General features: G+C 41.2%; 2 protein-coding genes across 5 annotated transcripts; both read right to left on the reverse strand.

The window, feature by feature from the left end:
- Positions 1 to 4,071: 4,071 nt before the first annotated feature.
- LOC115264641 (UPF0488 protein CG14286) lies at positions 4,072 to 5,007 on the reverse strand. The gene is made up of 3 exons (XM_029868544.2): positions 4,883 to 5,007; positions 4,569 to 4,816; positions 4,072 to 4,512 (listed from the first exon to the last, which is right to left on the reverse strand). Exons 2-3 carry the CDS (start codon positions 4,810 to 4,812, stop codon positions 4,124 to 4,126), a joined length of 633 nt encoding a protein of 210 aa, XP_029724404.1. The 5' UTR covers positions 4,813 to 4,816; positions 4,883 to 5,007; the 3' UTR covers positions 4,072 to 4,123.
- A 14,007-nt stretch (positions 5,008 to 19,014) lies between these two features.
- On the reverse strand, positions 19,015 to 43,024 carry LOC109412636 (SET domain-containing protein SmydA-8-like). Of its 4 annotated transcripts, none has more exons than XM_029868542.2 (5): positions 42,689 to 42,858; positions 34,811 to 34,859; positions 21,015 to 21,172; positions 20,802 to 20,942; positions 19,015 to 20,404 (listed from the first exon to the last, which is right to left on the reverse strand). In XM_029868542.2, the coding sequence occupies exons 2-5, from the start codon at positions 34,832 to 34,834 to the stop codon at positions 19,132 to 19,134; spliced, it is 1,596 nt and encodes a 531-aa protein (XP_029724402.1). In that variant the 5' UTR covers positions 34,835 to 34,859; positions 42,689 to 42,858; the 3' UTR covers positions 19,015 to 19,131. The 4 variants fall into 4 exon arrangements, with proteins under 4 accessions (XP_029724402.1, XP_029724403.1, XP_062715775.1 ...); XM_029868543.2 differs by having other exon boundaries at positions 42,716 to 42,852; XM_062859791.1 differs by lacking the exon at positions 42,689 to 42,858 and adding an exon at positions 42,463 to 42,680.
- Positions 43,025 to 72,089: the final 29,065 nt, after the last annotated feature.

Raw genomic sequence — 72,089 nt, forward strand, 5'->3', positions numbered from 1 at the left:
TTAACCCCATACTCTGGTCTTTAACTACTTTAATTACACAGAAAAAGGAAAAAAAAAGAAAAAGAGAAAGATAATAGTAACACAAAGTAATACAAACACAGACAAATAATAATACACACAATTTAGTAATACAAAATCAAATATTTAATCGTATAAATAAGTATATTTTAAGTATATTTTAAAAAAAGAAGAAGTAAAATAGAACGAACAAAAAGTAATAATAATAAAAAAGCGAGACTTAACTTTTGCAATGTGTTACTGGCCAAGGTAGGGGCTTTTTACCCTTGCCTCCCCTTACGACTCTGCTTATATGTGGTGTTAGCACGCCACCGACGTTGTGAATGTGATCATCTCACCAAAACTATAGTGCACACAAGTAAATCCATTTGCGGCTGAGGCCGCCCACTGATAATTTACTGAATGCCGTAGGTTGTGAAGCATAGAAATAGTAGTCACACCACTGTTATCTACTGTAATTAAACACATACGGTTCTGGTATTTGTTTATATTACAATAACCTCACTTTATTTATTGGAGGGAAACAACTTGCATGCAAGGCTTCATGCAATAAATTGATACGCGCACTGCTATCGTTTATTTGTTTTCTCCCGGACAACCGATCATCACTGGGAGCTAAAACCGAACACTTTTCATTAATTTATTCACTGCAATCCACCGTCTTACACACAAAAAATATGCTTTTGCACTTCAAAAACACATGCGCTAATCGCTCTTCAATTATAAAAACACTTTTCACGATGATTTTAATAATTTAATAGAGCCGATATTAATCGCACTTTCGGTGTAAGCGGCAGTGTTGCCAGGTACCGATTTGCAATGCTTTACACAACTGCACTACATGAGCTTTTTCTCGACATCGTAAACAACTTTGTGTAAAAGAGTCACAGTGGACTTTCCATATTGGTAAGCATGTTGGTTCACATGACGAGGCACATTAGCCAGATGAACATCACGGATGTGACGATCGACAATGCGTTCTAAGCATTTCAGAAGAAAAGAGGTCAAGCTGAAAGGTCTGAAACTCTTTGCTTCTTCATACGACGCACGACCCACTTTCGGGAAAAAAATTAACAGTAATATCCCGGCAGGATTTGGGAATATACCTTGAAGAAAAACTGCAAACAAGTAGTTGTTTCAAAACATGTTTGAAATAATCAAATACCTTCTCAAGCAACATAGGATATATCCCATCTGCTCCAGGAGATTTGAAAGGAGCAAAGCTATTTAGTGCTCATTCAATCGATTATTAAGCTATGATACTTCGAGAAGAAGCTAAAGAATCATAACTACAAGAAAAGACATCAGGTTCATCCGAAGATGTAATATCCACACATCCGGGGAAGTGTGTACTGAATAAATATTCCAAAACTTCCTCATCAGAGGAAGGGAAATCACCATTTGGCAAACGAAGTTCGTTCACTTGAAAATCCTTAGATTTCGCAAGGATTTTGTTCATCCGACTGAGCTTCGCCAGATCAGAGTTCTACCAAGGGGTTTCTCTTGCATGGCTAGTTTCCATTTCGTACGTACTGTGCAAAAAGATAGGACAAGTAATGGTCAAGTAATGATTCCGCTTCAAAATTACTTGAGCAGGTTCGCAGATGGCAAGTAAGGAAAAAAGTGTAACACTCGTAACGCCTCCCGTGCGAATCAAATGGAGCTGTCACTTTTCCTTGCGGAAAAATAATCCGCGCTATTATTTATTGCCCGTTGCGAAGATTTATAGATTCCGACGCAAATAAATGCTAAGGCCAATTTACAGCGTAGGTGCATTATAAATGTTTGTTTACAATACAAAACTTTCACCAAATGTGTACTTAACAACGCAGCGTGAAATATTCACCAGGACGCGGTCTGTTTTTATATCTGTGGGCCCACGCAATAAAAATCCACGCAACTAATTTTCGCGCAGGAGTCTAAACAGGTGGAATATTCCGTAAGGAAAAGTAACGTTTCTCCCCATACTGGATCAGTTGTCAAAATTACTTGCGGAAAAAGGTGGAATTTTACTTGAGCGCTCTACTTGGCAACAAGAAACTAAGCTGTAATCTTCACAGACCGCAGAGGGCAAGCTTCTTCAAAAGCTTCCATCATGAAGGTCGTTATAACGGCATCATCTAAATCCCTTGGAGTGTCAATGGAAGGTGAGTATCCATGAAATTTGGCCAAACATTCGATCGCTTTATTGTGTGGTACAACCATGGGTGCAACTGAGTAGTGCTTGCCCGCTTACGTGCTAGATGTTACACATCATTGTATAGAGATAAGTGACATTTGATCACATGAACATTAGCGCGAGTTTTTCCTCACACAAAATTGCACGCTAATTCAATGGCTATTTAAATTGCATATGCATATATTACCCAATCAAATTGGGTAAAACGGGTAAATAATGATAAAACTAACATCCGGGGTAGGAGTGCAAATGTTTTCCTCGCACTTTCACAACTACATCTACAAAAAAGGCACTCATACATTTGAACGTGATTACCACTATAGTTTGAAGAAGTTGTATGGTAATTTTCCAATTGTTGCACGGCTAAAAACTCGCCAATTGTTGCACACTCCATGTTATTCTTATAAGGTGTGCACAAATTGGCGAATTTTTAGCCGTGCAACAATTGGAAAATTACCCTACTATAGACCTGAATCTGCAGGTTTTGTTATGTGCCACATGCTTATATTTTTGAAGCTAACGCATTGTCAATGAAAAAAATAATGATGCCAATGAGTCTCGACATTTAAGAATGATCAATATAACAAATAAATACACGATACAGTATTTATAACATAATGACCATCATAACTAATGACGGAACATAACTAAAAAAAACACTTTTCAATAACCGAAAGACTAAACGACAGATGTGGCAGAATAACCCAAGTAAGCGAGCTGAATAACAGTTTCTTAAGCTAAAGGTTGGGAAATCCACATATTAAGACAAAAAACTTTACTCGAAGTTTGAAAATAACGACAAATAACTATCGACAAAAAATACCTAACGTATTTTATAATACCACGTAAATTGGACATTGCTACAAATACCAATTTTCACCTTCCGGGTCAGTTTGAAAAAGCGTCTTCTGGCATGTTCAGAGATTTCAACGCTGTTCAGCGCCTGAAAAAAGAAATAGTCATTCGTGGACTCAAAGGGTTAGGCCGGATTATGAGATATGCATTAACCATAATTGTACGTATTACTTACAAATGTTTCTTATTATATTTCACAGCGAAAGATTCAAAGTAACCACCCAATACATGCATCCAGTAGTGTACAATTCGAAAGCTGCACTAACAGCCCGTAAGGTACTGGACAAGTTGGGCAGTTTTTATTTGGAAAAATATTTTTAAATGGCTCCCATCAGAATTATCTCAAAATAATTCAATCATTTAGGCGGTAGGCATCATAAAATTGTTAACAATCAAATAAAAACTGCCACCTTTGTCCTTAGAAAATTTATAATTCGATTGAATCTATCGTAATTTTATGACTTCCCTCCAAAAGAAAACCAGTCAGACACTTCACAGAGAGCACTATACCTTTTAATTTCTTTTTCTCTAGTTGAGCATTAGCTAGTGGTACATATTTGATCGGCAACAACATTTCAAAAGTACGTAACTGTATTTGGAATCGATTGGACACATTTCACGCAATTGAAGGCCACTTCATTTCGAAAAGTATGAAGTTTCTTGCATCGACGTGTCAAGGTGTTCTGAAATTAGTCTATGGTGTTACAGTTTCGCCTGTTGAGATGTCGTAGCCGATTTCGGTTTGGCTTTATCTAGAAGACATGGATGTTAAACACTCGAAATCAATCAAATATAGTTTAGTGAAGTTCTGGTATAATGCGAAGCAGAGATAAAGTGAATATCAGTTTAAGCTAAAGTTAAACCTAATAGATCACCCACAATTGACTGGAAGTACAATAGAATTTATAAACTTGCACTGCATGGAACAAATTAAACACTGCTACGGGATGAACGCAGGCATACACAATAAATTACTGTAATATTAAATATCGGATGTTGAATAAAAATAGTTCTCGACATGTGTTTTACTGTGTAGTTTTTTTTTTATTTCCTAATCCTAAATGCACATTCCTACTCCTCTACGGTAAAGTTAAACCTAAACGAGTTATCCGATGGTGGGATCACCCTAACCTTGAGTTCTTTACGCCTAACGACGGGTTCCTCCGGCTGGTTTGCTTCTGGTTCGACATCTGGTGCATCCTCCAGCTGGATATTTGCGAAGTTGAATCGAAAATCTTTATTGTCTTCGTTGAGGATAGCGGCCTTCTTGACGAAATGGTATTTGGCTTTCTTTTTCGGAGCGTCAAATCTTATGCTTTCCGCGTTCAATGCCAGTGTTTTCTCTTCCTCTGCCATTTTTGTGCGATAATCGCCGAAAGCCGAGCGCATTATTTGGCGTTTTTTGATCAACGGTTGATTCGCTGACTTGAGAGTGTTGATTAGTTTCATAGTGTCTTCCGCTAGAAAGATAAATTGCATTCATTGTACAGTTAGAATCGATCAATTGAATACGTACTTTTTTTTTTATTCTCTCTCATGTGTGGCGCACTGAGGGAGTTCTCTAGTTGCTGGATGCACCAGTAAAGTTCTAGTTCGAACTGTCGATCTGCCTCCGGAGCTGGATTGCTGCTGGAGGATTGCGGCGACGAAGTACTGCCAGCCGAACCGGATGGTGATTGACTTGCAGTTGATTGTGCCACTTTGGGAATGGTTTTCAATTTTCCCGTGCTCTTGTGCAATCTAGCTTTTGGGGGAGGCATTTTGCTGCAATTAGAAAAGAACACACAGAATAATAGTATTTTGAAACCACTGAGCTATGATTAATCCTACTTGAATGTCTAGATACAAAATTCTGTATGAGGTTGATGGAGTCTGACCTGGAACGAGCCAAACAAACGTGCCGAGCCAACAGCCTCGGTGAGTTTACGAACCTCAATCATCATCAACAATCATTAGCAAAACGTTTTGAACGTCATCATTAATCAACGATGATTAGCACACGCTTATTTGCATACATTGAAAAGTGGGTAATGATGTTTTTGTGCACGGAGCCGCCAAACTACCCACATTTGAATTCATTTGGACGCAATCCATGTTTTTTTTCATTTAACCCCATTGTACCCTAAATTTCCAAATTTCATAGGATGCAGAGATATTACTGATTGGCTCTTCATCAATATTAACTCATATCATGCATAGAAGTTTCAAGTTAAAGTTGTTTTAATTTAAAAGCAATAAAAAATAAGTTTATAGGGGAGTTTGGGTAAACTAAGCTCTAAAACTATATGATGCCGTCACCTCCCGTCTATGGGGCTATGCGCAAACAACATTAAGGATATTTTTGGAGTATATAAGCAATGGCTCATCGTTTGGAAATGTTTGGAATCGGTGGTATAAGGATGGGAACTACTCATATTTGAATGCGGGAAAACTTAAATATAACCAATAATTTGAGATCAAACTCGCCAAAAATGGTTTCTTTGGGAATAAACCATGTGTGTTCGATCATTTATTTAGTTATTGTCATGTAAAAAATCATAAATAAAAATATAAAATGAATTTCTACCTTGAAAATATACCATTGCCTAATTGACCCCACAACACCCTAAAATTCCAACATTTTAATAACTTTTTGTATGTAACGTTACTCAATGGGAGTGGGGCGACGGTATCCCAGCGAAATAATCATTCAAATCATAACAAGTGCCGTAAAATAACAGAAATTCACAAATTTTAGGGGGAACTGGGGTAAAACGGGCGCTATGACTCGCTTCAGAGAAGTTGCCCGTACATGAATCATCCACAAACCAATTCTTGAGTAAATTTGCTTTCGATTAAGCCATTGATGCTCACATAGTGTCTTGTATTAAGGAAGTTATTAATTTTTTCCACCTTTGGGCTTGATTTTGCCCAATGTGCATCGGTCGGTCCAGTCGAACCAATCCCAAGGCGTTTGGGACGGAGCGTCTTTACGGATCTGGCACGAACCCGATTCCCGTCAAGGTTCCGTCGCAATCTGTGGATGATACAGCTCCAAAGAGCTTAAAAGAAAAGGCCCGTAGTTTCTTTGTTCTTTTTCCTAGTGGAACAATGGAAATGCTTTGTAGTGCACACGCGGTAGCTAACACCCGTACACTAGTTTAACCTTCACCCTATTCAAGCTTACAGCTTTCTAAAAAACGCATGCCAAGTATATATATACACCACTTTCACTACAATTTAGTATTCTAATTATCACGCCGCGCACTATTGGCTTCTTTGGCGGTCACAGCTGGAAAGACTAATAATTTGATAATTTGCCTGTCTCAAGTCCGAATCGAACCGGAGTTTGATACTCGATCGTTTCGTGACAGTTGGCACCACTCCCACATTGGTTCAAACCGCTGTCAATGAGCCATTTTACGAGACATTTCGGATCAGCTGATCGCTCATTTCATGAATGAAAATTTGACAGGAGGTTGCGCCCAAGCCCATGAGTGTTAATACATATCAATATCAACACTGTTGTCGTTTCGTAAAATAGACTATAAGTAGCAGGTGTGAGTGTTGAATGGTAGGTACATTCTTGGAGGTGCATCACACAACTCAGTGGAGAGCTAGGTATCAACTGGTAGGAAATGAATTGTAAATATGTTATACCTAGATTGAATAAGGGGAGGGGCTGAGCTGGTAGCGATATCAGTCAGTGCCTGGGTTTGGAGAACAAAGCCTCGTCTGTGTTTTTATTTTCAACAGGTTATGGGTCCATAGTGACGCCTTGGGCCCTGTAGCATAATCGGGCTAATAATATTAGCTACAAGTTATAAGTTACAAGTACTAATATTACAAGTGCTAATAATTTGTGTTGCATATTGGCTCAATTTTCCACTAATATTATTAGCACTTGTCAGAGAAAATTGGTAGAGAAGCGAAGAGTGAACAGCCCCCTGAACGGCAAAACTTTTTCTGTTTTGATTTCATTGCTCGGATGCTCGGATGGCAACTGTCGCAAAGCAGATTAATCCACCCATCGATGGTAGTGCCTATCGCGCATACCGCATTTGAAAACTTTTTATACTGTTGTTGTTTTAACTAGGAATTATCAAACTGATGTTCCAAAATGGAACAATTTTCATTAGTTCAAGAAATCAATGTTGTTTGCACTGTTATCCATAATATTTGGAAACTGTTTGGAATTTGTTTGAAATGAGTGCAATACTTAACTTCACTTTCGCGGCAATCGTCAAGGTTTGTTGATTTTGTTCATTATAATGAACAATTCAATCCTATAGGATACCAGTTTGACGGTTCGATTTTTGGCTTCACACTATTCGCTTCTCTACCTATTTTCTCTGTGTTTGGTTGCTTCGACAAGTGATAACAGAGATCAATGTTACAACCCAAACTCGGACGAGCATACAATATGAAGTCGTTGAAACGATATTGATATAGCGCATTTAGTTCACCACTGGACTATCGCACTAGTTTTCGCGAGTGCGAAAACGCTAATAAAAGTGCGCGATTGCATCAAATCAACTCGGTGTCTTCAGAGCACTTGTTCTCTATAGATTGAAGAAATAGTGCGCCGAAGACATCAACCTGATTTGATGCAATCGCGCACTTTTATTTACGTTTTCGCACTTATAATGTCGCAGTTCGCAGTCCAGTAGTGAACTTAATGGGGTATAAAAAGAAGTTCAAATTTTACGCAGTTCACTATATAAAGCTATCTGACCCAATTTTAAACCGTTAACTTACCTCCGTGTATCCATCGTAAGACGTCACGTGGTCTACGGACGGTCACTGTGAATATACCACATCGTGTCAGTCAACATTGGTGTGTATCAGAATTGATCCATTGAAATAAAACGTAGGAAATCGATTTTTTAAATGATTTACATAGTTTTAATGATTTTGGACCATCCTAACAGCAAAAATACACAATTATAGTTAATTTCAATACCAATACATGATTTATACTTAGAAATAAAAGTATACACGGAATCACTATTATTTATGCATTTTGATTATTTATTTATTCGTCGTCAATCATATGTAGACCATTTGTTACAACTATGTTTTCTTAACCTAACATTATTTTTTTTAGTAACGAATTACATTCAATTGTCTCTTAAGCTTAGCTTTCGACATACCGAAGTCAATGGACTCACATTGTTCATTATATAACCTCATCATTTGATTTATAGGTCCAAACATGGCATAATTAGTACGATAGTGATTAGTAGAAAAAATGCTGCGATTCCGTAATTGACGAGTAGGTGCATAAAAATTCAATTTTGATAAAATTTCCTGTGAATCAACTCGGTTGGATACGACGTCATTTATAAATGAAATCATGGCGAATTTTCGACGTTCTTTTAATGTTTGGATATCCAACAGCTTGCACCGTGCTTCATATGGTGGCAGAGGCTGCCCACATCTCCAACCTAGTTTGCGAAGAGCGAATAATAAAAACTGTTTTTGAACAGATTCTATTCGGCTGACGTGATTATCTGAAAATGGCGACCATACTATACAACAATATTCTAGTATTGAACGAACATAGGAAATATATAATGTTTTTATTGTGTATGGGTCGTGGAAATTATAACTAAAACGTTTTATGAACCCAAGCATCTTATTGGCCTTGTTAATGATTGTATTATAATGATCTATAAATGTCACTTTAGAATCTACTAGTACACCAAGGTCTCTTATTCTTTCACATTTTTGTACTGGTTGACCTACCAACAAAACTGTTGTGTTTGGCGTGTTTAACTTCCTGCTAATGGAAATGGAGTTACATTTTTTTACATTAAGTTTCAATAGGCTTTTCTGACACCATGTGTAAAATACATTTATTTCATTTTGGAATAACCTAAAATCTTTATTGTTTCTTATTTCGAAGTACAGTTTCATGTCGTCAGCATATATGAGAATATTAGTCTTACTAAGTATAAAAGAAACATCATTGACATACAAGATAAACAAAAGTGGGCCTAAATGAGATCCTTGAGGAACTCCTGAAGTTACATGCAGAGATGTCCATATCCTCAGTGTAGGAAAGAGAAATAGAAAATACACCACTCACGCTGTGTATCTCAACAGGAGCCCGTCTCTTATATGTGGATCCACCACTGCGATTCGGATGCGCGCAAGCTTGGTGGGTAGAAATAAATCTCTTAGCTCCCTGAGCACTAGGCCACACAACAGTGCGACGAGAGCGATTTAAAATTTTCTCCGGTGAAAGTGTAAAAAATCACCCGGGCGCGCGCTCTAGTGAGGTTTTTGCGCCAGAGTGCGCGCTGCGGTGAAACACCGGAGAGTTCTCGCCCCGGCGACACCATGGTGATGATTCGGTGACTGCTGGGTGAAAACACGGGAGAGCGCCGGAGAGCGATGCGCGCGAAAGAGTGAGCCACACTCGATCCAAGCCGAACGAGCAAGAGCACGCACTAGCGCTTGGTCTACCCACCACCCAAAACAAGAGAAACTGGCTTCTTGGTGTGGTGAAAAATGTTCCTATCCCCAGTGTGGTCGATAAACTGACGCCGCAGTGAATCGCTACGGTGAAATGCCATCTCTGGTTACATGTATTAAACATTTTGTATCCGCATCTCTCTCACTCTCTTTCTGTTTTCATGCTATCCGCTGCTTCGTCTGGGTTGACGAATCACTTCACGCAAAAGTTGTCCATTCAGGCGGCCATTTTGGATTCCAACAAGTATGTTCTTAAATAACAGATTGCGAGGAAGAATCAACTTACCTCCATATGAAAGTTTTTGTAAAATTTTGAGAACTCTTTGTCACATTATGACATAAATATTAAAAAAAAAAACCAACTTTGAGTAAAATAAATATAAGAAAATTACTCTGAGATTTTTTTTTCGTCAGATTTCAGCAAGCTCTGGTAATAATAGAAACATTATCAGGGTCCATCGTAGAATCCGGCTTTGTGAATGCCATTACATCTTATACTGATCTTGATACTGCTACAAACTTCAATATTCTGAAAGATATTTAATATATTTTTACTAAAATTCTATTGGAAACTGAAGTGTTTAAGCAAAAGTTTCATTCTCATCTTTGGAGTTCTAAAATTTCTTTCAGTTTAAGCCATTATCTTGACCAGCATAGCCCTGAAAAGTTTTTGAAAACAATGTATTATCGCCGGATTTCAAATTTTGGCCCGTTGACTGGTATGGAGTGTCACATGAGGCCCGTAGCCTTAAAAGGTTGTGCAGTCCTGCCTTAAGGTTGAAGGATTCGTCATTGATATAATCGTCATCATTGAAAATTCCAAAGCAGTTTTCCCGTCCAAAACTGAATATTTCGCAGTGAAAATGTATTCACTGTATTGTAGGTGGAGAATGAAGTACAGTGAATACATTTTTAAAGTGAAATTTTCAGTTTTGAACGGGAAAACTGCTTTTGAATTTTCAATGATGACGATTATATCAATGACGAATCCTTCAACCTTAACTGCAAGCACGAAAAACCAGAAGTTGCCAATATTCATTGGGAAATCAAAGGATTTCCCGTGGGTTTGGCGGCAAAGCAACTATAGAAGAATGTTTTATGCAGACATATCTTGACACCATTCACCTATAAGGACTGTTCAATTTATAAAACTGACAACTTTACAAGGCTATGAAAAGAAGACGCGTAGTTCAAATTTAACCACCCTTGCTTCGTTGTTCAGTACATCATCTTTCATTATAGCAATGATTTTTGAATCGAATAAAAATAGTTTTATTTCATAGAAAATTGGCCAGTTGTTAAATAAGGTGAATTTGACGATTGCTGAAAATTGAAAATATATATAAAATTACTGTTCACATATGGTATATCGTTTTTAATATCAGAAAGTATGTGCCATGCTGCAACAGATTCTTCCAAATATCAATGCAACCGAATGCAAATTTTACATAACAATGATGTTGGAAATAAAAAAATTACATCCGATTGTTACTAAATAAGGTATACAATAGCATAGGACCAACTTTGTTGAAATTAAATAATAACAAGATTCGCTAGAGTCGAAAATCTGCATCAATGGAACAAAAATTATGCAATTTTTTACTATGACCATCTTTATGGATTCAATTTATGATGAAGAATGCAATTAAAGTATTTTTTTCTTCTGCATCATTCAAAAAGCAATATTCTACTACCCTGGACAAATTTTTAGCCGAATCCGTTGTGCTATTGCATCAAAGGACTTAAATAAATATTTTTTTTTAAATAATTTCTTTGTAAATAAGGCATCTCACTATATCAAGCTGGAGGCTGCTGGGTACATTATTACTAACCAACTATTGTGCTTTACCTTTAGTAGAATAGTATAAAATTCCAATACATTAAAAACTTCATGAAAATAAGCATGTTTAGTATGTGGAAAATTATGTCGAATTTTGAGAAATGGGTTTTTATTGATGTATTACGAAAACCGCTTCAGTTACACAATAAAGAACATTTTGCTTAATGTTCTATTTTTCCTACATTTGAGAATAGCTATAAAAAGTTATACAAAAAACTGATAATGATTTTATTGAAAAACAAAAAAGATATCGCACAAGCAAGTTGTCCGTTTTATAAATTGAACAGTAGGCCGTCCCTTATTTTGCAAAATTTAGAAATGTTATTAGTTCGTTAGTGGAAAATGATCGTTTTAGCTAAAAAATGATCGGGTCAAAATTTGAAGTCCGTATCTCAAGGCTAAGTGGTCCCTCAAGGGGCCTAAAGTTGTCAAAAATTGTATGGGACCAAAAAAACATGAAATTTTTTCGACAAAAAAAATACGCTATTTTACTAAAACCGATGATTTTAGGACCCTGAAGGGCCAAAAATGTGCTTAGATTTGCGAAATCTCTACTCGTTTTTGAGTTATTGAACAAAATAAGGTAAGTTTCCTTCGGAATCTAAAAAATATGGTCAAAAATGCTGATTTTTCGGTTGTTTTTTGTCAATATCTTGGAAACGAGTAGAGATATCGCAAATCTAAGCACATTTTTGGCCCTTTAGGGTCCTAAAATAACCGGTTTTAGTAGAATAGCATATTTTTTTTGTCAAAAAAAAATTCATGTTTTTTTGGTTCCATACAATTTTTGACAACTTTAGGACCACTTAGCCTTGAGATACGGACTTCAAATTTTGACACGATCATTTTTTAGCTAAAACGATCATTTTCCACTAACGAACTTATAACATTTCTAAATTTTGCAAAATATGGGACGGCCTATTGAACAGTCCTTAGTAAATGATGGAAGCCCCCAAGCCATCCGACACAGTCAAGCTCAGCCGCTTTTCTCCCAGTGTTGATTGTTCCGGCCGTCCAAGTCGTTCCGTTCCTGTGCTCGGAATCGGCGAGGGGGGCTTCCAGCTTGCTCGCTCAGGCAAGTACCAAAAACAATAGAGTTTTTGATGAAAAAAGGGGGCGATATATTTTATCCGCCGCCCCTGCTCAACTGACAGAAGAGCTTCAGCGGAAGCGAAGAGAAAACCACCACTGTATCTTTTTCATTCCACGAGAGAATTTCAATAAAGTACGTCGTGTTATTTCACTCGCTTTCATTCCGCCACGCGTTCCGAAAGTACTATCGGGATTTCGGTCTTTTCGGGATTGTCCGCTTTGTGCCCTGTGTCCTCTGCTGGCTCCAACAGTTTTTTCGTCCGCTGAATCCCGTTCAATTTCCAGCATAAGTGATGGCATCACGCAAGTCATATCTGCTTGCTTCCAAAGTTCATCTGAATGCCCGACGAACAGTACTATCAACTGCGAACGTCCAGATCAACCCTTATCACCGGCAACGGAACGCTCACCACAAAGCATGATGGAAGCCCTTAAGCCATTCGACACAGTCGAGCCCAGCCGTTTTTTTTTTCAAGTGCTGATTGTTCCGGCCGTCCAAGTCGTTCCGTTCCTGTGTTCGAAATCGGCGAGGAGGGCTTCCAGCTTGCTCACTCAGGCAAGTACCCAAATAATAGAGTTCCTTCGTCCGCTGAATCCCATCCAATTCCCAGCACAAATGATGACAATGCACACGCCATGTCTACTCACTTCCATCTTCCAACTGAATGCCCTGCGAACGGTACTATCAGCAGCGTCAGCAAACGTCTTCACTCTTCAGTCGTCAACAACGGAACGCACACCACGAAGCATGATGGAAGCCCCCAAGCCACCCGACACAGTCGAGTTCAGCCGCTTTTATTCATCCGCTGATTGTTCCGGCCATCCAAGTCGTTCCGTTCCTGTGTTCGGAATCGGTGAGGGGGGCTTCCAGCGTGCTCGCTCAGGCAAGTACACAAATATTTAATAGAGCCTTTTTGTGCGCTGAATCCTGTTCAATTCGCAGCTTGGATGTTTGTGATATGCCATCATCACGGGCTGCAAACCGGCAGCTTGACCCATCTGAGGATCGTATTTGGGCGTATTATCAGAATGTTAGGGGACTCCGAACCAAAATTGAATGGCAAAGCGTTTTCCTAGTTCCGTTGTGAACGTTGAACATGGTGGTCAACTCGAACAAGTCTGCGTTTCAGCGTTTCAACGTTCCGTTGTGAACGTTGAACATGGTGGTCAACTCGAACAAGTCTGCGTTTCAGCGACTATTAAGGGCAGTAGACTCTATCTGGCTTCTGTATATCTCCCGCCTGACCGTAGTCGGGACAGTAGAACCATGGCACTACATATCGCATCCATTAGAGAGTTGTGTGAAAGATCCGACAGAGTTTTGGTATGTGGTGACTACAATCAATCACGGTTGGATTGGTTGGCCGCTGATTGTTCGGTGAGCGTAGCCGAATCATCATCACTCAATGCTGCTAGTACGGTTCTTCTGGATGGAATGGATTTCCTCAATCTCTCTCAACGTAACGCAGTTCGGAACGAACTCGGCCGCACTCTGGATTTGGTATTCTACAGCGTGGAAAACGACATGGAAATCGACGAGTCTGCGGTTTCACTCTTGCCTATCGACAGTCACCATCCTCCTTTGGTTTTGTCACTGTCTTCGACTCTAGCACAACCAGCACAAATTGAGCGGAACTTCGAAGTCTGGCCTCTTGACTTCCGTAAGATTGACTTCGCGATGTTCTCGCAATTCCTCTCTAACCGAGACTGGGACGATGTTCTTCAATGCACTGACGTGACGACATGACCATGCGGTTTTGTGGGATTATCAAGGATTGGCTGGAATCGAATGTTCCACGTAAAAGGCGCCGTTTTTCTCCGGCGTGGAGTACTTCGTTGCTTCGTAGACTGAAACGGGATAGAAATTCGGCTCAGAAAAAACTACGGAACAATAAAACAGTCGACAATAAGCGGAACTTCAAACATGCGAGTACAGTCTATTGTAGACTCAACAGTTCATTGTATAAATCGCATGTTCTCAGAGTGCAGTGGAACTTGCGGCGCAACCCAAGCAGCTTCTGGAGTTTCGTGAACAGCAAAAGGAAAAACTCTAGTACTCCTTCTAATGTGCGACTCGGTGATAGAGAGGCAACCAGTACTGCGGAAGCATGTGAGTTATTTGCAGAACACTTCGCATCAGTCTTCGAACAGAGTGGAACTAGCGAGCAGGAAGCGCAGTCTGCAGCAAGTGATGTACCGCAGGACTCCATAAATCTGACTACGTTTGTGGTATCCGAAGAGATGATAATTGCTGCATCGAGGAAGCTGAAAAACTCCTTCACACCTGGTCCGGATTGTATTCCTTCCGCGATACTTCGGCACTGCGCTGCTGCTTTGGCTAAACCTCTTGCGGTGATATTCACTCGGTCTTTCAACCAGGGTAAATTTCCAACTTTGTGGAAGCAGTCGCATATGTTTCCCGTATTCAAATCCGGTGATCGTCGAGATGTTCATAACTATCGAGGAATAACAAGTCTTTCTGCAGCTTCTAAGCTTTTTGAGATAATCATTAGTCAAGCTGTATTAGCCTGCTCTAGAGGTTACATCTCCTCAGATCAACACGGTTTTATGCCTGGCAGATCGGTAGTTTCTAATTTGTTGGACTTTACACAAACTTGCATAACTGCAATGGAGCAAAACGTACAGGTTGATGTCATATATACTGACCTCAAAGCAGCTTTTGACAAAATTGATCACAAAATTCTCTTGTGCAAGCTCTCTCGTCTGGGAGCATCGTCGACAGTTAAAGCCTGGTTGCAGTCATACCTGTCTGATAGAACTCTACGCGTTCAACTTGATTCCTGTGTTTCGGAGCCGTTTTCCAGTACATCAGGTGTGCCTCAGGGGAGCAATTTGGGTCCCTTGCTCTTCATTCTGTTTTTCAATGATGTTGCTGCCTTATTGGGAGCAAGATGTAAACTTGCGTATGCAGATGACCTGAAGCTTTATATTGTTGTATCAACTCTGGAGGATTGTCATCAATTGCAACGTTTATTGGACCTGTTCGTCGAGTGGTGTTGCCGGAACAAGCTAACTATCAGTATTTCAAAATGTGTGGTAATGACGTTTCATCGTATCAAGAACCCAATCATATTTGACTACAACATTGATGGCGTCTCGCTGCAGAGGGTTGACAGGGTCAAAGATCTGGGCGTCATTCTTGATCCAAAGCTGGACTTCCGTCTACACTATCAAGAGATAATTTCTAAAGCGAATCAACAACTTGGATTTATTTCAAAAATTGCAAAGGATTTTACTGGCCCGCATTGCCTAAAGTCGCTTTACTGCTCGCTTGTACGGCCAATACTTGAGAATGCATCTGTTATCTGGTGTTCTGTTATCTGGCGAGATCCGATGAATTTGTCACCATGTTTGGACAGATGCCTACAGATGCCTACTATTGGATTTAGATTCTTTGGAGCGTAGGAGGACGATACAACAGGCAACATTTGTATAGCAAAGCTCCTGAATGGTGAAGTAGATTGCCCGGAAATACTTGCGCAATTGGACTTCCGAGTTCCTCAAAGGTGGTTACGGAATTCTTCGTTGCTGCAAATCAGGTACCGTAATCCGGGGTCAAATTAATCACTTTAAAACAACTTTTGCAGATAACATTAGTGCCAATTTAAATGTTACCAAAAGAATTTCTGTAAAATCAGTACCCAGTGGATCTCCATGAAACCATGTGACATAATTTTGTTCAACATATTTAAACTTTTAGTAAAATTACTTCAAAAATTTAAAAATTTAAAATGCCACTTTGGGGCGAAATTGATCAGTATACAATTAAGCATCGGTTAAAAAGAAAAATGTCCTTCTTCACTCAACTTTGCTCTTCTAAACCCGAATAAAGCGTCAAAACTCTTACAACTAGTGAATTTGGCACTTAAAATGCAAAATTAAATTTTTAAATGTTTCCCCTTAATGCCTAAAAGTAGGCAATTTACTTTGAAGTTAGCGATTTCTGTTACAATAAATGACTTTTTCGTCAAAAAAGAACTTTTTTTTAACTTATTCATATTCAGAATAGCTTCATAACTTTCCAACGAAGGCTCCACAAAAATGTTAAAACAAAAAAAATACGGGAAGTCCTAAGCGCAATCGATTGTGTAGAAGCAATCATTTCAGCTAAGTGAGAAATATATTGCAAATTCCTAAAAAAAGGCAAAACTTTTTTTTAATCAAATAACATTCTTAACTCATCTGTAGGCATCTATGAACTAGATGAGGTAAAAAGTTTGAAATTATTGCGACGCTTAGAAGTTCCTGGTATGCAATTACAATGTAGTACCCAAATGATCAATTTGACCCCGATTTACGGTACCATCGTACTGCCTATGGTTACCATGCGCCACTGACAGCGATGATTAGGGCGTTTTTGGAGGTAGAATCCGTGTTTGAGTTTGGCAGAAGTTCAAACCAGCTACGCAAAATGCTCTCCGAAGAAAAAGTTGAAGATGTAATTTTTAATTCGTTAAGTTTTATTGTATTGTTTCTTGTTTTTTTACCAACTTAAAAAGAAAAAAAAAAGACAATTACACATTTACACAAAAGACAATTACACATTTAGTCAAGAAAAAAATGAAAAAAACTACAGCAAGTGAACGCCATCTACGTGGATTTCTCGAAAGCCTTTGACCCACACCCTCGCTGTCGAGAAACTGAAGCGTTATGGCTTTCCAGCATGGTTCACCAATTGGATTCATTCGTATGTATCTGACGGATTGTAGCACCGTTTCCTATCGCCTCTGGCGTACCGCAGGGTAGTCACTTAGAACCGCTTCTTTTTGTGCTCTTCGCTCTTGACATCTACACTGTGATCAAATCAGCTAAAATAATGTACGCTGACGATCTGAAGTTCGTCCGTCTTGTGAGTTGTGACATCGCTCGTGGACTGCTGTGTGCTGCAAATAGATATTGATGCCTTGTTGGACTGGTGCAAGAAGAACGGTATGGAAGTTAACATCTCGAAATGCAACGTAATAACTTTTTCACAACTGCGCTCGCCGACTAATTTTCAGTACAAGGTGGGTACTACCACGATAGAGAGAGAGTCGCAGCTGTCAAGGATCTTGGCGTCAATGTGAGTCAAAATGAATTATTACTAAAACCTATGCCTAAATACAAAATTATTTTAGCTTAAAGCTGATCTTACCAAATTACCGGTGTTGATTATTATTGCTGTAAGAGCTCCAACCAATCTGTCGCAACAGGTGTCAAGATATGTTTGCATCAAACATTCTTCTAGAAGCTTGGCCGCCAAACCCACAAAAAATCTTTTGATTTCCCAATGCAAATTGGCAACTTCCGGTTTTTCGTGCTTGGTGATTTTATTACCAGCCAAGTGTTTCCAACGAGTTCGAGGCACACATGGAGGCGCATGGCATGGATGGTTGTTGATGTCTACGCTATCCATGTTAGGGGTCATTCAAATGTGGTGACCATCGGTTTGAGTGGGGGGGGGAGGGGGTGACACTCCATTTATTGAGTAAAAGCCGGACATGGGGGGGGATGGTAAAGGGAGTTGAAAATGCCCGAAACCCCAAGGCAGATGGCCTTTTTGCACCACTACCGTTTTACGAACCAGTTTTTAAAATCTTTAAAAATCGATGGATATGCAATAGTTTAGTAAATATTTTTGCAGAAGTATCGAGCAAATATTGTGTAGTTGTTGTTACCACTTTGAAAGCCTAACAATTGAAGCTAATTATTATAGAAAACGATGAATGTTTGAAAAATGGCATCTTACCACACTTTCCCCTACTTATTCTATTCAAAAATAAACATCTCATTTTTGTATTTAACCCTTCAACACAGACAAACAGACGTAAGACTATGATAATTGCCATCGTACATCGATTTAACGGTTTATTTGAAAATTTGATGGTTGATCAACTGCCCATCCGCGGCGCTCGCATCGTTTTTGTTCGAGTTTGACGTTTGCTCACTACTGCCACCTAGTTGATGATAGGCCAAATTCAGTCCTTTTAGAATTGGGCAAACTTACGTCTATCTGTCTGTGCCTTCAGCACGCGCGCCGTTGTAAAAAGTACAACACTACCAAAAAACCTCGCTCGTCGTGCATAGGCAATTGCGCCACTTGGGCGGTGGCTTCTATATTCGTCTGTTTTCCACTATAACTCAGTTAAATTTGAATCAATTGACACAACTTTTGGAATGTGGTGAGATAGGTATAGTATCTACCCGTGTACAACATTTCAAGTCAATTGGTTCAAAATTGACTGAGTTATAGTGGAAACAGACGAATATATAAGCCACCGCCCAAGTGGCGCGATACCCTATACAGCGCGAGTGCGGTGCAATTTCAGCTGCTTGATGGCGCGCGTCCTGAAAAGTTAAAGATAAACGTCTTGAAATCCCGCATCAATAGTGTATCAGAGCTTCAGACGCACAAATCTGGTTACGCGCTGGTTACGAAGAGATTTGTGCGCTCGAAATCGTGAGTAGGTGCCAAAGTCAGCCATTGAGGCGGCCATTTTGGGATTCTAACAAATCTGTCCTTAATAGCGCATTGTTTGTAATGTGAATGTGAAATTATATACACATACACTCAAGTTGTGAAAATATTTTATTTCTTGATGAGTTTTATTCCAAAAGTTATCACATTATTTTCGAACATGTAATTTTTTAAATAAAAATGTCATACTATCATTAACTTAGTCTGGAACTAAGCTTGCATATTTTGCAAGGCATCACGTGCGGCTAGTGCCATTTCGTACTCCTGCGAACCGGGTGGCTCAAAGGAAAGAATTTGGGAACTATGCTTGAGTAAATGTATCACTTCCGTTAGCATCCGCTTCAGTTGGTTGGCGTTCATTTGGCCCGCTTCCGACTGGTATTTTATCTGGACCATGATCGGTGCGTGCAACTCATACATTATGACTCCTCTCAGGCGGCTTAGTCCTGGTTCGTATACATCCACCACGGATAATAAGTCGCGGCAGATTTTTTCTTTCTGTTTAATCTGCTGCAAGCTCATTTCGGATATCAGATAACCAGATATTTTACCGTACAACTGGCACAGAGAGTGCTTGGTCGATAGAAGCAGGTAATGGTTGTGATGTAGAACGTTCTGATATTTGGCATTGAATTGCTCGTACAAATCGATGCTGTTACCATCGATGGCGTCTAGTTCTTTGAAAAGTCTGTCCAAAAGTTGCACAATGATTTTAGCCGGTATGGTGTGTGCGCAGGATTTGCATTTCCAATCCGCGTCTTGGTCCAAAGGGTTGGTTGTAAGGATGAAGCCTTTGGGGCATTTGGTGCATTTAAGAGAGCTGCAATTTGTGGAAAACTCGGTTGGATCGGAGCAGCGTTTACATTGGCACCAGAAAAATTTGCTTTCGAATAAATGCTGCCTTCGCTTGAGTGTGCCTTGTAGGGTATACGAATAGGAAAGTGTAATTGGATCGCCTGCCTTCAGGTCATTGGTCAGCCTTATCGATAGAACGTGAGTTTTAGGATCGTCAGTGTGGGTGGTGTTCGGGGTGCAATCGTGCATGATATAGAAGGCTTCCGGGTACAGCGCCCTTGCATGGACATCGTCCTGCCCAATCTGAAACGAGTTGACCTCAATGATACCGCACACCGAATGAATCTCGCCTTCGGAGAACTCGTCGAACTTCCACTCGTCGCGAATCCGCCTGACAATCATTTCTTGATTGCGTTTCCAAAGCGAAGAAATTTTCTGCCGCAGTTCATTGAGCGGTTCCATCTCTAGCAAAGTTGCATATCTTTCCGGGTTGGTCGTTTTCAAAAGCAGACAGCGGAGAGCGAAAATTGCTTCATACATCAGCTTTATCTGTTCGGCCGAGCTTGTTTCGAAAAGTTGCGCCACTTTATGCGTTTTGAGGGGATTGCATTCCAGTGTTTTGTGAGCACCACCGGCGGTGAGGCCACTACAAGTCGGCGAGCAAATGCGCCATCCACAACCGACACATCTGGAACAGTGAAAAATAGATCTCTTTTAGAATTTATTATAATTTTGATATCGGAAAGTAAATAATGAAGCTCATCAAGTGAAATTAAATCTTAGGACATTTTTCATTTGACTTTATAGCAAAATCATTGCATATATCTTATATTAAACATACAAATTTTGTTTTGATTTGATTGGATTTACTTTGAATTTGGACTGGATTTGGATTGGATTCAGAATGAATTTGAATTGGATTTGGGTTGGATTTGGATTGGATTTGGCTTGCATTTGGATTGGATTTTGATTGGATTTGGATTAGATTGGAATGGATTTGGATTGGATTGGATTTGGATTTGGATTTGGATTGGATTGGATTGGATTTGGATTTCGATTGGATTTGGATTGTCCAGGTAACTTACTTTATAACTTTCGAACCTTTTTCGAATCGTTTGTAACAGCCGAGGCAAACTGGATCACTAGCCGCCCAGGGGCCCATCGCCAGTGGCTCAACCTGTATGATTTTTTCTCCTGCTTTGAGGTTCCGCGCCGCCACCAAATACCTGCATCGATAGAAAATGAGTTTACAAATAACGGAGACCCTATTTTTGTGGGTAATTGGGTCTACTACATACCGACCCCAAACATCAGAGTATCGCACGATGTATGGTTTATTATTATTTTCCTCAGTGGCTGGAGCCGGTGGACCTTCTTTGTTGGTTGATTCTCCTGTTTCATCTTCACCATCACTGGAAACATGCTGTCTGTTTTGGTTTTTATGTTTCCGATGTTTCTGAAAATGATGAATAGATTATTTAAATGACTATCAATATTTAATCCTTGCGTTAAACTCGATGAAAATATATTCCGTACACAAGAGACTGCTGACTTTTTCATTTAAATATATAGAAACTTTAGTTATACCCGAGAGGTTCAGTGTATGTATTATAAAACAATATCTTTTTGATATCACCGATTATCCCGATGTATCAAATTGTATATCGCCCTGTTCTCGGTAGTCCCTTATGGTTCCAGTGCCGAATGGAAATTAAAATTATTCTGACTGTCTTTTTTTCTCTCATAACTGAAACAATATCATATATTGTATTCCAACTTGGGAATTTCACGCGTAGATGAGCGATAATTATCACCCAAACGTTATTCGAGATTGTTCGCTTCGCTGTGCGTCTGTGTGACGAGAATAAATTGTTTTGTGGGTTACTTTCGAAAAATTATTTGCATATGCTTTTGCACGCTCGCGTGTGGAGGCTCAATTCGTTGCTCAATTGAATGTTTATTATACGTATTATATATTGTACAGCATTCCGGACCATGCTGAATGCAGATAATTAATTTTCAAATTTCAGTTCTGGCGTTTACTAAAATGTTGTTTTAAAGTGTTTAAATAGATATCGTTATTTGTTTGTTTTTTTTTTCAATGGCAGGCTTGGTGGTCTAGTGGCTACCGTTTCTGATTCGTATGCAGAATGTACTGGATTCACTACCTGGCCCGTCCCTTCAAATCTTTTTTTGTGTCTTTATATTTACTTTCTCTTTATCTTCACCACATACAGGGGGTGGCCAAAATGTTTGGGATAGGCAACTTTTTTTCTCTCACAAAAACGTTCAACATGCTGTAACATTTCATAAAGTGCATCAAAAATTCTAAAATTTTGACTTTTGGTAAACCTAATATATGTGCATCATTGGTATAAATTTGAGCTCAATTGGTTAATCTTTCGCGATGCTAGACCCGTTCTCGTAAAACACTATTTTTAAGACAACTAATTTTTGAACTGTCATATCCCGGAAATCAATGAACCGAATAGGATGCAATCAGTGAAGTACTAGATTGAAAGTAGTGAGCTGGATTTTTGTATGGTGAGATGATCAAATCTGCATTTCTGCAAAGAAATGGTGCAAACAGTATGGGGTTATATGAATTCTTGACTAATTTGATGCTGTTTGAGCAAAAGTTTGATAACTGTGTTGTTGAAGTTGCAAGAAATAATTAATACAACAACACAGTCACTCAAACTTTTGCTCAAACAGCATCAAATTAGGCAAGATAACATAGAAACCTGGGGGTGGAAGCTCAGGTAAAATATTATCTCCTGGGCGCCCATTAAAAATACCACCCCCGGCGAAGACTGGCGTTCGAGCCTAGCTATTTAGCACTGTAGTTGGAGGAAATGCCAATGCAGAACCCGTAGCTTCCGGGAAGGTAAGCCCAGCTCCCTGGGTTAGTGGGTTGGTGTCAGGCCCTGCGAGCCAGCCGTAAAAAAGACTAGCACCGGAAAATCAACAAGAGAAGAATGCGAACCGATACCAATGGCGACGACCACAGCGACGAAAAGGGACTTGCGATTGGAAGCTCGGTACGTGGAACTGCAGATCTCTCAACTTCATCGGGAGCACCCGCATACTCGCCGATATACTGAAGGACCGCGGGTTCGGAATCGTAGCGCTGCAGGAGGTGTGTTGGACAGGATCTATGGTGCGAACGTTTAGAGGTAATCATACCATCTACCAGAGTTGCGGCAACACACGTGAGCTGGGAACAGCTTTTATAGTGATGGGCGACATGCAGAGGCGCGTGATCGGTTGGTGGCCGATCGACGAAAAAATGTGCAGGTTGAGGATCAAGGGCCGATTCTTCAACATTAGCATAATAAACGTGCACAGCCCTCACTCCGGAAGCACTGATGATGACAAAGACGCATTTTAAGCGCAGCTCGAACGCGAGTACGACCGCTGCCCAAACCACGACGTCAAGATCATCATAGGGGATCTAAACGCTCAGGTAGGCCAGGAGGAGGAATTCAGACCGACGATTGGAAAGTTCAGCGCCCACCAGCTGACGAACGAAAATGGCCTACATCTCATCGATTTCGCCGCCTCCAAGAACATGGCCATTCGTAGCACCTTCTTCCAGCACAGCCTCCCGTATCGTTACACCTGGAGATCACCACAACAAACGGAATCGCAAATCGACCACGTTCTGATTGATGGACGGCACTTCTCCGATATTATCGACGTCAGGACCTATCGTGGCGCTAATATCGACTCTGATCACTACCTGGTGATGGTTAAACTGCGCCCAAAACTCTCCGTTATTAACAATGTACAACACCGGCGGCCGCCCCGGTACGATCTAGAGCGACTGAAGCAACCGGATGTCGCCACCGCATACGCGCAGAATCTCGAGGCAGCGTTGCCGGACGAGGGTGTGCTCGATGTGGCCCCTCTAGAGGACTGCTGGAGTACAGTCAAAGCAGTCATCAACAACGCAGCCGAGAGCACTATCGGGTACGTAGAACGGAGTCGACGAAACGATTGGTTCGACGAGGAGTGCAGAGTGGTTCTGGAGGAGAAGGATGCAGCGCGGGCGGTAATGCTGCAGCATGAAACCCGACAGAATGTGGAGCGATACAGACAGAGGCGGAAGCAGCAGACCCGTCTCTTCCGGGAGAAAAAGCGCCGCCTGGAAGAAGCGGAGTGCGAGGAAATGGAACTGCTGTGCCGTTCACAGGAAACACGCAAGTTCTACCAGAAGCTCAACGCATCCTGCAAAGGCTACGTGCCGCAAGCCGAAATCTGCAGGGATAAGGACGGGAGCCTCCTGACGGACGGACGTGAGGTGATCGAAAGGTGGAAGCAGCACTTCGACGAGCACCTGAATGGCGAAGAGAATGTAGGCACGGAGGACCAAGGCAGCGGAGGAAATGACTATGTTGGTGTAGCAGAGAACGGGAACGAACCAACTCCCACGCTGAGGGAAGTTGAGGATGCCATCCACCAGCTCAAAAACAACAAAGCGGCTGGTAAGGACGGTATCGCAGCAGAACTCATCAAGATGGGCCCGGAAAAGTTGGCCACCTGTCTGCATCAGTTAGTAGTCAAGATCTGGGAAACCGAACAGCTACCGGAGGAGCGGAAGGAAATGATAATCTGTCCCATCCACAAGAAAGGCGACAAGTTAATGTGTGAGAACTTTCGAGCGATCACCATTTTGAATGCCGCCTACAAAGTGCTATCCCTGATCATCTTCCGTCGTCTTTCACCTAAAGTAAATGAGTTCGTGGGAAGTTACCAAGCCGGTTTCATCGACGGCCGGTCGACAACGGACCAGATCTTCACCGTACGGCAAATCCTCCAGAAATGCCGTGAATACCAGGTCCCAACGCATCACTTGTTCATCGACTTCAAAGCGGCATACGACAGTATCGACCACAGAGCTATGGAAAATTATGAACGAGAACAGCTCTCCCGGGAAGCTGACTAGAATGATAAGAGCAACGATGGACGGTGTGCAGAACAGCGTAAGGATTTCGGGTGAACTATCCAGTTCATTTGAATCCCGACGGGGACTACGACAAGGTGATGGACTTTCCTGCCTACTATTCAACATCGCCCTGGAAGGTGTTATGCAACGAGCCGGGCTCAACAGCCGGGGTACGATCTTCACGAAATCCAGCCAATTTGTCTGTTTTGCGGATGACATGGATACCCGAGCAGGAGAAAATAGCTGAAGAATAACTTTCTCAGGTATGGAAAACCGAATACCTACAACCTGAATGAGGTATTAAGTAGCCCTGCATAAGAGGTAAAATACCTAAAATAATAACTGGTATGTATTCTGTGCATAACGCGTGAATAATGACATCAGGTATGGCAATATCTAAATAATAATCGGCGATTTTTTCATACAAATGGCGATTTTTCCATAATTTAATAATACCTCAAGCAGTCCTCAACACCAAACCAATAACTCGTTGAGGTATTTCATCAATACCTACAAAATACCAAAATAAGTTATTTTCAATACCTGGATAACCGACCAATACCTTGTCTTGGTATGATACCTGACTTTGGTATGCTCCAGTTATGTGGCAGTTATTCATTCCTGCTCGGGTATTATTGCTAGAACATTTGGAACGGTGGCAGAACAGTACACCCGCCTGAAACGTGAAGCAGCAAAGGTCGGTGTTCGCGCCCTCCGGATGCGAAGGAAAACGATCTCGAAGTATGTTGGTCACAAACTCAACTAAAAATATATTTACGTTAATTAACTATCACTAAGCAAATACATATGAACTACTTACAATCTAGTTTTCCCATTCGGCTACAAACACTCCAACATATATTTATGAACTAATAGGACAATCTAAATAGGTGATGTACAAGTTACTAACAACATTCAATTAAACGCGATTCACTTCTTACAATGAGCAACAGTAGTGGATGAAACACACCTACTGTGCGGGACGACTACTCGACGATGACAACTCTACAATTTCACAAGATTACACAGAATTACACATCACGTTATTTAGTTATTAAAACAAACATACAATTGGAAAATAAACTAGTCAACGCAAAGTACAAACTATTTACTTCCACTTTCCATTGCTATGGAGATAAACACCATCTTCTACTAGAGCCTAATGTCTTTTCTAAACAACACTAGTCGTTGGTACTTCTTCTCCTGCTCACTATTTTGCTCTTTTATGCTGCCGTGATGGATGACAACAAAACGGAGCGCGTTCACTGCTTCTTCTCCGACGACGACGACGACGACGGTCGCTCGTTGACCCTTTCATGGCCGGTGGTAACATCCCCCCACCCGTAAACCCTGTGGCTGAAATCCTCGGGTGCAGTACGGGGTTTACTCCTTCTAGACCAACTCCAGAACTGCTATCTTGTCCACCGGTCGTAGATCGACAGTCCATTTCACCGGGTTGACAGACACCCCTCCGCTAATATATCACTGCTCCGCAGTGTTCCGTGGTCGAGCAGACACGCATTCATTTCTCGTCTCATTAATCTCTCCTTCAGAGACGCGATGAGAGTAGCCGTTGACTCCTACATTGTTTCTCGTACCCTATGGTCTCGATTCATCCGAACGTCTAGACCGCGCATCCGCATTACGGCCGTATTGCAGCTTTCTACTCTGCGAGTAATCTTCTTCAAAATATCACGAGCTCGCTAATCTTCGTCCAGACGGATTGGAGATACCCCAGTCTCTTTAAGCTGATAATGCAGCTTCATAACTTCGTCCAGTTTCATCTGCCTGGCTGCATTCCTCGCACACACAACGATGATGTGCCAATAAATGTACATTTCATACGACGTTCGAACGCGGGCCATACACCGTCCAACCAAGCTTGCAGAGAACAGCAACTGGCTCACCGGAATTCCCAATTCGTGAATCTAGAGGAGCGATCAGGTGTAGATTATCAATCCCCAACAACACCTTCGGCACGACTTTGTCGTACTGGGCAATATCGATGTGCTCGAGATGTTTAAACTCCTGGATCAGCTTTGCAGGTTCCATTGTTTGTGCAGGAAGGTCTAACCTGTGCACCGTGTGGGCTTCCAAGAGCTGGTATCGATTCAGCGAGTCTTGAGCGGATATCTCAAGTAGCACCTTCTTGGATTGGTGTTCTGTACGTTGCACGCCGTTCGTCCAGTTCATCTGCAACGGTACCACCGGTCCATCTGCACCCAGCTTCGCCGCCAATTCACTGTCCACCATGGTAATTGATGATCCTTCGTCGATCAGTGCAAGCGTGCTGACACTCCTTCTGCCGTTATAAGCCTCACCGGAACTATTCTGAATAACACCGCTCGTTCCGAACGACAATGACTGTTACACTGCGCTTGAACTCGTTCCAGTCGTTTCAGACCTCTATGGAGGAGAGAGTTGTGGCTTTCTTGACAACCTTCCACATTGCACCGCATCCTTATACGACACAACCGCTTGCCGTGATCGTACAAGCAAAGTGGGCAGAGATTTAATCGCTTCACTGTCTCCCACCGCTTTTCTACATTCTGCTTCAGTAACTCCTGACAATGCCTTCCAAAATGTCCAGCTTTCTGGCAAACTGAACAAATCAGCTCACGCCGCCGCGTCTGTAGCGGCAAGATTTGCTCGGTTTTCCTTGTCGCATTCTTCTGTCTAGGCTGACAGCTTCTTCCATCTGTAGAAAGAACGAACGATTTTGTCTTCAACCTTTCCCTTTTCTTGGAAGCCTCACTCTCTTCTGCCTTCTCATAAGTTGCTTCCAGCGCCTTTTCCACCAGACACTCCATAAAAGCGCCGAACGTCTCCAAATCCACTGAATCGGCTCGCCGTTTGTATTCTACCCACTCCATGGCATAATACGAAGGCAGTTTCTGCACCAAAGTCTGCATTAGGATCGGGTTCTTAAGATGATCGACCAATCCCGCCGCTTTCAGATGCTGCGTGAACTCCTCGACGGCGCTTCCGAATTCGATCACCGACTCCAAGCTCTCCGAGCTCGGTCCGTCCAATTGCTGGATTCGCTTCGCCAACCTTGTGGATAGGATCTCCGGGTTCCCGAATCTCTTTTTCAGTTTCTCGATGATCAACGGCACGTTCTCTGGAAGAAGCAAACGATTGCGGATTATATCGAGCGCTTTTCCATCCAACGCCTCCTGCAGGCGGATCAGGTTCTCAGCGTTGGTAAATCCACAAGATTGGTTTGCCTGTTCATAGGCGCTTATGAATATCGGCCACTCTTCAGCGGCTCCACTGAACCGCGGCAGACTCCTTGGGAACACCTGTCTCGATGCAATCTGTAAACGTGTTGGCCCTGGCGCGGGCTGATCCGTTCCTGCGCTTCGCTCACCACCAGAAAACGAATCGTGTCTCAAAGACCGTGAGTTTATTCCGCTCTCGAACGACGGTCGTGGCAGATTGACGCTGGGAACCACTGGAATTTCCGCTGGACGCCTACTCGTGGTCAGTTTCAAGGCTGATCTTTGGGATTTTGGCAGCCTGACACTGTTACACCGTTGTTCCGATGCTCCCATTCTCTCCGAAAATGGATCTCGTGACCGTTCTCTTTGAACTCCCACTTCTGCAGTGTCTCCCAAGTCCGGAAAATCATCGACGAGCACGAAATCCTCATCTCTGCCATCCGCACCAATGATCTGTCGCAGCTCCATCCGTTTTTGCAAAACTTTATCTTGACGAGCGATCCGCCTCCGCTCGAGCTCCAGAATTTTCCGTTGGTTTTCCTCCTCGAGTTCTTCCAGTCGGTTCCACTCTTCAAGCTCATGTAGCTCTCTCAACGCTCGGGTTCTCGTCGACTCCGCCGACGATACACTGACACTTTTCTTCACCTTTTCACCACTGCGAGTAGTGTTTTCCACCGGAACAGATTCGGAACGCCTGACGCGGTTACAATAACGACCGACCGCTTCTGACAGAGCGCGTAACAACTCATTGTCATCATCAACTTCTTCTTCTTCTTCATCCTCAGTTATGCACTTATCGACTACTTTTGTCTGTCCCTGATTCCCTACTCGGCAATTAATTTCTTCAGTGCCATCTTCATCATCGTACTGAGCTGGGTCCCTAGTCATTCGTCCTTTTGACGGTTGGCCTGACTTACCGATCTCCGCCCTATTACCCCTTGTACGACTGGGATGTCGGAATACCACCGGAGAGATGGCGGTGTTACCTGGGGCACCTAACGAAGCCCGGATGGATCGGTCTTCACCGAGACAAGTTCTGCCGTGAATCGCATATCAGTCCCATTTGCATAGGAAATCCAGCAAAGATGGGACTGATATGCGATTCACGGCAGAGTTCCACAGTACCATACTGCCTCGGCAACACTGTCGTCGACGCCCACGCATTCAAAGTGGTACCATTCGTGGCACTTCTCGCACAGAACGCTGGCATCGAATTCCTCCCCTTCGTCGCAACACGGGTAGGTCGACATGATAGTAGATTTTGAGCATGTTCGCGCCCTCCGGATGCGAAGGAAAACGATCTCGAAGTATGTTGGTCACAAACTCAACTAAAAATATATTTACGTTAATTAACTATCACTAAGCAAATACATATGAACTACTTACAATCTATAGATAGTAGAGTAAACATAGATCCGCGGACACCGTTGACTAAAATGTTTCAAGCGTATAAGTAGTAATTTTCAAGAGTGCGACGATTGAATATGACGTCATGCGCTCCATTGATGTTGTCCAAATCGTGACATCATGCTCGTTTGGATACAGATTTTGACAGTTCGTTTGGATACAACGGATTCATCAACACGGATCTATGTTTACTCTACTATCCATATTACAATCTAGTTTTCCCATTCGGCTACAAACACTCCAACATATATTTATGAACTAATAGGACAATCTAAATAGGTGGTGTACAAGTTACTAACAACATTCAATTAAACGCGATTCACTTCTTACAATGAGCAACAGTTTTGGATGAAACACATCTACTGTGCGGGACGACTACTCGACGATGACAACTCTACAATTTCACAAGATTACACAGAATTACACATCACGTTATTTAGTAATGAAAACAAACATACAATTGGAAAATAAACTAGTCAACGCAAAGTACAAACTATTTACTTCCACTTTCCATTGCTATGGAGATAAACACCATCTTCTACTAGCGCCTACTGTCTTTTCTAAACAACACTAGTCGTTGGTACTTCTTCTCCTGCTCACTATTTTGCTCTTTTATGCTGCCGTGATGGACGACAACAAAACGGAGCGCGTTCACTGCTTCTTCTCCGACGACGACGACGACGGTCGCTCTTTGACCCTTTCATGGCCGGTGGTAAAGCTGCTAGTACACAGGGTCAAATATTTGTCCGAAAAGAAACCAATGCTCAAACATCTTGTTTGACTCGATCAAATTTTCATTAGTGTCAAACTGATGTTGTTTCTTGAGTTCTTTCCTTGTCAAATATTTGACCCTGTGTACTACTGGCCTAACAGTCGGACTGGTGGTGAATGCGGCTAAGACAAAGTACATGCTGGTAGGTGGGACTGAGCGAGACAGGACAAGCCTTGGCAGCAATGTTACGATAGACGGGGATACTTTCGAGGTGGTAGAAGAATTCGTCTACCTCGGTTCCTTGCTAACGGCTGACAATAACGTGAGCCGTGAAATACGAAGGCGCATCATCAGTGAAAGTCGTGCCTACTATGGGCTCCAGAAGAAGCTGCGGTCAAAAAAGATTCACCCCGCACCAAATGTACCATGTACAAGACGTTAATAAGACCGGTGGTTCTCTACGGACACGAGACATGGACGATGCTCGAGGAGGACCTGCAAGCACTCGGAGTTTTCGAGCGACGGGTGCTAAGGACGATCTTCGGCGGCGTGCAGGAGAACGGTGTGTGGCGGAGAAGGATGAACCACGAGTTCGCTGCACTCTACGGCGAACCCAGCATCCAGAAAGTGGCCAAAGCCGGAAGGATACGATGGGCAGGGCATGTTGCAAGAATGCCGGACAACAACCCTGCAAAGTTGGTGTTTGCTAACCATCCGGTTGGTACAAGAAGGCGTGGAGCGCAGAAAGCACGATGGGCGGACCAGGTGGAGCGTGATCTGGCGAGTGTTGGGCGTGACCGACGTTGGAGAGCTGCAGCTGCAAATTGAGTATTATGGCGGCAAATTGTTGATTCAGTATTATCATGAATTTGATGTTAACTAAATAAATGAAATGAATGGACCTGGCTTTTTCTGCACTGGGTTTTATGAACCTTTTTGCTTGCTTGGATGTATCCGTGGCATTCCAATTAGATTCTACCGTGGACATTTCCCAAGTTTTTAGTTTCATCCGAAGAGCACACTCAGGAACTCCACAGAAAGGTTCAGGGCCTACAAAGCTTGATGCCGCACCCTGTCTAGCTAAATTGTCGGCGTTTTCATTTCCCAGAATTCCACAATGACCGGGCACCTAGTATAAAGTTACCTCGTTCCTACTGGCCAACTGCTTCACTGCCCATAACTGCATAATTGTAACATTTGCACTTTTTGCCAATATTGAGTTAATACCGGGGATCATCTCCTAATCATCAGTAATTTCATCCCCCAAATGAACTTTATAAGTTTGCTTTGCAAAATGTGAAACAAATACCAAGTCGTTTTGTCTCATTAGCTAATTTTCATGAATGTAACCGCATAACAGTCACACTGGAAATACACACTGGCACTGGCGTAAATAGGGGGTGGCCAGGGGGGGCCTGGCCCCCTCCAGAATAATCCATTTTGGAAGAAAATCACGTAATTCAGGCGAAAAGTATCATTTTAGTATAAAAAATTTACATCGACATGGCCTTGGCCCCCCCTAGAGCCATGACCTAGTTACGCTTATGCACACTGGTCTCATAGCGTACCATTAATCATATTTTGGTCTGATTATTTTTTTTAACTATTCGTCCTTGAATGCTGTCCTTGAAGAGCTGTAGAAAATTTCATAGCAAAAGGATGAATTTTAAATTATTGCCAAATTTCTGAAATTTCGTTTCGGCTCCATTCTAGCGCATGTTGCAAACTTTAAACTCAATTTTCTCCAATGCCTACTTTTGTCGAATGTGACTGTTATGCAGTTATGGGCAGTTCAGAGAAATAATGCATTCCCACACTAGCTTTGATTGACACGTGAAAGCTTTTAGCACATTTAGAGCCGCCTGACTGTCCGAAAAAATACAGATCTTGGCAAACCTATAATTTCTTTTCAGATAAATGTTGGCACACTCTAGAATGGCTTGAACTTCCGCTTGAAATACAGTGGGACTGCATCCCATTGGTATAGCTTTACTGATACCGGGGCCAAAAACACCAGCTCCAGTATTTTCTCCCATCTTGGACCCATCAGTATAAAATACAATAGAACCTGGAAGTAAACTTGGCCCACCAGCATCCCAAACATAGCGACATGGTTTCACCACTTTGAAGGGAACATCATCGAAGACCAACGTCTTCGTTATCATCCAATCTTCTACTGTTTTTATGTCCATGTTTAATTTGAAGTCTTTGATGATCCTCAAATGTCCCACAAGATCCCCATCTAGTACATTATTGTAACGGATAAACTGCAGGGCACTTTTTGCCGCTTGCAGTTCAACAAATTGATGCAATGACAGTAAATTGAGAAGGGCATCCAAAGCAACTGATGGAGTGCTTTTCATTGCTCCTGTTATAGATATACAAGCAAGTCTTTGTAGCTTACTTAGCTTCTTTTGACAGGTTACCTCATTTGTTTTGGGCCACCAAACAAGTGAAGCATAAGTAATCTTAGGCCGGACTATTGCAGCATAGATCCAGTGAATCATGTTAGGTCTAAGACCCCAGTTTTTTCCTAAGGCTTTGCTGCAGACCCAAAGGGCATTGGTAACCTTGGTTAAAACATTGTTTAAATGAGAATTCCAATTCAGTCTTTTGTCCAAAGTTATCCCAAGATGTTTAACTTCTTCTGAGAACTGAATTTGAACTCCATCTAAAGAAGGTTCAGTAAGATTTATTTTTAACCTTCTAGTAAAAGGTACAATTACAGTTTTTGAAGGGTTTACGTTTAATCCCTCCTCTCGGCACCATTTGATGGTATCATTCAACGCAGATTGTAGCCGGCTAGATATCGTGTCGTCATATTTTCCACGTATCAGAATAGCTACATCATCTGCGGGCTAGGGTTAATACATTCCAAGTTCCAATTCCTGTCCGTTATTTCGCGCTGAAAGTCGTTGCCGTAAAATCAGTTCGTAATCTTTCATTTTGATACTTCTCAATGTGAGCAAAGATTGATGAATACTAGGAACATAAATTGCACTAAATAGTATTCAACCACAAATAACCGTCACAAAAATCGTACTACTGTTATTGCGTCGCTTCACAATTAAGTTGAAAAACAAAATTTTGTTTGCCCTCGCAGATGTCATTCATTTGCATATGTTAATTTCGTTGTTAATATCCCAGCATTCTTTGCAACATTAAGCTAACCCACGTAGGATTTTGTTTTGTCTACATAGAACGCGATGCCCGGGTGTGCAGCATATTTGTGGGACCTTTGCACGACCCGCTCACCTCCACCATATGGTTGAAATTATCCCCATGGCGCGGTGGCCACCCAATGAATGTGCCGGTCGGTGACCATGCCGGATAGCCTCAGTTCATAACTTGCAGCAGCGCACATGGTCGTGGGACGAAGGTAATATAATTTGTCGCATTGCTTTGATGAAACGCTTGACTGCCGAGAACGTGTGCCAAATTTCGGATGGCGGCTTCTTATGTATGTGCAATTATAATTACCCGTCGTCGTCGTTCTAAATCGTCATCGTGTGTGTAGCTTGACGACACGGTCAAAGGAATAAAACATTTTTAGCGGAGAACATTATTCGCACCAGCTTCGTCCATTGCCTGCCAAATTCACCGGAACTGTGTTTTGTACAGGAAACCGTCCATTGCTTGAAATCCAGAAAATTATTTTAATTACACACATCACTAGTTGAACAGTGAGTTGTGGGCAACAATAAGGGCTGCTTTCTTATTCAAGGGGTGCAGTACCCCACCACAGTCTTGGACATTCGAAGCACTTCCATACCTTACCATGAACACAACATGTATCTTTTTTATTTATTCAAGTGTCGTAAGTCACTAATAACAACAACAACATGTATCGCAACACGGTAAAACTGGATATTTTTTCATCATCATATTTTCCTAGCATTGAGTCCAGGATTTTTTGTAAATAAAAATTCATAGAAACTTTTGCTGGAGTTCTTACACGAATTGTTTTCAGTAGCCAGATTAAGATACTGCTGTGATTAGTCTAGTTATTATATAGCCATAAACTTGCAAAAGCCAGCCCTATAGCCTTCTTGATCCGTGCTTCTATGTTGATATTGACACCGTCATCTTACCCCCAAGGGATGGGTGATGAAACGTCGAATGCCAAAACGTCAAATGCCAAGTACCAACAAAGTTACTCCGCTTTACGGTATGTCTTTTTTATGAGACACGAAACTTCAATGGTATTCAAGATAAAAACCATTCCGCCACAACCGTTAGTGTTAGGGACTATTGCTTTCCCAAATGGGTTGCAGGAAACTGCATGCGCCGGTGCCATAACTAAACCTTTGAATGATACTTGAAATTGAATTCGTCTTCTCAACGACATCTACTAGGTACCTAGAACAGCTCAGGGGAGGCTAGAATTGATTGATAAATAATTCAAGAATAGGACCATGCATATTGAGAACAACTTGATTAGATTTGCATCAGCACCGGAGGATAGATTTTTCCCCGCTTGTGGGGGTTGACCTGCCTTCTATCAAAACGGCTGCTGTGCATGAATTCTGTGCTTGACACGGATAAAGAATTTCAGCAGCAGTTGCAGCTGTGTGGTGTAGCTCTACAAGTGTTTGGATCTGGATTGAATTGGAATATATTGGATTTGGACGTTGATAAAAGGACACTTGGAAGTTTTTCGGGTAATAGGATTTGCCGGATGCAATATTGTCGTATGCAAATGGTTTCCGTTGCCTGGCGGGAAATGTGTTCGATGATCTAAAACATGGCTCGTTTCGATTCTAATCTTTTAGGTTTGTGAATTTTACTAACATAGGTTTAGCTTACCTTTTTCTTGAAATTGGCCGGCATGGTTTGGTTTTAGTCTTCTCAACACCTGTGAAATAAAAATCATCGTTTATTGGAGTCATATCTATCACACCAAATTCATAGCCAGCGGAAATTGCAAATCATTTTTCACCGATCCACAGGTGATGACCGTTAGTACCTAATGGTAGTTTTTTTACTCGCTTCATCCCCATCCAACTGAGGAAATGCTATAATAATTTGATTGTAAACAATTTCACATAAACATTCACGTCCTTCTTCTCCACATGCCACACCACCGGAGGGTTTCGTCGTTAGCAAGTGTGTTAAATCGTGCGCCGTGTGGCGTTGAGTGACCAGGTGATTTATGAATGGAGACGCGTGGTATTTTTCGATTTTTTTCTGTTTCGGTTGTGCCTAAACAGTGGGTGCCGTTTGAAATAGATCGCATGCACTTTGAGCTCGATCATTAGCCGGCGTTCTATGCATAACTGTCACATTTACTTAGAAAACTCCATATCACATGGGACATTCATTCGATAGACGAGGAATAAAAGCTTTGGTAATTGATCATCCAATAGACGACGAAAACCAAACCTATTGCTTTGATTTGCAGATCCCATCTATTTGTCGGTAACTGGTGGGTGGTCGCAGACTGATTGGCCTTGGCCAGCGCTGTTATAATCCACGAAAATCTGTTTTCTTTGTTACCAACTCGTGGGTGGACATGAAAGGTAATGCGTGGAAATTCGGCCGAGGCAAACGTGTTTGCCGATTAGGACGCAGATCCTTACGGAAGCGAAGATTTTTGATCCCATGGATAATGTACAATTATTCCATGTACTAGCTGTCCTGCTAAACGTCGTACAGTGTTTTTTAACACACTGCTCCGTAGTGACTTTCCTGGTAAATTCATTTGTATGGGTTATGTTATGAACATTCCCTGGCCCCAGAAATCCTCACATACAAATTTTCACGCTAATCGGTCCAGTAGTTTCCAATTCTTTAAGGGTCAGATAGACAAACAGACAGAAATTCATTTTTATATGTATAGATAGACTCACATGATATGTAAGAAAATTTCTGAAATAATCTTCGTATAAATCCTCAAAGGAATCATAGCAGGATTTTTTTAGAGGAATCGCAGCTGTAATCAACAGCGTGGACAGCCTCTTTCTTTTTTTACTCATTCGTCTGAATCAACACGTTAAAGAGAAGGTTTTCCAGCAATAATTTCTCAAAAAATCCAAATATCCAAATTTTACCAAGGACTCCTTCAAAAAATCTTTTTGGAATTTCTTCCAAGTTGAGATGCAGGCTCTTTTTCACTTGGAGCGTTATATCAGTAAAAAAACAGGAGGTGTATTTCATCACAAAGAAAAAAAAAAGTAGAATATTAGAAAATTTCCAAAAATCCCTGGAAAGAGCTATATCAGAAAATCTATTACAAGGGGTCGTCCACAAAAGATGACACGTAACACTTAAAGTTGAACAAATAAGGTAATAGTTTACTCGGCAAACTTTCAAACAATACATTTTTCTTTGCAGGAGAGACCAATACTCTATCTTCATTTATAAAAAAAAGTGAATTCCTATCGCACTTTTAGGTGGGATAATCACAAAGGAGAAAATTTCATAATAGGGGCTGTCCATAAACCACGTGGTCATTTTTTTGGGACTTCTCAACCCCCCCGCCCCCCCCGCGTGGTCATTTGTCCATACAAAATTTTTTATTCGTCCATACAAAATGCTTAGGCCGAACCCCCCCGCTCATGACCACGTGGTTTATGGACAGCCCCAATAAAGAGTTAAGTATATAGAACAAACTTTTCTAAGACACCATACCTCTGAACTCAATACTTGAAGCCGTAAAAATGGATTATGGATGAAAACCCCAGTATACAGTATGTAGTAGGTTTTACCCAGGAGATTATACCCACCGGAATAACTTCGGCCACAGGAACCATTCCGGGGTTTACTGTCCAGTTTTACTAACTAGACATGTATACAAGTGTACTGTAAACAAATTACTTATAAATTAGCTGAACGACGAGATTTTTAGTTCGTTTGTGATGACTGAGGCCGCTACGCGTTAAAATGGCCACGTAGAACTGAAATCCGGAACATTCAGAACCAGTTCCGTCGCGGCGGCATTTGCATAGCACAGAGCGATCATTTTATGGCCAAATAATATGTGTGAGATTCAATGAAATTGCCGAAAAAGACCCTCATGGCAAGGCATTTCTCAATACCCAGAAAAGAGAGGGGTCATGGGGCCACATCCAGATATTGGAAGACCAACTAAATAAATTTAAAATTGGTTTCAATTTTTTTATTGTATGGCCTTTGAGTTGTAGCCGTTTGAAAAAAGTAGTAGTAGGGCTTTTCAGGGTTAAGAGGTTTCACTAAACAATGTAAATGGTTGCTTAAGCCATGGTTATCTGCTGTTTGAAGTGGAATAATCAAAGATTGCCTTGGTCATTTGGAAATCCTTTCGGCTAGTTCTGCTAGGATTTTTTTTCTCGAAAACGGAATCAGACAAGAAACCGTAGGTAATATTACAGTAAAACTTTGTAAATATTCCTTTGGGAAAATTTTTCGATGAAAAAACCTTGACGGAATTACTTTATGTAAACCATGCAGTAAGGTATCATGAAAATTTCTACGGTATTTTTTTTTAAATAAAGTACATGAGTACCCGCCAAAAGTTCTTCAGACTAAAACAAAACTATTTTCAAAGGACTCTTTATTGAATTTTGTTTGATATTTTTGAATGAAATTCCTAAACAAATATGATATAAAAAAATACTCCGAAGAAATCGCGGAAGATTGTTTTCCGATTTTTGGAAGTTAAATAAAATCTCCCAAAACTGTTACAGAAACCGGAAATTAAATATTACGAACTGATTTAACGGTAATGTTTTTTAATGCAAAACAACGGACAAGAATTGGATCTTGGAATGTATCAACTCAACCCTAGCCCAGCAGAGTGAACTGGCGCAACTAGCGCATGAGGCATGCCGTATGAAGCTTGAGATCCTAGGACTGAGCGAAGTCCGTTGGCCGAAGTTTGGAGATCACAAACTAGCATCATGTCAAATTCTGCAATGCTTCGGCCTACGTGTTGAACATGCTCCTCGTCACTGTGGACTTGGATTTCAGCTCAGCGCTCACACCCACGCTGCGCTCTTGAAGTGGGAACCTATTAACAATAAGATAACTGCAGCCAGATTCAGAACACGGGTTCGAAATCATACCAGGATCCAATGTTACGTGCCGACCGATGCTGTCGAAATGCAAGACAAAGAGAACTTTTACAGCCAATTGAATGCTGTCCTGGATAAGTTTCCGAAAGGTGATAACAAGATCCTCATGGGCACGCCATGGGACGTCATGGTCTCGGAGAAATGAGCATGAACGGAGAGCAGAGTTTTGTGGCATCAAGTACATTGACCAGTAGTCCACAAAGTAGCATGAGTTTCCCGTGATGGCGTCATGGAATGGAAAATCAAATCAAACACATCTACATCAGCCGGAACTGGAGACGAAGACTTCCATGTCTGCGGAACAAGCGTAACGCCGACTTTGCGTCCGATCAAGGAACTGGAGAAACGTGTAGTGGATATTGCGGAAGGTGGAAGCGTAGAAGGTCAATGGAGCGCCACTTTCATCGCCACCGGCGAGAATAATTTGGATGAGCTACGAAGCCAGAGAAAGCAGTGCATCACAGATGAGAAGATACATTTAAGGAGCGAAGGAACTCCAAAGCCGCAATAGAGCGATCGAAAGCACGAGGACCTAAAGCCCGTCGCGCTATTCGCCTTTTGAAAAGGAAGTTAAACGCTCATGTAGATGGGACAAAAAAGCGTGTGCAAACTCCCTGGAAGACGAAGGCGAGAAAGCCGTTATACTACGATGCCCGTGAAAGACACATTTGGACAGTTATTAAGCGACCTGGCTGACAAGTTGAAACGCTGTTTCGAGTACTTTGGAAACCTTTTTCAGCATGATCATCCAAGGGTTCGACGCATTACCCATTCTCGAATGAGTGTAATCAGTTTCGTACCTTTTAATTCCGCCCTAATTGCTTATCCTTTGACAGATACGCGGATTTCGACTACCACTTGTAATCTTCCTCAGTGTCAGTTATCCACTCAGAGTGGATAAACTGACACCGAGGAAGATTACAAGTGGTAGTCGAAATCCGCGTATCTGTCAAAGGATAAGCAATTAGGGCGGAATTAAAAGGTACGAAACTGATAACACTCATTCGAAGAGGGTATTCTGCTTAGAGGGTTCAAAAAGTCGGTACAAGAGCATTATCCATGTCAACACCGAAGCTCCAGGAGATAGAATTAGCAGGAGGTAGAAATAGCCATCCGTAGCATGAAATCGAACAGGACCCCGGGGGTCGATCGCATGTCAGCCAAGGTGCTCAAAGCTGGCCCCGTAGCTGCTGCATAAATTATTCTGCAAAATATGGGAAACTGCGACATTAGAGGTCGACTGGATGCAAGGCGTCCTAATAAAGGTACCAAAAAGGTGACCTGACTGTATACGATAACTGGCGGGGCTTCATATTACCGAAGACGGCTAATAACAAGACATACATCTTCCCTCTTGCTCCATATACTTTGGAAGCTACAAGCACACTAGCGCCACGAACGACTTCAGGGAACAACATCATGAATGAGTGTGCATGCGATGTTACCATTTCCGTGTACGTATTTGCATGTACACGCACACAATCATGGTTTAATGTTCCTGTGAATCGTTGAGGGCGTTTCGACCATGTCGCCTGAAACAGGGTGGGAGCTGTCTGTCTTGTTATTAGCCGTCTTCGATATTACTCAAAGTTGTAAAGTTGCAAAGTTGCAAAGTTTCAAAGTTCGATTTTCATCTCTCTCGGGGTACTCTCCGGAAAAAAATACAACCAGATACTTGCCTCCCCTTCGCCTTAAAATCGGCTTATAGATTCGTTAATTAGGATAGTTAAGTAATTATAAGCTTTCTGTAATGTTAGACTTAAACAACAATTGTATCATTGGGAATCCATGTATTATTCTATTGGTACAAAAAGATGAGGAGGTTTTGCGCCCATTTGAGAAAGGACTATATGTAGTTCTACTCAAACGGGCTTTTCTCTGCTCCAAATAAAGAATAAAGTTCTCTGCAAAGTAATCCTTAACCGGGTCCAGGAGAAGATTGATGCAACTCTCCGGCGGTAGCTAGCAGGATTCCGTGCCGGATGATCCTGTGTGGACCATATTGTCACACTTCGTATCATCTTGGAGCAAATCATCGAACTTTAAAAGTCTCTACCATTCATTGATTACGAAAAGGCTTCCGACCATCTCACTCACGAAAATATGTGGGAAACCCTCAAGCGCAAGGGTGTCCCTGAGAAAATCGTCAGCCCCATTGAAGCACAGTAAGAGTCATTTTCAAGCAGAGTACTGCACTACGGTGTCTTGTCCGATCCCATCCGGGTCGACGCTGGAGTGAGGAAAGGTTGAATTCTATCACCGCTACTGTTCTTCATCGTAATCGACCAGATCCTGGTAGGTCCGATTGATCGGGATCCAATTTGTGAAAAACCTAAATGACTTCGAACTGGCTAATGACATTGCTCTCCTAGCTCAACGGAGCTCTGATATGCACCATGCAGAGTAAGCTCGATGATCTAGCCGATCACTCCTCGGCGGCAAGTCTTACCATCAACATCAACAACTCCAAATCGTTGGATGTAAACACGGTCTACTCTTTCAGCTGGGCAAGCAGTGGAGAATGTTGAAAGCTTCCAATATCTATAGTAGCGAAATGGCTGCACCAGGATTGACTTAGGTGAACAGGTCAAGGAGGCGAGGGCTGAATTTGTGACTGAGGAAGAACAATCAGATTAGTCGACGTACCAAAATCTAAAATTTTCAACTAAAACGAGAAATCTGTTCTGCTGAGCGCTACAGGTTATTCAGGTATTCATCAAAAACTGCTTGCGGTGGCCTCCCAATTGGATCTCCAATGTGAAGGTCCTTCGTCGATGTCATCAAAAGCCGACAGCGATAGAAATTCGTGAGCGGAAATAGAGCTGGGTCGGCCACACCCTACGCAGGAGCGGGTTTGAAATCTGCAAGCAAGCGTCAGATTGGAGCCCAGCAGGACATCGCAGCAGAGGCAGACCCAGAGGCTCATGGCAGCTCAGCATCAACAAGGAAATAAATGAAGATGACTGAAATATGACCTGGTCACAGGTCAAGGCGATGGCGGGCTATCGCCCAGGAGGAAGAGATTTCAATTCGGCCCTCTGCACCAGCATGGGTGGTCAGTAGACCGGCCCACATTTGTATGGCGAGAAAGAAAAGTTGGAAAAATTTACGGGGCACCCTCTAGAATCGTGCCTTTGGATAAGAAGAACAATCTGTGAAAGATTCAGCTTAATCGGTTTAAAACTGAGCTGGCGCAAATGAGTTGAAACCAGGATGAGGACATCTTCCCCCGTTTACTCTCGGTTGCTACATGCAGCACGTGTTTGTCTGTCGAAGCTTGCGCACTACATCATAGGCAGCTATGTAATTCTTCATTGTTTCGATACCCGCCCACGTGCGTGAGCAATTGAAATGAAGGACAACATAGCCGCCTATGATGTTGAGCGCAAGTTTCGAACAGCAAACACGTGCTGCATGTAACAACCGAGAGTAAACAGGGGAAGGTGTCCTCATCCTGTTTCATTAGCTGAAACCGCAACTATATTAAGTTTTATCATGATATGGTCTTCTACAAAGTTGTTCCTTAGGGTATCAACTACCATTCTTTCAATTCTGAGCTAAATCAAACTCGCTGAACCGGCGTACTGAGTGAGAGACTGGAGGTCATCCAATTTCCCATATATTTGGACTATAAATCCCATACAAACCTTCAACTCATTTGCGCCTTCTCAGTTTTAAACCGATTGAGCTGAATCTTTCACAGATTGTTCTTCTCATCCAAAGGCACGATTCTAGAGGGTGCCCCGTGGAATTTTTCGACATTTTGGTATTTGGGCCGGTGTCAGGACTCAGGACTGAAAAGAAGATGAAAGTTCTAAACCTTTCACTTAAACCAAGTTAGGTTTTCAGCTCAGAATACAAAAGATGTATTTTCGCAGTTAACTAAGACATGACTTGACCAGAGTTGTCATTTTAGTATTTGCATATTGGCAACGTGCTGAAAAGGGAAGCAAAGAATTACAATGATAATGTGCTCCAGCATAATTGGGGAAATCTTACGCGCAGTCACGGTCTAGGCGCTAAAAATGCGCAATATTCTGTACAATGCTGAAATCCGAAACACACTGCGTCCTTAGTTCTCCACAATTAATTTACTGTTTCACTTCAACTGTTTAAATGTTCAACACCGGCACACTGTTCTAGATAATCACAATGTTTAAATTTTCGATGATATCACTGCAGGCGTAAAATTAACTTTGTTAAGTGAAATTTTTACATCGCGAAGGATACACAAAATTTAGTTGCACGCGCATGCAATCGCTAAACAGTTGAACATGAGCCGCGTACTGCGTTCGAGTTCAATTCTTCTAAACGTTCATTTCTCTAGTTCCGATTTTACCCGACGTCTTGTCAAACAGTCAATTAACTTCTCTTCTCACAGTTTTACAACACAAGCAGGCAACCCACCGCTGTTAGGGCTAATTTTACTCTTCGACAGACGATGCGCTGAAATAACAAAACTCGACACCACGAGTGCGACATGTTGATTGTGTCGAACATTTGCTACACATTATTTCTGTGAAGTGAACCAGCCGCGCTGAACTTTGCACTTGCAGCAGTCATACTCGTTCCATCTGCGTGGATCACGTGAAAATGAGAAGCAAACCTTCCTGCGATTCACTGGACGAAATACCTCGAAACAGTCGAAAGGGGTACCTACTCTCCGAACACAACGCCCTGTCACCTGGGCGATATTTTCCGTTCTAGGGTATTTGGTGGTGAAAACTCGCGATCGCGACACCGCACCCGTCGGGGACCGTGCTGAGCACTGAACTGAGGAGTGAAAGCCAGTGTTCAACTGCTCTGCGGGTGCGAGAAAAACAAAAGTCTGAAATCTATCGTGTCCGTGTGTCGCGCTTTTCGGCCCATCTCGCGCGGTTACTACACTACACGTCCGTCGGCCACTTTTCATTTCCGCCCGCGTCTTTCCGAACGATTTATTTCGTTGCCTCATGCGCTTACGGTTGTCAGTTAGGTTGGGAAAAGTTGCGACTAACGTCGCCGCCACAGTTTTGCATCATTTGAGATATAATTCATGCACGCATGGGATCATTACTGGGCGGGGTAGGTCTTTTTTTTATTGAATGAGAAAATCTGCTGATCAGATGCCCAAGAAGTTTTTCCTCGGGTTATGTGGGTTTCGACCCTCTAAAAACTCAACCTCTCGCTTTCCTTACCTTCGCGGTGTACGCCCGTTAGGGATGCCTTCGAGAAGGGGGTACTCATGTACGGTCCATGAGTATACTCTAATAGTTAGCGTTCCACCATCTACCGCCTTAAAATGATCACTCTCCCCTCGAGGCTCGGGTTCTGGCTAGTACTAAGACAACCCGTTGGACTCAAGCTCCTAGATGTGGAAGGGCAAGTTTTCAACAATGTTGTCAGGCGTGATATCTACCGCATACCTCCTGCATACTCGAACTTTGCTCCACGAAACGTGGGCATTTATAGAGCACATGGTCTGCGGTTTCGTCGCAGTCTGCACATCCGGATATGCGGGGGAGTTTGCGTGTCCGAATCTGTGCAGGTACCAGCCAAAGCACCCATGCCCTGACAGAAATTGTGTCAAGTGAAAATTCATCCAGCCATGGGGCCTGCTCGTCCACTTGGAAACGCTCGGTATTAGCCTGTGTGTCCACCTACTCTTGCTGGAGGAATCTCAATCTTTCTGCTATTCCAAAATCGACGTTTTGGGACTTGACTCCAAAAATAAGTACAGTAAAACAATAGATAAACATATGATACGTTAATGTTGGGTTCGTCATCAATGACCAACAAAGCTTTAAACCTGCGCCGTCACAATTTATTATTGATAGTTGGAGCTTAATTGAGTCGAATGATATGAGCCGATCATCAGTCGTTGGTGTCAATTTAATGCTGAAGCTGAGAAGCAGGCTTGCTCCCAATGAGGACGTTACGCCAAGAAGAGAGAGAGAAACCTTGCTGCTGAAACCTGTTACAGAGACCCCTGCAACAAGCCCGTGCACCCTCCCTTGGCGCCACTTCTGTGCACGGGCCTGCCCTGAAATCTCCTGGAACACCCCTGCAACGCCCATGAACCCTACATAACCTTTTGAAGCCTCTGAAGATCTTGGAAAATCCCAGGCACGCTTCTGAAATCCCTTGAAATATTCCTTTAACGTACATTAAATCAATCATGAATGCATTATGAAAGTGTGATGAAAAAAAACAATAAAATATCTTTGAGAAGGTAACTTTTAACAGTGCAAAGGTGGAAAGGACATCCTCCCAGTTCTTGACACTATAGTGCGTCCTCAATGTTGAATATCAAGAAGGACCTCAAGCGGATCTTGTTGAGAATTCGTAAGCCAACGATGGCGGCTAAGTAGGACGATGATAAATTGCGCAACCACAACGCTCCCACCACAAGTCTCGCACCATATCATGCTAATTTTAATTCGTTCCAGTACATTCACTGGGTAATTCTCGCTGAGACCGGCCCACTATTTACATCTTGTCTTCAAAAATGTTTAAGGTGCCGATTTTCTGAAAGCCCTCGCCTAAAAAGTAAGAAAAATGCATTTGGTTACTCAAATTGATGGACCCCCCGTTAGTTAGAGACATAACAATTTTTGCAGACCCCTCGATTTTGGTCAAATGATGGCTCACTTAAACCGTTATAACTCGAAAGTTTCTCCAACAACCACCTCAAAACGAATTGTTGTTGAAAAGAGGAAGGATAGAGCTACTATTTACAATAATAAAAAAATGGGTCGGCCATATTGATTTTGGCCGCCATCTTGGATTTTTATACCAAAACATTTTTTTCGCCATGAGGGCAACCACTGATTTTCAAATTTTATGCATCAATTGAAAGCTGGGACATTTATACATAACATATCAAAAAATTAGAGATGTCTTTTTCTTCTTTCAAAAGTTATCTGCAGTTTTGTAAATCATGCCACTACTGCGCACCGGGCCGTTTACATAAATGCAGCGTTATTTCGCAGTGTTTACGAACACAAATTTAAATTCTGAACCCACTAATGGAAAGCTGAAGGTTTAAGCTTTTCAAAACACTAAAAAAGTTATAAAAACAATGCCCGCATCATTGAGAAATAGTAAAAAACGGAAACGAACCTCCGATTTGGCCAAATTTTGCGGCACACTTTTGTGTATACATGCAGGCGTAAACTCGGATGCTGTTGCATGTCGTTGCCGGTGCGCTTGGAAATGTATGGAGAAAACGTGGCTTAATTTACAAAACTGCAGATAACTTTTGAAAGAAGAAAAAGACATCTCTAATTTTTTAATATGTTATGTATAAATGTCCCAGCTTTCAATTGATGCAAAAATTTTGAGAATCGGTGGTTGCCCTCATGGTGAAAAAAATGTTTTGGTATAAAAATCCAAGATGGTGGCCAAAATCAATGTGGCCGACCCAATTTTTCATTATCATAAATAGTAGCTCTATCTTTCCTCTTTTCAACAACAATTCGTTTTGAGGTGGTTGTTGGAGAAACTTTCGAGTTATACCGGTTTAAGTGAGCCACCATTTGACCAAAATCGAGGGGTCTGCAAAAATTGTTGTGGTTCTAACTAACGGGGGGTCTATCAATTTGAGTAACCAAATGCATTTTTCTTACTTTTTGACGAGGGCTTTCAGAAAATCGGCACCTTAAACATTTTTGAAGACAAGGTGTAAATAGTGGGCCGGTCTCAGAGAGAATTACCCCACTTTGAACCCTCTACTTTCAACTTGGCATTGTAGCCAATAGAGATAACGCACAGTTCTCAATCAGAGGAACTGGGTTCAATTCCCACTGAACACTATTTTTTTTATTTCAAAATCTTGAGTTGTATATCGCTATGCATATTCGTAATAATATTATGCATTATCGTATATTTAGATGGAAAAAAACGCAAAATCGTTTTTTTTTTCGAGAAATTGTTAATCATGGTGCATGGAATCGCTGTAATCGGTTATATGTTTCTATATGGCCTCTACTTTAGTATGAATAACCCTTTTTTGTGCATTGAATACGATTTTTTCGGCGCTATATATGTGTGGCTAATTCATTTTCAATTTCAACATAGCAACCAAATTGCTGGCAGGGGGTTGTGAACATGTATAGATTCTCAGTCACCACAAATTTGATCTATTGTGGTATATCCCGTGTCATTTGTATAGCGCATATCGTATTACTTTATCACCATTGAGAAGTTATAAAGTATTCGGTTTTATTACAGTAGTCATTTTCAACTTGATCGCAAGGGAGGATTCTGATTGATAGGTTCCGCTTCGAACACGCTCCTTTTTCAGTCAAAATCGGATCCCCTAATGATAAAGTCAAGAAATGATACCGATATTGACCATGCATCGGAACCCTAGTCCTTACTGTTTCAAACTAGTGAACACCGAATAAAAGATTAGGAATACTAATCTGAACTGTACTTCTGCCTGCAACAAGAAGCAGCAAAAGTCGACTGGTGGTGAACGCGTCGAAAACGAAGTACATGCAGGATGAACCACGAACGACAAGGTAAGGCAGTGGTGTTACGATAGAGACGGGACACTTTCGATGTGTTCGAGGACTTTGTCTACCTCGGATCCTTTTTAACGGCAAATGTAACATATACAAAACGCTGATAAGACCGGCGCGTGACCTGGACTTCGCTCGAAGAGGACATGCAAGCACTCGAAGTGTTGGATCGTCGGGTGCTTAGGACAGGCCCGTGCACAGAAGTGGCGCCAAGGGAGGGGTTTTTCCCAATTTCGGCAAAAGGCGGAGGGGCGCCTAGTGTATGAAGCGTCGGTAATGGGGAGGGTTTAACACCCAAACACCCCCCCCCCCCCCTTGTGCACGGGCTTGGCTTGGGACAATCTTTGGCGGTGTGTAGGAGACACCGTTACGGCGAAGAATAAACAACAAGCTCGCTGCACTCTACGGCGAACCTAGCACTCGGAATGTGGCAATAAATAGTTGGAAAGATACGATTAGCAGTGCATGTTATGAGAATGTCGGACAACATCCCTGCAAAACTGGTGTTCACAAGAGATCCGGATGGTACAAGAAGACCTGGAGCGCAGCGTGCAATGTGGGCGGACCAGGTGCAGAAAGGTCTGACAAATGTGGGACGCAGCCGCGGATGGAGGCACGAACTGAATGTTTTGGTGAAGAATTGTTGATCCAGTTTTATTATAATTATGATGTTACGCATAATAATAAAATAAGTGAATGAATTTCTTAAAAAAACAAATCAAATAATGACATTACCATATTCGGATATATATATTTTCGAATCACATTTGGTTTAATTTTCTTGGACTAATCCTCGAGCGTGCGAGAAAATCTGAATTTTCTTCAGATGCTTCTCCCTTTCAGCAATGTCCCATTCATCGTACTTGGGCTGACTAGTGACTGCGTTGAACATGTACCGTCTAATTCAAAATTCCGTACGGTTTGTAAAATTGCCTGAAGACAACAGACTGTCCACCACGCTGGTTGTCTTTCATTCATGATCCATATTATGGTTGGTGTTTGGATTTTATTCTAGTGAGATAAAATCTTCCACAATGCGGGAATTAGGTCAACACATTGCCTGATGCTCACTTGTCGTTTAATGTATTGGTTTGGTTGTCTGTTTTCTTTTTTACTGACGTTACATCTCTTTTGGAATAGAATCTGTAAGCGTTCTTTAAAAATTGCCAATTTTTGCATTTTCATTCCTGATATTTTATAGTAGCGATGAGAATACTTCATAGGGATTAAGGCCCCTATGAAGTTGAAAATATTTCGAACCCAGTGCCAGTCACTCTCAGCAGCATCTTTTCGAAAAGCTGTGCGTTTGCCGGCTGTCTTATATGGGCTGCCTTGAACAAATAAAATCTGCAACTATACACGTAATGAATGACACACGAGTTTTACTGATTTTTATCGCTTTCTGAGCACTTCAATGCATTGGAGGTGTGGTGGGAGTAAATTTCATAGCGATATACCTAGTATGAATTCTGAAGACTGGAACCAATGCGTTCACATTTCATTTGTATAGCACGCTTTCATAGTCATTTTTAGCTTGTACTGATTCACTATTATGCATGCCATCTTCTATTGGAGTACCCTGCCTTATCTTGTTAATCTTTCGGAAGATTGACAAACTTCAAAATGTGTGCAGTTTGTTTCTATTTTGGATATGACCTTTACTTAGAAATGCGACTTTTTAGATGGCACACATAAATTGTTTAAGTTATACGACAGATGGGATGGAAATAGCTTTTTTTTCTGGTGAACAAAGTGTACGTACGTATTGTTGATTTTTTGTTCGTCGTTACATCGAGTTTTAACCGACAATAAGTAAAATTGTGTCAAATCATACTCAACGGGGGTGTCTGAGTCCCCGAAATGAAATGAAGCAATTCTTCCACCGAATCAACGCTTCTCCAAAATCCTTTCGCAAGACTTGGGAATGCGACGCTCGAACGCGTTATGTGTCCACCAAAGCGCTTGTGGAATGCTACTGCTATAAATACTACTGGAAGATAGTTTACAGTGCTCCAAAATCTCACTCCTACTCCTAATTTTGGAAAGGCAGATGAGGAAAATATGAAAAATATAGATTACGTTTGCTCATATGCCTGCCTTCGTTACAGGTGGCTACGGGTTGGCGCCAAACACTTTCCTACGCTCATCATTAACGTGCGTTGGTTTACTACCGATATTCAGTTGAAGCAGGGCCGTAATTGTCGTAGCTTGAAATGTTGTAGTAGGGAATCGCGCCACTTGGGCGGTGGCTTCTATATTCGTCTGTTTTCCACTATAACTCAGTCAAATTTGAACCAATTGACACAACTTTTGGAATGTCAATTGGTTCAAAATTGACTGAGTTATAGTGGAAAACAGACGAATATAGAAGCCACCGCCCAAGTGGCACGATGCCCTATTCATTGATTTGGCATTTTCATTTATGTAAGTATCCATTTTTTTGTAAGAAAAAAAACAAAAGACGAGACACATGCCATGGATAAATTTTCTTACGTGATGAAAGTAAAGCGTTGGGCCTTTAAAGGAACTATCCTCGGGCTGAAGTTTTCGTAAATGAAAAAAAAAAATGCTTTAGCTTACAAGTTGAACAAAAAAAAAACTGAAAGCATTGTCGTAATCTTTGGCTCACATAAAATGTATATGATAATATGTGATCACAGAATTGAGCCGACTCTGACCCACAGAAAACCCAAAACTTAGATAGAGGACTACATTCTAGCACAGTTTGTTTTTTTCTCCCAGATCACACGCATCACACAGATGGACTGCTTCTGTCTGGTGAACGTTGTACAAGCAAAAGCCATGTAGGGTGAGCGTACCAATTATGGCACTACCTAAGCAAAACTATTTGTATAAAAATAACAAGAAGACCAACGAATGTCACCAATATGTTAAAAGATAGCTGAGCTAGCATACTTTACAGGAAGAATATAGAAACGGAGCCAAAACTACCTTTAGTATTTATTAAAGCGTGTGCCAATGATAGGAACCCTGTACCAGTTATGGCTACATTTGTTAACTTCGGTTCCTTTTCGCACTATTTGCATGCATTCCTTATGGGATTAGCCATAACTGGTACACTATGGCGAAAAAGGGTGCAAGGAAGCCGAAATTTTAAGGAAAATGATTTATTCCTACCATAATTTGAGCAAAATGTGGAGTTTAAATGAGTGCAACCATGTTTTGTGAAAGGGGATCTGTTGTCTATATTTTTTTTCTTGTTGATTTACATCGTTACCCCACTTACCCTAGCAGATATAGATCTAGCTATAGCTAGGTATAACAGCGTGCTACTTCCCCATGAACTTTCTGCCACTCATTGACTAACCCGATCGGTAGCAGCCGTTCGGTGTAATTAGTCATACATGATTGCAATTTTTCCTTAACGCACTTAAGCCAATTTGGCATTTCTGTCTGTAGTTTCAAGAGGTCGACACGAACGCGCCAATCATTGAGTGAGCGCACGGGAGAAAACATGATTAACGATCCATCATGTTCTATTTAGAGGGATGATGATGGCGACGGAGAAGAAAGTGATGGCGTAGTTTAGTACCCGGAGTATTAAAGGGATTTTCGTATTTATGTAAGACTAGCTTGATGCAGTGGAGATTTTATAGCTATTTTTAATATCTTATTTATAAAATGTTAGCAGACTTAGAGAAATTGTCTTTCCTTGAAAACATATGAAATAACATTTACTGTGTTGTAGATTGAGTTACGTTGAGTTATGTAATTATTGAACAACCCCCAGAATATGAACGATTCGATAATGTGGCAATTATATTTAGGCCATTATAACATTGCCTTCAGTTTATATTTTGTATTTGGCGCACCACATATTTACGACACGTTTCACGATCGATACTATAATATCTATTCTATATATAAGAAACAACAAACTGTCCAGAACTGTAAACATTCAAGTTTTGAAACGCAGTTTATTGCCGGAATAAATATTATTGAGAAATTTGGTTTGTTTGAGCTGGTTCTGCTTTGTCCGATGATCTGGGATTGAACAGAATCTTACTCTACCGTATAAAAGTTTTATTTCATTACATATAAATCCAGTGAAAAGAAATGTCAGACAAAAGAGGCACAAAACAAGCAACAAAGAAGGTGCGACGATTACTCTTTATCCCTACTGGTGACAGATTATGACATGATCTCGAATTTTTTTGTTGCAGACAAAACGGAAGCTGAATTTGTTGCGTACTTTTCAACTCGTGAATAATCAATTATTACTAACCCAAAGTCGAAACTGTTTGATGATGGAGCTTCACCAGAGTTGCAGTGTTTATCGACTCGAAGTTACCGTTCGAAAATCGCAATGCAAGGCTTAAAAATCTCTAAACTCGTGGTGTACGATGTTAATCCCATTATTTTCAAGTTGGGACAAACTTATGTCGCATGGGTTGTTTTGTCGCAACAAATACAGGTTGCGACATTGTCATTATTGTTGCGCGATGGTTGAATTTTGATTCACTTATTTATAATAAATCAGATTTATCCACCTAGTGATGATAGCACCTTTCCAGTCAGATATGGATTCATGATCGTTTCGATTGCGTGAGCCGAAGTATTTGTGATAATTCCTGACTTAGCAATGCAACAGTTATAGTTATCTTTGACTTAACAAAACTAATAGGTGGCATATACAGTCAGGTTTTTTTACGCTTTTTTATATAACTCAGTTTGGTATCATAATAGCCAATTTCTCCGAACTGGTTCATTTTGCAACTGAAATGAGTTGCGTACTGAAAAAAAGTTGCAAAATGTTCATAATGTAACTCATTGCATAATGAAAAAATTGGAAAATTGCATAAAATTTTGTATGGAACTCGTTGCAAAACTCGATTTTTTTTCAGCACTCTTCGTATTTATCAACTTTTTGCAGCTCGTCACATAAATAATTATTATTTCTCGACGAATCATGCAAAAAAAAATTGAAGAAATTTTTGTATGGAGTTTTCATTTAAATAGAAACCGCGTAAGAAAGACCTGACTCTATGCATTGTGGAGCACCCAATCAGCCATGTGCAGCACAGTTGTTCCAATGTTAATTAACAAGGATTCCCATCCCATAGAACAGTGGTGCTCAGGTTGAGCCGCGGGCCGCAGGATGAAAATTATCGTGAATATTGTAATAAAGGTCTTCTAATTTTTTTACTAAGGCAATTTTAGTATTGGTAAATCATAGATTTATTGGATAATTTCGATAAGTATCTCTTGCACTTCAATACCTTCAAAGATCTCAGATTGACCATTGAAAACATATTGAAAATGGGAAATTCTATTTGATTGTGGGTCATTTGTAGTAGCGAATCATTTATTGCTAGTTATAGATGGATTACAGTACTTTTTCGATTATATCACGAACGAAAAAAATAATCACGTGATATACTGGAGCGTGATAAAATTGAAACAAATTTTTTGCGAGTGTTTTTATTACTCAAAATACACCTAAATACAGAAAAGCAAATAAACATCGAACGAAACATCAAACCACGCAATGGAAATTGAAAATTTCAGGCAGCATTTTGAAAAATAAATTTAGCCAACCGTCAATAAAGATCAAGAACCCAACTAACAATCACTCATTTAACAGGCACCATTATGACGAAATAATTCAGCATAATGTCGAATAACATTTGAATTATTTTCACGTACAACCTATGTTCGGGTTTTGTTCACACAAATTTGGAGAAGTTGTTAAGCATCATGTTGTGCACCAACTTAATTTTTTGTTGTTCAAAGCGTTTTACAGTATACATGAAAGTTGTTATTAAGCTTTGGCAAAAATGACTGAAAATAAATAAAATGCAAAAATGTTGAACTCTCACGAGAGTAATTATTTGCTCTCATGTTGAGAACACCTATTTTGAAATAAGAATTACATATAAAATTACCTAAATCCGGATTAGAACTCGAGACCTGTCGATTGCCAGCCGCATGCCTTCCTATCTGCGCCGTCCTAGAGATGGTGAGATGCAGCACCCAAAGCAAAACATAATCTTCCCATGACCCAATAATGATCACTCCTGAACTTGTGTTCAGCAGTGGTGAATTAGCACAGCACGTGGTTTTCAACTGAACAACGCCTCATACTTCAACAGCTGTTCAGCAAAAAACACGTGTTTTCCATTCTGATTTCACTGTCAGTATTTTTATCGCACGGTGGGAAAATTGTATCGAATGCGGCCAAAAAGTGTTGATAATTATTGAAGATATTGTTTCCAGACGTACTAATTGCGATATGAATATGTTTTTATTTTTATCATGATATATCGATCTTTAAAAATGTATGACAATATGTGCAGCGGTATGGTTTTGGACATGGTGCATTCACAGCATCTGTTCAGGTAATCTACTCATGCTCAGTCGAAGATCCGTTAGGCATTTTTTTTATTTATGCTTTTGTCATGGAATCTTGATATTATGTTCAATAAATAGTGCATAAGGATGTTTAGGGATACTTGGAATGTGTCGATTTATGAATGCTGTTTGGTTATCTAGGTGACTGTGGGAACAATATTCAGCAAACACGACAGCACGGAAATGTCAAATGCATTGATCCAAGTGTCTCGTACAATCGAACTGCTGCGGAAGATAAAAAGTATAATAATCAAGGTACAAGATATCTTGTTACAGACTAATAATAATAAATAAATGCCTCATTTTTTGGTTGATTACGTCTCTTGGCACTCAATGTTAAACTACATAATTCTATTCTGTTTTATTTTATGTGATTTGTTTAAAATATTGGTTCTTTGATAATTTGGTTGTCTAAACAGTTTTAGCCATGATTTATCCCATAATCCGAACAAAGTTCCAAGTCAAACTATGACGGGCTGAAGGCGTTTATTTGACAAGTGAAAAGCACATTGTTCAGGACCATGTGCTTATCGATACATCAGCTTAATAAGATGCAGACAAATGTTTTGTTAAACTCTTTTGTTAAGGAATCAATGCTTGCCGAATAAATTTCTTGTTAAACTTTTGAAAAGTGTTTTAATTTATCATTGTTGATACCGATGAGGAAAGTCGAACATTGACTATTTTCTCAATTGAAAAATCATTTAAACAGTAATGTGTAGAGCATAATTTTAGTTCAGCTATCATTACCATTATTAAGCAACAATTCAGCAAGCTTGCTTGTTTGTGACTTGCAATTGTTAGTTGGGAAGTCATCCTAGACTGTATTAATGCTGCATTGTAGAGCAGTGTGAAGATATTTTCATATAAGTGTGGACCACCTTATTAATCATTGATCATTTCTTAACAGTCGTTCTAGTGATTTTAATGGTCTATTGCGATGAACAATTGCGAACGCAATTCTATTTTTAGCTTGAATTTTGACATTTTGTCAAATTAACTTTGATTGAATTTAGTTAAAATTGCAGTTTTACACAGCTTTTCGTTTGTTAGGTAAATATTTGAGATGCGGTAGAATGCGATTCTAGATAATCGAGTTCAGTACCCGGTCTGTAATTGCTTATCACCTTTGTCACTGAAACCATTTAGGGTAGAAGCAACAGTTTTGGCCATAATCCAGATTGAAACCTTTTATATTGGCATATTGGTAGTATTAATTGGTTAATTTGTACTTTTTTTCGAATAGTTTCCCTTAGATTGACCAAAACAGGTGCCCGAACCCTACTAATGTGCAAAAGTAGCATATTTATGACAATTCATATGTCCTATTTAATGTAGAATATGTACTTGAAAATATTTCTATCAATTCTCATAGTGTGATTAAATCGAAAAAAATACCGTGCTAGAATCGAGAGTGATATAATGGAGCGTGATTAAATAGAACCGTGACATAATCGAAAAACTACTGTATAAAACACCATTTTCAAAATTTAGCATCAAACTACAGAAGAAACTGTAGCTACAGTCGCATGGTGGATGATTTATATAACAAACACAATATTCAATTATAATTATTAAATACCCTCAATTGTATGAATGTTTGACAAAACGAAAGATTTTGTAAAGAGTATTAAATCCACTTCTTAAAAAAAATAGGACTTGAACTTGTAAACTTGATTTCAATATTGCCTCGGTAAGACCGAATGTTTCAAAATAATGATAAAATCTACATTCAAGTTTAACACGAACTAAAATAACTTTTTGTACAACTTTTTCAATAATGGAAAATTATTAAAAGTATTAATGTTGTCAATGTAAAAATTTCATCATAAATGAAAGATAAATATTTGCATAAGATTAAGCATTATAATATTTTTTCATTATTTTGAACAATCAGTAACTTTTTTCCAAAGTACTCTGCGGGCCGCATTCAAGAGCTTCGAGGGCCGCATGCAGCCCGCGGGCCGCAGTTTGAGCACCACTGCCATAGAACATGGGTCAACTATGATGCACTAGGTTGCAATACGAAGTCGAAAATCGAAACATCACTTCCGCTGCCGTTGCTGTCATGTAACCTACATAATAAAAATGATTTATGAGTATCTTGTGTTTAGTATATAGTTTAATACGGATTATCTTGCGGTAGGAAAAGAGCCCGGTGGCATTTCCCGCTTCGGCTTATGTAGTAGGCTATGCTGGGAGAGACATTAAGGAGGAACACGGCATAAATATCACAAGACAGGCTAGTAACCTATGTAAACATCATTGCTGGATGTAAACATGTGACGTCGTTCTTATCGTTTTACGTTGATCAAATTGGTGAGGAGTACTAGATCATTGTGGAAACACCTATGAACGATTTGAATTACGTCATCAAAAAGTGTCAAATTTCCGGAGGGTATCACCTTCTAAATATTGTACACCGTGAGGAGGAAGATAATAAACTTTACTTGTGTACAGGGCATCAACCAAACAGCAGTGTTGTACAGATTATTACAGCTTATAATGAAATACCAGGGGAATATAAACAATTAAGCACGGGAGCAATGAAAGGTGTCCCAAGCAACATACATGGTTACAAAACAGTCACGTCAGCGTATGTAAGGTCACACAGTGACTTCTGTGAAACCCTTACATAAGCTGCCATAACTGTTTTGTTACCACGTGTGTTGCTTGGGGTAGGAGGCGCATGGTAGTTGACGGGTCTAATAACACAGCAGGACATTTCAGCAAGCATATGTGTCTGAAAGATTTTGGGTCGCTGAATTCGAATCTGGCTTCATATTTCCTCCATACTTACCTACCAGTCAGACTAAGGCCTGAGTGTCCTCTGCTGTTCGTAGGAATCGTTTCCGACCACCGTTCCCTGCTGATTTTCGGGGTGCAGATGATGGTTGATTCTCTCAGCAGCTGATGCAGCTCGTGGTACATTCGCCTTCTCCAAGTCCCGTCTTCTATCTGCACTCCGCCGTAGATGGTACGCAACATCTTCCGCTAGAAAACTCCAAGGGCGCGTTGGTCCACAGCCCGTAAAGTCCAGTTTTCGTGTCCATAGAGGACTGTCGGTCTAATCAGCGTTTTGAAGATGGTTAACTACGTGTGACGGCGAACTTTGTTCAATCGTAGGGTTCTGCAGAATCAAAAGTCAGCTCGCTTTCTTGACCCAGTGAGTTTTTGATTTTTTCTGCTGGTGTCGTTGCTGTCCTTCACCAGTGAGCCTGACGACACGAATTCTTCAACCGCCCCGATTTCATCACCGCCGATAGAGATTAGGGGTGGCGGGCGCGTAAATTTATCCCTACACAGTACGAACAAAATCTGTAAATTTATGACGAACTGAATGTAACAAATTGACCTCCATCGTGTTCGATAGAATTTTCAGAGAAATTAAAAAAATCTTCATACGAGAATCGAACTCAGATCTTCCGAGTGAGAGTTCACGCCTAACCCCTTTAGGCTGTCTCACCAAGCTGAAGAGAAGGCAATCAAAGATAAATATGTTTCACCATAAAGGAACAAACTGTTGTACCGCTTCGGCCACAGAGAGCGAGAGAGCATTCTCCGCAGCGAGGCAGACGACAGAGCGTAGCTGTCCTCGTTTACGTTACTGCATGTAAATTTCAAGCGAATATGTCTCAAAAAATGTAAACAGTACGCATGATTGGCTGATTACTGAGCGGACAGTATCACCTCTCGGTAAATGGCTGTAATTTTGTAGCTTCTGCTATAATTTTCAGTCGATGCTAAACCTACGTGCTGTTTAATTTTCATGATTTCTTTCTGTGTAGAGCCATTTGCTATCATGTACTTTGTCTTCGGCACATTAATGACTAATCCAAAGCGACTGGCTACATTCTTTAGTCGGATGTACATTTGGGTAATCGTCTCAAATATACAGGCTATAATCAAAATCATCGGCAAAACCATACAGCTGAACGAATTTCGTGAAAGTTGTATCACTCGATTTTATCCCCGCTCTTCTTATTTCACCTTCTAAGGTGATGTTAAACAGCAAGCACGAAAGACCATCACCTTGCCGTAATCCTCTGCGAGATTCAAAGGGACTCGAGTGAGAGTGTCCCTGATATTCGAACAACGCGCATCACTTGATACATCGTCGCCTTGATTAATCGTGGGAATCCGTATCCGTGCATAATCTGCCATAGCTGGTCTTGAACGATTATATCATACGCCGATTTAAAATCGATGAACATGCGATATGTGAGCACATTGTATTCGTGGCATTTATGCAACTCTTAGCGGTTTGCGAACATCTGTACCATTGCAGCGCGTTCACCCATGAATCGAATATGATATTGCCACCCAATCGGTGATAGTGACAGACAATTGGAAAGTAGGCCGCTCTCAATAGTGTGATAGCGCGGTAGTTTCCGCAATCAAACTTGTCGCCCTTTTTGTAGATGGGTCACACGATACCTTCCATTCACTCCTTCCTCTTTCCAAATCTTGGTAATGACCCCATGTGAGAGAACTACCAGTGCTTGTCCACCGTATTTCAGAAGCTTGCTTGATAGTTGTTCTGCTCCAGCGGCTTTGTTGTTTTTCGACCGACCAACTTCCTCCTCAATATTCTGGAGGTCAGGGGCCGGAAGTATTTAATCCTATGTACGCCCTCCTAGATCAGTTACCTCGCCACTCTCGGTGGCTGCAATGTCGCCATTAAGATGCTCATCGTAATGCAGGCGCCACCTCTCAACCAGCTCACGCTCGCTCGTGAGATGATTCCCGTGATTGTTTCGGCATATGTCAGCTTGTGGCACAAAACCTCTCGCCTCTTTCGTAGAACTTCCGTGTATCCTTAGTGCGGTACAGCTTTCCATCTATTTGCGCTCTCGTTCTTTCTGCTGACGCTTCTTCCTCCGGAGGACTGAGTTCTATCTGTTCTGTAAAACGCCTCATTTGCTCTCGTACGGTGTTGCAACATTCTCGCCCATGCTGCATTCTTCTCGTTTTTAGCTGTTCACATTCGCCATCGTACCAGTCGTTTCTGTGGTTCGGGAGCATGGAGCCTAGTGCTGCGGCCGAGGTACTACCTATGGCGGATCGGATGTCCCTCCAGTCATCTTCAAGTGTGGCTGCGCCAAGCGTAACCTTGAGCCACGTCTACGTTTCGCAGCAGCTCTATGTTGAGCCGTTCGGCTTCGACGCGTGGTAATAACCGTCGTACGTTGTAGCGTCTTGCTCAACACTATAAATCACGTACCCGGTTCATTGGTGGTGTCACAGCTGTGGTAGAATGTAGCCGCTCGATGCCCGCTTTTCCACACCTTCTGTTCAGTCGTTCAGTCCAACAATGTTCCTGCAGCGCCACGATGTCGAAGTTGCGGGATGTAATTCATTGTAGATTATCCTGTCACATCTTGCGAAACCAAGTGACTTGCAATTCCATGTTCCTCCAGGTTTCCAATCGTAGTCCTTATCCGTTGCGTGGGTGTATCGAGTCATACCACTCTGATGGGACTAGCAGTTTGGATTAAGCTGGGCGTGATGCAGCATTTCTAACTCAGCCGCTAGATGCCAGAACATACGCTGTTAGAGCCGCACCTGTTTGGTGAACAGACGCTCAGTAGAACCCGACGGGTACGGGTCGGGTTTATGCTTGGAAATTTGACAAAAGCTTGGGTTCGGGTCGGGTCCGGGTTTAAACAATTTCAAAATTTTCGGGCACGGGTCGGGTCGGGTTTGAATAACGTCAGGTTCAAGTCGGGTTTGGTACCAGTTCAGATAAATCAGTATTTAGAAAAATGCTTTCTTTATTATATCCGATACATTTAATGAATATTTTCCAACGCGGGTTTCGGTCGGGTTTATTGACATATATATTCGGGTTCGGATCGGGTTCGGGTTTGATCGACGAAAATTTTCGGGTTCGGGTCGGGTCCGGGTTTGACGGAACAAAAAATTCTCGGGTACGGGTCGGGTCCGGGTTTTCAAATTGAAAATTGTTCGGGTACGGGTCGGGTTCGGGTCTGTAAAATCTGAAACCCGACCATCTCTAACGCTCGGGTCGTACCTTCTCAATCTAACAGAAATCAAAAGGACATCAGTGCCCACGCTGCACTACCACTGAGCATAGCCGCAAAACTCGTGGTGATGGTGTCCTCATAGCCGTCGCACGTCACATAAATAGTTCAGTCGACCCATCTCCCATCGCTGACTCTCTTGAACAACTATGTGTTAAGTTGAAGCTTGCGGATTGTTCAGTAAGCATTGGCGTTATCTATCTACCACCGGATCTCCGAGCAAATCAGCTTTGTGTGGACAGCCACATTGAGTCAATTGGAGCTGTTCTTGCACATCTTCAATTTAATGACCACGCTATTCTGCTCGGTGACTATAACTAAAGACACTGTATGCTAAAGACACGAAATTTGATGATTGTTGCTGTTGGTGATGATTGTCGCGTCATGACGATGATGCTGTCGAGCAATGCTTTTAAAGCGCGTTTGACAGGTCTCCTGCTCGATTGGAACGACATTGACAGCAAATTTGGAATTCCAATTGGAACATTTCGTGTCTTTGCATATAGTGTCTTTAACTATAACCAGTCACTTGCTTGGAACTTGCAAGCAGATGCTCTTCCGGAAGTGGATGTTTTGCTGTACACGAGTATCTCCCGTTTGTGCTTCCCTTCTGGATGGATTCAACCTCCATGGATTGACGCAAATCAACTCTATACTAAACGAAAACAGACGTTTGCTAGATCTTGTTCTGGTAAATGAAATCACTAGGGCTTCCAATCAAATTTTTGCATCCCGGGTTTCCCGAATTTCCCGGGATTTTTTTCTATTGTTTTTTTTTTCTGTCAAGTTATCAAGTCAATGATTGATTTATCCAGCTTCTTGATTTACGTTCGTCAAATCACATGACCTCTATGCAGATGTTATTATGTTGATGTTATTTTATAACTCGAGCATAACGGAAAGTCTACGCATATAAAATCCACTTAATAAAGTGAAGGCAATGAACTGATTTCAACCGACAACGAATCTTCGTTTTTTTTAGTACTGCTTCAAAGTATGAAGTTATCCTATAGTGCCAACTGATCCATCAACAACCCTTGCTTGTAAGACGCAATACAGTCAGAGTCCTATTTATAGCTGACTTTCTACAAGATCGTAATGAGTGCCCAACTATTTAGGAATAAATCAATTTGTATATTGCTACTAGATCATGGTGTAACAACCTCATACAACCTCATACGGCAATACTACGTATGGAGCCATTATTAGGCTTCAATGGGTCTGCACCCTTGTAGCTTTTTACTTTGACTTCAGAATCCCTCGCCGAACTCTTTTTCGTTTTTTTCTTTGGCAATTCTTCTTAGTTAGTTATTTTTTGTTTCGGGTGTTATGTACTCTTGACTTGTGTTATTGTATCTGTTCATTCATATCAATTCATTACTATCATTGTGAATTTCAGGTATATATCTCAAGATTAAATTAAGTTGTTGTTGTATGCCAGTTGATGTAAAAAAAAACACAATAAACAATTACCTAACTAGCTTTAGCAAAACACGTTCATGTATTTCAAATTTTAATTTCATTTTAATTAATTCTGGTTGAAATCGCATTTAAAATACATTAACGGTAAAATATGAACCTTGTTATCGTGAAATGCGCACAGTCTACAATAGCTGAATCCCGGGAAAATTGGAAGCTCTAGAAATCACGTTGGAAGGCTATACATTGTCTGAGATTGTTGATCCCCTTTCCATACTGGACACGAATCACCCTCCATTTGTAGTCGAACTGTCTCTTTCGGTACCCGAAGTTGATGTAGCGATTGATATTGCTGACTTGGACTTTTGCAGAGCAAACTTTGCAGGTATAGTTGAAGCACTTCAGGACGTAGATTGGTATATCATGAGTTCCGCTACTGACGTCGATGATGCAGTACAGTTGTTTTCCAATGAACTGTACAGTGTCATGCAAGAACATATACCGATACGCAGACCACCTCCGAAACCTCCATGGGGAAACGCATATCTGCGACGGTTAAATCAAGTAAGGTCTAAAATGCTTCGCAAATACTGCAGATATCGATGCCCGGAAAATAAGTTCCAGTTCAACCGAGCCAGTAACAATTATCGAGTCTACAGCCGTTTCCTTTACAAACGATATACGCTACGAACACAGAGCAATCTGCGCAGGAATCCCCAGCAGTTCTGGAGTTTCGTCAACTCCAAACGTAAAGAACAAAGTTTACCTGTTGAGATGTTTTATGGAAATGTAGTCGGTAGCACTGCGAGAGAAAAATGTAATCTCTTTGCATCACATTTCCAAAGCGCGTTCAATAACTTTGTCTCTTCTTCCGCTCAAATCGACCGTGCGTGTAGAAACACGCCAAGCAATGTTTGCTCTTTGAGTCAATTGCAAATCACGCCTGAGCAAGTTCAGACGGCAATATTGAAACTGAAGACGTCTTACACTAGCCCTGACGGAATTCCATCGTGTGGTTTTTAGAAGTGTAGTGATATCCTGGTTCATCCATTGGGGTGGATATTTAACGCCTCATTACGGCAGAGCAAGTTTCCAACTAGCTGGAAGTCTTCCATAATGTTTCCAGTACTTACACAAAAAGAATGACAAGCAGAATATTGAAAATTACCGCGAAATAACATCGTTGTGTGTGTGCTCGAAGATCTTTGAAATCGTGATGAATAATGTGTTGTTCACTTCTTGCAAACATTACATCTCTGTGGACCAACACGGATTCTATCCCAGAAGATCCACTTCCACAAATCTCGTTCAGTTCACTTCTTTTTGCCTGCGGTACATGGACTCCGGAATGCAGGTCGATACTGTATATACAGACTTGAAATCTGCCTTTGATCGCGTAGACAACGGGATATTGCTTGCACGGCTGAGGAAACTGGGGCTTTCTGACGATCTCGTTCGCTGGTTAAAGTCATATCTAACAGATCGAAGGCTAGTCGTCAAAATCGGACTGGAAACATTGGAACCATTTTCGAACCTGTCTGGAGTTCCACAAGGCAGCAATTTGGGGCCATTACTGTTTTCCGTATTCCTAAATGATCTATCCAGCGTGCTTCCACCAGGAATACGTCTGTTTTTCGCAGACAACGTTAAGCTAAATATGCTGATTCGCTGCCTCCAAGATTGTGCACAACTACAGCTGTCAGTTCAGTCCTTCGTCGAGTGGTGTACTACGAACTTACTGACGGTGAGTCTTCTAAAGTGCCAAGTTACATCCTTCCATCGCAAACGAACACCAATTACATATGCGTATGTCATCGCCCAAGTAACAATCCTAATTCTATTTGGTTTTATTTGTTTTTATGATAGTTTTATCGGAACATTGCATATTCTAGTTGATCTTATCGGAGTTTCAGCTGATCATAACTATTCTTCATCAATATGTGGTTTTAAAAACACCTCCAAGAATACTTGAGGTTCAGTTCATAAAACCATAAACACAACAAGAACTGTTGAACTTATTTTCAGTTTTATTAGGTTCTTGTAGTTATCTTCAATCATCCGTTCTTGATCAAGAGCAACTGTTCTCGCATGAGAACAGTTTGGTACATGAAAAATACAAGATCATCAGATTTTGATTCTCATCGTTCCATTATTGCTGCCAATCAAGAACACTTACTCGGAAACCCAACCGCGACGCGGTGCGGTGCAGTGCCAAGTTCCTCCGGTTGCAGCATCCGAAATGAGGTTGGTTTGGTCATTCAGGACGTCGATTCCCTTGTAATCGGGAGTCAAATAATCGACCTGCAAAATCACTTACCTGTTGGAAATGCTGACCGGAGGAATAAGGGGCTGCACCACATCAAGGCTGGTTCCCGAAAAAGGTCTGCCTGGTTGGCAACGGTACCGGGCTGATGATTAAATTTATCGCACGAAGTTCACAAAATCCACCGCGGTGCGATAATTTATTGTTTGTTTACAATTTGGCGTACATGATTTATGACGTTCTCGGCGGAGTTTGCATAAACCTACATCAAGAACGTTATAAACCTGAGTACTCTTGAGTAATACTTCTTACCCTTGCATAAGATGAAATAAATTTAAGACGTTCTTGATGGAGGCCAACCAGGCTGCATTCAGAACGTTATAAATCCTAGTATTCTTGAGTTATGCTTTTAGCTCTGGCATGAGTTGAAAGAAATTTAAGACGATCTTATGGTGATGTTGATTAAAACCATCGATGATGGACCGACCACCGGCCTAGATTTCAATGGAAGCCATGTTGAGAAAACTCATGAGCAATGTTCACATGACCAGGAAGAATATTTTTAAATATTTTATTAGTGCGTTATAATGGAAGCGCGTTGCAATTTTTGGAAGTATCTTGCAACATATATACGATGAATTTTGCTTGGCATTTGGCATCCTTGCTACATCCCGGAAATATATCCAATTTGTGTAATAAATTAATCCCGATTACAATAATGTGTCATTTTCATTGTGTTTTTAATTTCAATTAAATTCACCAAACTTTTCTGTCGACATAAAAGTTGCATCAGCCAGCAACAACACTGACAAATTTATTATCGTTTTATCGTGCACTTGAAGAATTCTACAAGGAGAGAGCAATTCGCCTTGAGGACAACTTGGGAAGTACAACAAGTTTTAAGAGAAATTTAAAAACAACTCTCCAAGAGCATCTTAGGATGGGCCTCTTTGATCTTATGGCGGGTTTATGCATGGTTTTAAAGAACAGGTGTTGAAGAATACTTCAAAAGCATTATAAAATTAATTTTGTTACTTGGGCGCCGATCAACCACTGGCACGTGTGACTGAGGTACGTGATTTAGGCGTGATTCTGGACGCTGCGATCTCCTTCCGAACGCACTATAACGATATAATCTCCAGAGCAAACAGGCAGCTCGGGTTCATGTTCAGAATAGCCGACGAATTCCGTGACCCTCTATGTTTACGATCACTGTACTGTGCATTAATCCGATCCATTCTTGAATCAAATGTTGTTGTATGGTGTCCGTATCAGTTCACCTGGATTTCTAGAATTGAAACGGTACAACGAAAATTTATGAGATACGCCCTCCGTAATCTACCATGGCGGGACCGCATCAATCTCCCAAGCTACGAAGACCGCTGCAGATTGCTCAGGATCGAAACTCTTGAGCAGAGAAGGAAGTACACTCAAGCTGTTTTCGTGACAAAAATTCTTTTGGGCGAGTTGGACTGTCCTGAACTTTTGCGCCTAGTCAACATCTATGCTCCAACGCGAGTGCTTCGTCAACGCGACTTTTTGTTACTTGAGTCGAGAAACACAGGTTATGGATCGCATGAACCAATCCGGTTCATTTCGGAGATATTCAACCATGAGTACGAGCTGTTCGATTTCAACACTTCTGCCAGCGCATTCCAACGAAGGCTCCAGGAAATTCATCGATAGTGAAGAAGCTGGTCAAACGCTACACAATGCGCAATTGACTTTGTATGTGTGTGAGTTTTTATATTATTTGTAATGATTTTAGATATTTATTGTTTGTGGTTTTTAATTATTTAGTTCTTCAGCCCTCTTGTATATATGTATAGTAATATTGTAAACCCGTAAAAGATGTTGGTTTTTTATGCCTTTTTGAGTGAGCCGAGTGATGTGGGCAACTCAAAAAGGCTTTTCCCTGCCAGGCTTCATTAAGGCTTAATGCCCGATGAAGGTCAATAAATAAAATAAAATAAAAATATAAATAACAAAAGAATAGCACACAGCTCTTAGCTGACTGTCTCTACTACAGTACCTATAAATGCCATATAATTATCCTTTGAGCTTTATGGGTATCAACCACCATGCGGCTCCATTCGTTTAGCAAGTTTCTTGCCTTCCTGGAAACATTTGATTGATTCGGGAGACCGAACAGCTACCAAAGATTGTGGAGTGGACCTGGTGAGGTGGTTGGGGCCTGTCCTTGAACTACACTGAGTCTAGATGGTGGCACACCGTGCATAAGACGCGTATAAGAACTGAAATTTTAAATATTAGTAATTTTGTCGATTATTTAGGTATACCACTAGGTTGCGGTCTTGAACGGTCTGACTTCCTGGAAAATTTCTTAGTTCATTTTTAATTGTCAAGGAAAGATTTCTGGTGGTTTTTCTTTACTATATTAACGTTGTGATATAAAAATTATATCCAACAAGTTTTCTATAAGTCTGAAAACGGCATTGCCTAATTATATTCAAGGTGTTGGACCCTATCAAGAAAAACTACACTAATGTCACGCTTTGTGGCGCGTCCGTTTAGCGCAGGTACGGACAACTTGGCAGTGACTTGAGCAATTCACACGGATAATGGAAAATGCTCCAAGCGATTTCCGACACACGAAATACCTAGCACTAATTTACGGGAGCGATGAAAAACATAACACGGAATTCATCTGAAATGGATCGTGCCAACCATAATGCACATCGTTTTGGCATCGGTACAAAAATTTAACAACTGGCTACCAGCGTACTAGCTTACCTTTGGAGTGTTGCGGTTGCTTGTGGCCGTTTGATTCGTTCGCGAAAATAATGCCGCCAATTCCAACATCAGGACACATTAAGCCGGCGATGATACATTTATATGGCACTAATTATCGACACGGCAGTGTGTTCTTTGGGTGTGAATGGAGGGCGATGGCTTGGGCTCAAGATAGACAATTTTGTTCCGTGAATCATGATATCATCGGTATGACAAAAAAATGCTCGCTTTATTAATGATTGTTTTGGATTTACATATTCATGAAAAATTTATATTGTACTGTGTGGTTTGTGTGGCATGTTTTTAGTTACCATTTTAGGATTTTTTTGAGCTGTCCGTGGGGAACTATACTGTAAAATAATAGATTCAACTATTCAACTATTTCAATTAAAACTGCCGGTGAAGTTTATAAATTTGTAATGAACAAAGTTCCAGCTGAAAACCAGTGGCAGTTGATAAATTGCACACTGCATTCCGCGCACTTCCGTGGCGATGCCTTTCCAGTTTATTTACACTTTCATCAAAGAAGCGAGGTCCACCGCCACAGCTAACAGGCAGATACCTACTGTTTGTGGGGGGTCAACTTAAATAGCATGCTTTTTCTACCCGCTCCAGCCGAATCGGGGTCTTTCTCCAAAACCAATATCTGTGAACACCGCAAAGTTTTCATCCGATTTATGATTTAGTGTGGCCATTTCCTGGGCAAACTGCGGGGGAACTTATCATCGCTGCTCAGCTCTCGAATGATGGATGGAATTGCTGATGAAAGCTTTCCCAGTAGGAAAAGGGCAAGTTTTTCGACACGCTCAGGAAATTGAAATTGTAATATTTCTTTCGTGGCTGGCAAAGTTGGGCCGTGGCAGTGTTGAAATTTTCCAGTTCAATTTTCGTCGGTTACACTGATGAGACAGAGAAATCTGAATAGATTTTTTGATTATGGTTGTTGAATGGTACTCTGTAATAGTTTACACATGTAACTTAATTCGTTTTACTAAAATTTCTCATGCTCAATGATATTGAAAGAATGATGTTGAAACATTTTGGACATGAAAAAGTTTTTATTTGACAATCTGTTACCGACAACATCGGCAGCAATGGAATGTCAAGCCATGCTAGTTGTTTGTTTTTGAAGATAATTTGTTTTGTTAAAAAAATCTTATATTTGTTAGTAATCCTATACCAATTGTTAGAAAAAAGTATTTAAAAAAAATGTACATAAAAACCTTAGAATATTGTTAGTAATGTTAGATTGAGTAAAGATAAAAAAAAAACAAAAAAAAAAAAAGGTTGAGAACCTCTGGATTGTTAAATTCAAAAAAATGTAGTTAAACCTATTCTCTGCCCCTCGTCTGAAAATGCCTCGAAAACGGGATCAAATTTATAATGCAACAACACCGAATCCGCAGGGAGTATCTGGAGGAAGGAAATGGGAGAACGATGGGAAGAGGAGGATGAAAAGGAGGATTTTGGAGAGAAAGGAGGGGAGGATCGAACGATGAGTTTTTTGGGGAGATTATTGAAGTCCGGGATCGGGTGCCAACCGCACGTGAAACAAGTTCGATGCAGAAGATAAGTGGACAGTGCGTGATTTTTGTCCGACTTTTGGGAACCACCAATAATTCCCACGGTAGAGTACGCGGACGTGAAGTGAACTCGTTCCGAGTATCTGGACCCACAAACTCCTGGACGGTTCAGGAACGTAGCCTCTATCCTACTGAGCACGACACACATCTCTATGTGATACCGGCCGCTAGATGGTGAGATGGCGTCCGATGATTCCACTGTCGGTATTCAACACCGGTTATACCCGTGACCAGCTAGCGCCGATCAACCAGGCAGCATCCAGGGACGCGTCGGTCTCTCAACGCTACGGCTTCGCCAATGCCAGCCGTCAATCTCTGACGCCAGGTACCGCCCCCCCCCCCTCTCCTACCAGCGAAGCGCCGGTTTCTCTTCGTTCCGCTTCCGAAGCATCATGACAACGAACAACACGTGGTTCATCAGGTACGTCTCCATTTCCTCCCTTCCTTCAACACCAAAAAAGCAGTAATGGGCCCCAACGAAAATGAACACAGATTTGTAACTACAAAACTAACCCACACACACCCAACATGTATGCAATATAGTAGATAGGACTCAACTCAGATCTTTTGTAACTTAAAAGCGAGAGAGCAAACTCCCTAAAGGGTTCTGGCCTTCCCTTGTTCGCTTGGTGAAAATAGTTGGCAGGTAAGTATAGGGTGATCGAGCCTTCCCCGGTCAATGCCGACCCTGAGGAACTCAAGAAGGTGAGCTGGCCTGGGCGTACGGACGCCGATGCCACAGGATGTGTGGAGCGTCCAAGGGTAGTTACAAATCTGGATTTCCTTAAAAGTGCCCATCTTGTGATGTATGAACGGTTAGTAGGGATCATGATTACCTATCTTGAGACAAAATTTCACTGAAATAAAAAATGGCGTTTTTTTACCCGCTTTGTATTTGAAAAAAAAAACATTTTTCAGTTTAGAGCTTATTTTGGATTTTTTCAATATTTTTTTTTTAAACTTGAATTATTTTGTGTTAATTACTCATCCAACTCTTTTTTGTAAAAGTAGTCATCTTTTTTTAAACACATTTGAAAAAAAAATCAATAAAATAAGTTTAGCTCTTTTCAAAAGCCAGTCTAGATAAATATTAAAAAAAAAAACAATATGCATGCTTAGTTTCTTCAAAATTCATCTAGACTGCCTTTTGAAAAGTGCTAAGCTTTTTTTTTATTGATTTGTATAAGAGCTTTTAAGGTTTAAAGGTTTTAAGGTTTTAAAGGTTGAAGTTGTCTAAGGAGAGCGTCCAACATAGCTCTGGACCTCACAAGTTTCTACCTCATGCTTCCACGGGTCAAACGATGACAAGAACCGCCAGCTAAGAGTTATGTGCTTAGCTGGTAGTGCAGCCTGGGCGTGGGCACTGTTGTCCTTCTGACTTCAGCTAGATTGAGGAGGTACGTCCCGAGCGTCTGTTCACCAAGGAGGTGCGGCTCAAACAGCGTCTGTTCTGTCATCCAGCGGCTGAGTATGAAATGCTGTATTGCGTCAGCTATACCTAAGAAGGCAGCCCCTTCAACGCAATGTAGGCAGCGCGGCCCCGGTAAGGTAGTCTGCTGAAAACCTTCAAACACCCAGAAAAGCAATAGTAGAGTAAACGGATTGATTCAACGGCAACAGACCCGGCAACGAATAAAGGACAACGATTGTAAAATCGGATCTTGGAACGTGAGAACTTTGAATGAACCCGCACGTGTTGGGCTCCTGGCTCGTGAACTGCAGAATGTCGGCGTTAATGTGGCCGCTATCCAGGAGATACGCTGGCCCATAACTGGAGAACGCGAATTCCGAGCGGTGGATCCCATCGCCAACACTTCATTCAAGTACCACATCTACTACAGTGGCGGCGATAAGGCAAAACGCGGAGTTGGCTTTATAGTGATCGGGAAGCAGATGAAGCGAGTTTTTCACTGGAAGCCGATAAGCGACCGAATCTGTGTGTTGAGGATGAAGCGCAAGTTCTTCAACTACAGCCTGATCAGCATCTATGCGTCAACGAACGAAAACCCCCATGACATGAAGGATGAGTTCTATGAGAGCCTTGATAAGGCCTACGGAGAGGGCCCAAAACAAGATGTCAAAATAGTCATCGGAGATGCAAATGCGCAGATCGGCAGAGAAAGTTTCTTTCGGCCTGTCATTGGAACGGAAAGCCTTCATTCTGTTACCAACGATAATGGTCTGCGCCTTGTGACATTCGCTGCTGCTAGAGGGATGGCAATCAGCAGTACCTACTTCGCACGTAAGAATATCCGAAAACACACCTGGCGACACCCGAGTAGTGACACTTGCTCCCAGATAGACCACGTGCTGGTCGACGGGCGACATTTTTCGGACGTCATAGATGTGAGGTCCTACAGAGGCCCGAACATTGACTCGGATCATTATCTTGTAGCCGCAAAAATTCGGGCGCGATTATCCAGCGTCACGAGTTCAAGAAACAACAGGACGATGCGTTTCAATATCCATCGCTTGTCAGCCGAAGGGGTTGCTGCACAGTACCATCAGAAGCTACACGAGAGGATAGGAGAGACCAACGGATCTGGAGATGTCTACAGCTTATGGGGAGTTATCCACGAAGCAGTGACAACAGCGCAAGAGGTGATAGGTACCACTCAGCGACGCCAACGTAATGGTTGGTTTGACGAGGACTGCTAACGAGTGACGAACGAAAAGAATGCCGCCAGAAGTCGAATGCTACACGCAACCTGAGATTGGCAGATTCTAATACAATTGGGTATGAAACATATACAAATATTGTATTAGGGCCTTGCAAATACAAAAATTGGTAGGTGGCAGTATACCAAAAATTGTATTGGCTTCCTAGAATCTGGAAAAGGAAAATTTCGCATGTGTGCGTGTGCTCTGTCGCACTGGTTTCTCATTATTTGTTCTATTTTTAGACTGATCATGGCAGCAGCGGCGGCATTAAATACCAATACATGTTTAAAAAGAAATTCGGGCGGCGGCGGGAATCGAACCGAGACACTATCATGGTGATACACAGTGTCCTGCGCTCTAACCAGCACGGCTATCACTGCACATGAATAGATAAGAGGCTGAAAGCCATCATGATCAACACAAACGTGGCTTGGTGATGGAAGTGATACTGCCGCCACACTGCACAATGGGTCCAGAGCCGTATTTGCGAAGACAAAACTGTTTAAGCTTCAGCTTTAAGTTTATAGACACATATTGTGTTTTAGAAAGTTTATTTTCAATTGTTGACTCTATTCCCTATTATTGTTATGTTGGGGTGGTTCGTCTGGTTAAACTGATTCAAAAATCTGTTTTCTAATAATTTTATTTGCGATGCCATGATGGATGGTGATGGATCGTTTAATTAGAAATTCCACCAATAATTCTAAATTTCATATATCTCAGGACTCTCACCACTTAGAAAGTTGGTGTCTTCGACAACGTTGTTAAGTGAGTCAAGGGCTTACAGTTAATGGTCCACTAGGCGGCGCTAGTTACACATTTGCAAAATCATTCAAATGATTGATATTTTTTCGTGAAGTAATCAACAAGCTGCAAGTTTGTTTTCTTTGAACGTGTCTAAGTCAAGTCAAAGGCTTTTCAAAGAGCTATGTATTAGTCATAATTGTGCAATGTCGCATTTCATTCGGTTCACTTGATCCAGAGATATAGCAATTAAACGAAGAACACTCAAATATGAACTACTTTATTAGAGTTGCTCCAATTTTATGTAAAGTTATCAAATCAAGCTCAAATTTGTACCGTTTATAGATTACTAGTTGTGCAACTGGCAGGAAAAATTTGAGAATATTTGGTGCATTTTTGAAAAAGTTACAGCTTGCTGAATATATTTGAAATAATAAATAAAAGTTGCATGCTTCAATTAATTCGTAACTAGCGCCGCCTACTGATAGAACCTTAAACCAATCAGCTAATCAACTGAGCGGCCGTAACCAACCTAACAACATCGTCGAAGACATCAACTTTCTAAGTGATCTGAGTCCTGAGATATATGGAATATAATAGTTGTTTGCTCACTAGCGCTGCCTTGTGGTGGAATTTTGAATCAAACGGCTCATCATTTGTTAGTTCTTGACCAGTCAAATAATATTGCCGAAGACACCAACTCTCTAAGTAACCAGGATGATGAGATATTTGGTATAAACAATTCATCAGTGTTACGTCTGTTTGTCTCTGGTATGACAGATATCACAGACAGCAAGACGTAGTACTGGCGAAATTTCCATACCGTACATCTTAGCACCATGATTACTTAAATATTACTTGTCAGTTGACGGCGTTAGTTGCAAATTAGTAGAAGCATGTATCTTTTACTTATTATCTCGAACATATTCAGCAACCTGTAACTTTCTATAATGTGTAGGGAATATTCTCAAATTTTATCTGCTAGTTGCACAACTAATTAGCTATAAATGGTACAAATTTGAGCTCGATTGGATAGTTTTACATGAAGTTGGAGCGACTCTAGTAAAATGTTTCATTTTTGAGTGTTCTTCGTTAAACTGCTATATCTCTGGATTAAGTGAACCGAATGAAATGAAATTTTGCACATTTATGACTAATATATAACTCTTTGAAAAACCTTTGACTTGACTTAAATATGTTCAAAGAAAACTAAATTACAGCTTTTTGATTGCTTTACGAAAAAAAAACATTCATTTCCATAATTTTGCAAATGTGTAACTTGCGCTTCCTTGTGGCAAAATTTCGAAACAAGTGGACCATTAACTGTAAGCCCTTGACCTACCAAACAACATTGTCAAAGACACCAACTTTGTAAGTGACCAGAATTCTGAGATATATTAAATTTAAAATTTGCTTGACCTCTAGCGCCGCCTAGGGTATATACAAAAGCATGCTAAGTTTTAAAAATTGCCTAAAACATTTTTAGCAAGTTGTATCCTTTTATAAAGTCCACCAAAACTATTCAAATTTTGATTACTTGTTTCTCAATAGGTTTGATTTAATTGGTGCAAATTTGGGCATGATTGATTATTCAACTTTACACGAAATTAGAGCCCTTCTATCTTATATCTAGTTTTTTACTTCCGTTTATCAAATTACTGTACCTTAGGACTAAGCGAACCGAATTAAA

The sequence above is a fragment of the Aedes albopictus genome, chromosome 3 (genome assembly GCF_035046485.1).
Source record: "Aedes albopictus strain Foshan chromosome 3, AalbF5, whole genome shotgun sequence".
In the NCBI taxonomy this organism is placed as follows: Eukaryota; Metazoa; Arthropoda; class Insecta; order Diptera; family Culicidae; genus Aedes; species Aedes albopictus.

Bases quoted from the DNA above. Each gene is read 5' to 3' on its own strand.
- LOC115264641 (XM_029868544.2), bottom strand. From the start codon at position 4,812: ATGCCTCCCCCAAAAGCTAGATTGCACAAGAGCACGGGAAAATTGAAA. The intron at 4,513-4,568 runs GTACGTATTCAA...TTATCTTTCTAG, and splicing joins GAGAGAGAATAAAAAAAAAA to CGGAAGACACTATGAAACTA.
- LOC109412636 (XM_029868541.2), bottom strand. From the start codon at position 43,009: ATGAGGCAACGAAATAAATCGTTCGGAAAGACGCGGGCGGAAATGAAA. The intron at 21,173-42,715 runs GTAGGTACCCCT...CATCATTTTCAG, and splicing joins CAGGGCGTTGTGTTCGGAGA to AAACATCGGAAACATAAAAA. The intron at 20,405-20,801 runs GTAAGTTACCTG...TCACTGTTCCAG, and splicing joins AAAGGTTCGAAAGTTATAAA to ATGTGTCGGTTGTGGATGGC.